Source organism: Pseudochaenichthys georgianus, chromosome 17, assembly GCF_902827115.2.
Source record: "Pseudochaenichthys georgianus chromosome 17, fPseGeo1.2, whole genome shotgun sequence".
Taxonomy (NCBI): domain Eukaryota; kingdom Metazoa; phylum Chordata; class Actinopteri; order Perciformes; family Channichthyidae; genus Pseudochaenichthys; species Pseudochaenichthys georgianus.
The window spans coordinates 36,629,645-36,684,464 of record NC_047519.1 but is presented as its reverse complement, the minus strand read 5'-3'; the positions used below and the strand labels follow the sequence as shown (position 1 = coordinate 36,684,464).

Sequence of the window (54,820 nt, the reverse complement as noted above, 5' to 3'; positions counted from 1 at the left end):
CGGAGCCGGGGACAGGCTTCGGCAGGATCCCCACGGAAAAGGACCAGGAGTTGGCAGAGGAACCCGGCGAGAGGTGATGGACATGGGGCTGGCAGGGCCCCCGGTAGAACCTCCAACGGCACGGGATATAGGGTTGGCAGGACCCCCGGCAGGCAGGGAGTAGACGGCGGGACCTCCAACGACACAGGACACAGGGTTGGCAGGACCCCCGGCAGGGGAGTATTCTGCGGGACCTCCAACGGCACAGGACACAGGGTTGGCAGGACCCCGGCAGGGGAGTAGACGGCGGGACCTCCAACGGCACAGGACACAGAGCTGGCAGGACCCCCGGCAGGGGAGTAGACGGCGGGACCTCCAACGGGACAGGACACAGGGTTGGCAGGACCCCCGGCAGGGGAGTAGACGGCGGGACCTCCAACGGCACAGGACACAGAGCTGGCAGGACCCCCGGCAGGGGAGTAGACGGCGGGACCTCCAACGGGACAGGAGAAAGGGTTGGCAGGACCCCCGGCAGAAGAGTATTCTGCGGGACCTCCAACGGCACAGGACAAAGGGTTGGCAGGACCCCCGGCAGGGGAGTAGACGGCGGGACCTCCAACGACACAGGGTTGGCAGGACCCCGGCAGGGGAGAGTAGACGGCGGGACCTCCAACGGCACAGGACACAGGGTTGGCAGGACCCCCGGCAGGGGAGTAGACGGCGGGACCTCCAACGACACAGGACACAGGGTTGGCAGGACCCCCGGCAGGGGAGTAGACGGCGGGACCTCCAACGGCACAGGACACAGAGCTGGCAGGACCCCGGCAGGGGAGTAGACGGCGGGACCTCCAACGGGACAGGAGAAAGGGTTGGCAGGACGCCCGGCAGAAGAGTATTCTGCGGGACCTCCAACGGGACAGGAGAAAGGGTTTGCAGGACCCCTGGCAGGGGAGTAGACGGCGGGACCTCCAACGACACAGGACACCGGGTTGGCAGGACCCCCGGCAGGGGAGTAGACGGCGGGACCTCCAACGACACTTGCGTAGGGGCTTGAATAGGGAATGGAGAGGGAACTCAAGCGGAGACTTGAGAGGGGACTCGAGAGGAGACTGGAGAGGGGACTCCAGAGGGGACTAGAGAAGGGAACACGAGGGGATTTGAGAGGGGAACTAAAGAGGGGACTCGAGGAGGGACCAGAGGAGAGGGAACTCGAGAGGGAACTCGAGAGGGGACTCGAGGGGGAACTGGAGAGGGTACTTGGGGGACTCGAGAGGGGACTCGAGATGGAAACAGAGAGGGAACTCGAGAAGGGACTACAGAGGGGACTAGAGGAGTAACTAGGGAAGGGAACTCGAGAGGGGAACTAGAGAGGGGACCCGAGGAGGGACTAGAGGGCCTAAAGGAGGGAACTCGAGAGGGACTCGAGGGGGAACTGGAGAGGGAACTTGAGATGGAAACAGAGAGGGGACTCGAAAGAGACGAAACAGGACTAAAGAGGGGACTAGAGAGAGACTAGAGGAGGGTCTAGATGAGTAACTAGAGAAGGGAACTCGAGAGGGAAACTAGAGAGGGGACTCGAGGAGGGACTAAAGGAAGGAACTCGAGAGGGAACTGGAGATGGAAACAGGAGGGGACTCGAGAAGGGACTACAGAGGGGACTAGAGGAGAAATTAGAGGAGGGACTAGAGGAGTAACTAAGAGGGGAACTAGAGAGGGGACTCGAGGAGGAACTAGAGGAGGGCCTAAAGGAGGGAACTCGAGAGGGGACTCGAGGGGGAACTGGAGAGGGAACTTGAGATGGAAACAGAGAGGGGACTCGAACAGAGACTAAAGAGGGAACTAGAGGAGTAACTAGAGAAGGGAACTCGAGAGGGGACTCGAGGAGGGACTAGAGGAGGGCCTAAAGGAGGGACTAAAGGAGGGAACTCGAGAGGGGACTCGAGGGGGAACTGGAGAGGGAACTCGAGATGGAAACAGAGAGGGGACTCGAACAGGGACTAAAGAGGGGACTAGAGGAGAGACTAGAGGAGGGACTAGAAGAGTAACTAGAGAAGGGAACTCGAGAGGGAAACTAGAGAGGGGACTCGAGGAGGAACCAGAGGAGGGAACCCGAGATGGGACCGTGGCAGCCGGGACCAGATCCGGGTCTGGAACCAAGGCAGCTGGGTTCGGGACCATGGCTGCTGGGACCAGAACTGGGGCCGAAACCCTGGCTGCAGGGACCGGAATAGCAGCCAGAAACATGGCTGCTGAAGCCAGAATCCTGTCTATAAGCTCCAGCTTCGACGCCGGAAACACGGCCGTATAGGGCGCTCCCGGATCCGGGACCATAGCCGCTGGGGCCGGCCCTGGAGCCGGAAACATGGCTGTATGATCCAGCTCTGGAGCCCGGATCATGACTGTGTGGGGCGGACTCGGAGCCGGAAACATGGCTGCGGGAGCCTGCACTGGGGCAGGAACCATGGCTGCTGGGGCCGAAACCGTGGCTGCTGGGGCCGGAACCGTGGCTGCTGGGGCCAGGACTGAGGCTGGAACCATGGCTGCTGGCGCCTGTACTGGGACCATGGCTGCTGGGGCCCGGGCTCCTTGTCTGGCCTTGCGACGACTCCTCTTAGCAGCCGCCTGAATGCTCCGTGGGCCTCCATAAGCCTGACGAGTTCCAGCATAAGACTCATGAATAGGAGCAGGAACGGGGGAGAGAAGCAGAGGTTGACTCCAGACGGAACACTCCGAGACGTCTGTAGTCAGCAGGCTGGAACTCACACCTCCAGAGGAAGTCCAACATCCAGTCAGGTAAGAATTCCACCAAGTCGGGCTTCTCCATCGCCAACCGGTGCGCCTCTACCAGGGCGGCCTCCTTCAGCCGAACACTGGACGCTTCCTTCCACCAATCGTGGCAACATTCCAAAGGAAAAGAAAACTGTTGCAGCTCCACCTCAAAAGGGTCATCTGCTGGGTCCATTTCTGGTTGGGTCATTCTGTCACGGGTGAGTGAAGGAAGCAGGACCCAAATGCAGATAACTTTTGAGAAACCCTTTATTCCAAGGATAAAGGATAAATGACAAATACAGAACAGAACACTCTCCGGTGAACTCCGTCACCAAAAACAATGACCCAACACTGAACACAGAAAGAGACAAGACTAAATACAAGAAGGGGTAATCATGACAACGAGAAACAGCCGGGCAGGGGAGGAGGAGAAACACAAGGACAACAGGTGAACACAATCGGGTAATCAGGGAGGGAAACAGACAGAAAGCAGACAGGCAGGAAACGGGGGTGAACACTTAACACAATAAGACAGGAAACCCAAAGACAAGAAAAACACCAACACAGACAAAACTACAAACGTGACATAGCATGTGAATTGTGACAAATTCTGAGGTTATGTGTCTGTTTAGTCCTTCCTCCGGCGTGCAGTTAGAGAAAATGTTTATAATGTTCTGGAATAGTTTTGTGCACACACTACAAAGGGTAAAGATCAAGGGAGTGTCTGTGTGTGTCCTTCATAATAAATAAGCCTAACACCTAATGTGTTGCAGGTGAATAATGAAGATTGTCTGCATCAAATGTTCACAAATTCATGGCAGCCAAGCTACATACAAAACCATATTTGGTGCACAATTTGCAACTAGTACTTGAAATGTACAGATCCACGTAAGGCCAATTTAAGGCCCAGATTGTCCTTTTATTTATTACTTTTGATTTGTATGTTGTATGATGCTTTTCATTATAAACAGTGGAAGCTACTTTTTGGTCGACGATGTAGAATTATATGTCAATCTCTTTATTTCTCTGTTAGGATGCGGCTGATAAGGAGGTGTACAGTCAAACTCCACTGGGAATCCTCTGTGTCGGAGAAAATCCGCAGCTCAACCTATCCAGTGTGGCAATCGTCTTGGAGGGGAATGTGGTGATGGATGGACCGGCTAACCTGGCTCAGGCCTTCTGTGTCCTGTTCGGACTCATTTATGCCCTGCAATTGGAGTACCCAAAGTGCATGAAAAACACTTTCCACTTTGTTCAGCAGGTGATGTTGAAGCTTGGTAAGGTTGAGCTGGCACCCAAAAATCAGCTTACGGGGTTCTGAAAAGTTGGCTACTTCAATATTGCATTTTGTTGTAGTTGTTGCATGTTTGCACTGTTTGACCTCTTGTTGGCATTTCCATTTTTGTTTTATTCTATAAACTACTGACAACATCCCTCCCAAACTCCAAACAAAGAAGTCATTTAGAGCATTTATTTGCAGAAAATACTTTTCTGGTCAGAATAACAGAGAAAATGCTGTGTTTTCAAACCTCAATAATGCAAAGAAAACAAGTCTTCATTATTAAACGACACAATACTAATGTTTTAACTTAGGAAGAGCTCAGGAATCAATATTTGATGGAATAACCCAGATGTTTCAATAACCGCTTTCAATGCGTCTTGGTTGCTCGCCACCAGTCTGTCACATGTTGCTGAAAGACTTTATGTCTCTCCTGGCACACAAAGCCAAGCTGCTTGATTTGTTTGTGCCAGGAGTGGCTTAATAAGTGACCCAACAGCAATGTGAACGGTGTTTCAGAGCAGCCAAGGCGCATGAAAGCTGTGATTGAAAATCTGGGTTATTCCACCAATTATTGATTCCTGATCTCTTCCCATGTTAAAACATTAGTATTGTGTTGTTGAAAAATGAATTTTAAATTGTTTTCTTTGCACTATTCGAGGTCTGAAAACACTCCATCTTTTTGGTTTCTTTGAACATTTGGTATTTTTTGTAAGTAAATGCTCTAAATAAGAATATTTGGAGTTTGGGATAAATGTTGTCATTCATTTATAGAATAAAACACAAATGTTAATCCAGTTTTTACAAACAGTAAAACGAGATAAAGTTATCATTTTAAAGAGGTCTTTTAATTTTTTCAGAGCGATATATATCTGTTTATATATATAGAGAGAGATTGCTATGGTTTAATGTGAAAATGTATGGTACAATATTTTTGCTACATGATAGGATGCTCAATTTCATTGTATCCAAGTTTTAATAAAAGGTAAAACTTTATTTTTGTGTCTTTTTCTTTTTTGTAGTTGACGGAATAAAAAATATAAATACGTAATGTAACCACTTTCAACTAAAAATTCTAAGTTATATAATTGGGCAAAGCAATTGATATTACACAATATTTTAAGTAAAATCAACTTCACATGAAGTACATTGTACTTCAAATAACAATTCCAGTCCTTGAATAACTTAAGTTAAATTCACTCAAGTTTTCCTAATGCGTTACTTAAAAAATAGAAAGTGGTTGACTTAAAAATGTAATTAAAATCAACTTGACATGAAGTGCATTGTACTTCAAATAACAATTAAAGTCCTTGATTAATTTAAGTTTAATATACTCAAGTTTTCATAATGCTTTACTTAAATGTTTAAAGGCAACCACTTTCCTCTATTTTTTTAAGTAGATTCAACTTATCGGGGCTTACAGTGTAGCGATACACAGCGAAACACAGCCAAACTCACCCTGAGCACACACACAGTCTCAGCCGAAGTAAAAACAATAAGTGTGGCTTGATATTGTTGGAGTCTACCGGACCAGGTCCGTCCTCCTCGCAGATCGTTTGGATATGGCCAGAGCGGGGTCGCCGTCCGGATCGCCGATGACCTTTCTTAGTTCTGAGGGAAAAGGAATTGTGTCCTAGACACTATTCTCTGTTAGCTGTACAAAACTAGACTTTGCACTCCAATGGATTGTTTCTTCAAATAAGCACTTTATTACACAGTTCAACAAAGATATATCAATCCATACTATACCACAAAACGCCAGCGCCTTGGACTCCTTCTTGAGTTCCCACCGTGACAAGCTCGTCAGTGTGAGATCCCAGTTGAAGTGAGTCCGAATCTGAATATATCTTGTTCTTTATAGTATTTGCTGTGAAGCCCCCACCTTTGGTGCTCTCTGTGCTGCAATCTGCCTTTTCTGCCCAGCAACACACAGTTTTGTCAAGGTCAGGCCAGGGCCCTACTCCCTTTTCCTAATTTCGGTGTGTCTTTGTTATTGCTTTAACTGGTTTTCTCACAAGACGGTTGCGCCTTTTGAAGGTCAGGGCCCCACATACCGTACCATGGTGTTCTAGTCCTCGAAGATAACAGGATGTAGCCGGCCAGCAGTAAACTTTAACACGTTATTTTTCCACTCAGACAGCTCAATGTTTTTAGCGTTTCCTATAACAGGATTTACTATATCTTATATTCACAGTTACTTTTTGCCTTATTTTATCCTTCAATCCCCCTTTTGCCCCATTCTAATGATTGGGGCAACAAAACAACGCTATTGTTTATGTACATTTATGTCAGCTGTTTTAGGCTTCTGTCTCTCTTTCCCACATTCTGCCATACGGTGGTACTGGTGGTGCTGTCGGGAAAGTGTCCATTGCTGCTGCTTCTTCTTCGCCTTCCTCAATGTCTGGGTTGTTTTCTAAGGATAGCAAGGCGAGTTGTTGGCCCAGGGGAGTAGAAGGTGCTATGGCGGTACTAATTATTTTGTCCACCATTGAGCGGATACATGGGATGCAGCAGCACCCGCACAAGGTCAAAATTGCTGCAAACACGGCCATTGATATCTTGTGTAGTTTCATTTTGTGGGGAATTTGGATTATTACTTTGGTCAATGATTTGCCTCCCCCTTTCACCCACTATGATAATGATTATTCCAACAATGATGAAAAAACAAAGTGTTAAGGCCAAGCAATAGAGGTGTTGGTTAGGTCCTGAGTTCTTCTTCATCTTTGTTTTTCTTGTAAAAGTTCTTTGGTGTATCAGTGTAGGTGAGTGTCTCTTGTGTGGTGTGTGTATGTGATGCGTGTGGTGTACCGCCTACTTTGGGGGAGCGGTCCCTTGTTGTGCCTCCTCGCCGGCTGTTATCTCCTGGGCTGTCGTTGGTTCTCCTGTTCTCTCCTCCTCCTCGGAAGTTGAGTCGATGTCCACACTTGGGGGTTGGGGGGCTTCGGTTGTTTGCCTGATGTTCAGTTGGCCTAGGTCCTGGATGGTGTCAGCGAGGGTCCTGGTAGGTGCTGGTGCTTCCACACACCTGCTCCAGTGGTACCACGTGTCTCCTTTTCCGTCTACTCTGACTGCATGATCTGTTCGCTGGGTTACCTTGAGTGGTTCAGAGAACCTTGGAGCACACCACTTGGGTTTGATCGTCTTCAGGCGGACGTCTTCAGGCGGACGTATTCAGCGTCCCTGCTGCCCTCAGCTTCCTCTGTGTGTCCTTTGGCTCTGGCTGCTGTGGATTCGTCCGCGAACTCACAGCGTAGGCCCCTTTTAGGCCGTCCTGGCTTGCCGTGTCTTTGTCCCCCCGATCCGCTGACGGCGGCTTCTGGGCTGCCTGCTAGAGAGATGTCTTTCAGATCCTCCTCCTCCGGCCCGCTGATGGCGGCTTCCGGGTCGATGCTGGAGAGATGTCTTCACGATCCTCCTTCTCCGGTCCACTGATGGCTCCTTCCGAGTCGACCTCCTCTGTGAGGGCCCCGTCCGTCCTGATGTCGTCCCTGGTCCTAGCAGGTGGTTGGCACCAGCTGTCCCCCTTTCCTCCTATGCGGACGGCATGAGAGGTCCGCTGGGTCACTCGGTCGGGGCCGGAGAGCCACTTTGTCCTGATGACCTTCAGCCAGATGAACTCCGCTGTGTCGGCCTCCTGGGTCCTCCTTTTGGCGCCAGCAACCTGTGTGGAGAAATCTGATACAAATCCCTCAAGCCTACGCTCAGGGCTCCTGGGCCCTCAGCTTTGTGATCCTCCACTGCGTATGAATACAGAATTCCAACAAACTATCATCAAATGTCTTTCTATTATGAATTTAGATGAAATGTATATCCCCATAATGACCTAAATAATAAAGTCTATGGCTTTTACTTCTTTACCAGGCTAGTTACATGATGTTGTCTAAATTAAATTCTGTGTCATTACATTACTATGTTTTAGCTTTAACTGTAATATGTTCTTTCTACATTTCAAACCTCAGTTACTTTAATACCTGTTGAAATATTACAAAATGGTTTCATTATCACAGGTCAACTTCTTCAGTATTCCATTCTGGAATTACATCTCTCACAGTAGCCCCTAAAATAATGTGTTAGTCCAAAAGCATGCTTGATAGTCATTGTTTTAAATCATGCAGTTGCACTGATCACATGCAGACATACACTCACACTGTCAGGTTGTAAAGTCAAGTTTGGTCAGGTTCACCCCAGAGTCAGTCATTGTCAGTGCCTTCTCAAGTTACACTGTCGGTCAGGGTCAAAGGTCATTTGGTCTCAGTCTTTTTGGCCATGTGTCGTGCTCTGCAGAGACTTTGACATGTCAGCATAGGCCAGTATCCTTTGTCTACAAAATATGTCATATATGGAGCGCCATCATTTATTAATTCACGATTACAACTATATTTTTCAAGATATCTCTAACTTTTCATTGGGACAGCTGTTTCCCAATTCCCTGCAACTTGGTACAAAACTCACTTCAGAAACTTGTGTCTATAATTATTTTCTTGAGTCAAAACATTATCAGGATCTGTAAAGCTCTGCTATGTATTTCATAACTCATTATATTAATTTATCTTCAATTCTGGTGCACTTAAAGAACAATGTTACCCTCTTTAACAATGCGTGGAACCTTGGGTGTCCGAACATGCAACAATTACTCCCTACTTTATCAAGGATTTAAAAACAGAAGTCATTTCGTATGTCCATCCGAAAGTCCTCCTATGGTAATAACTATGCCACAATGTTATTGTGAAACTAGCCCTCAACATGACCTATATAAAGAAATATTTGTCTGATCTTATAGAGCTGTTACTAAAACTCTCCCTTTGAACTGATCAATACTGTAACAAATTAAACACTACCAAATTCACACTTGAATAAAAACTCTAAAAGAATAATTTGTAAACATGATGAAAAGGGTTCTACTCTGTACTCCTAACTCCCAAACACCCACTACTTAAAGTCTAGTGCATACCTCCATCATGCCCTCCCCCTCCCTCATCAGTGTGTTTTAGGATGATTTTTCACTTCACTTTAATAGTTTTCTCTTTACCGCTATTTTTATTTACCAATTGATTAATTCATGGTTAATACATCTTCTTATCTTCACTTATTTATCAAGTCAATTCAAGTTCTTTACAATACATTAGTAGATACCTTGTGGAGTATTCACAATAACTAATCCTCTCTAGGGTATGAAATCCGTTCATCTTTAAGCAGATACTATTTCCTTATTCTTTTGTTCATGATAACAATGGTATAACAACCACACGTTTTACCCATAGCTAGTTTCTATAACAAGATTATTATGTGTGACATAATAATCAGATGTCTTGTTTGCTAAACAAGAATATTAAACTTTAATCTTTTCAGCATTCCAGACCATCATTTAAACAAGCAGCCTCTTATCTAAACACTAAGCATTAAGGTTTCTACACCACCCCCTGGGAAACTCTTGCACAATGATGCTGTAAAATCATTCCATCATTTCTCCAGAACCATCTGAGACAAGCATGTCTCAAGATCTTGTCATAATGAGCACAGTCAGTGATGCAGCTGTAGTCAGTGGCAGGGTCCCCAAAAAGCTAGGACCGGCCCTGGTCAGTGAGCTCCAAGGAAACTCTCCCTGGCATTGGGATGAGGGAAGGAATCACTTGGCAGACACACATTGTCCTCTGTACAGCAGAAATCCCCCAAAACCGCAGTACCTCTTCACACCACTGTTGCCTTGACAACGAAGGCACAAGCATAATGTCAATATCTCCTATGCGTTCTTTGCATACTTCTTCTGTTTGCAAGTGAGCAACTCTTCACCTACACACAGATTCAGAGAACCCAAAAGGTGATGCAGAACTATCCAATCCTGCTGTAATCACATTCAGCTACTGAGAAAAACTCAATTTAAATCTCTCCCCCAACGGGTTACAAAATAAAACGGCTGAGGTCAGGAATGCTGAAATATGTGAATGTTAAAACAAACTAATGATAGTAGTCTGCCTATTCTTTATTACTTCAGTTCTAAGTTAATAGGCAACACAAAGACACCCTCCTTAACCACTATACTAATCTTTTATCTACTTGGTTAATTCTATTAATTTTCAAATTGTTTATCCAAGTTGTGTTACAAGCATGGTGATGTTGTAACAGAATACAATCCGTATTCAAACTGTATTCAATCCGCGCCGTATTTGAAAACTGTAATGAATTTAAATCAATGTTTAAGGACGTAATATAAGTTAAATATATTGTTAAGCTAATTACTGTTTTATTGTGAAGGCATCTCTGGTGAACAGCGGCCTGTGGCTTTTATTTTGAAAGGCCGTTCCGGAAATATACTCCGTAATATGAACAGTGAGTTTGACTTCTAGAACCACGGAAAGTTACGATAACAATCGTTCTAATGCATTAAATAAAGTCATGAAAGAGACAAGGAGGGGGAAAGGCGTGTGGAAGCAAGCAATTAACTGAAAATGCCACCAATCCTCTGTTTTAACGTGAACCACTTTTTACTTTCCCTTAACGTTACTGTATGTAATATAATTTTTTCCTCGAAATATAATTAAGTACAATCCTTAGTTAATGACAAATACCATGAAATTCACAATGTAATGCAATGGTACCAATCAGTTCTCAAAACCTCTCATAAAACCACAAAGTGACGTAACTGTATCCTACAAAAAACTATGCTAAAAACAGCAAATTATAGTTTCTTATTTATTTCAATATCTACTACTTCAGCTCCCACATTGATCTATTAATTGTCAATGTTATTCACTCCAACTTCAGACCACTCGATTATTCACTCCTTGTTTTAAATTCAACGCTCTTTCTTCATGCATTTAAGAAGAGAGCAAACAGGAGAGAGAAAAAAGAAGGAGGGGGTGTGGGTACTCTCACAGACACCCCGGCTGGAACAGGCATTCCAGGAGGAGGGGGGCTTCCTTTAAACAAGAATGACTTCGTATCTATTTATCTGACTAGGTTAATATGTGTTCACTTGTATTTATTAATACACTGGACAAATCTTGTCGTTACTCTTAATGTCCTTATTCTTATTTATTTGAATGTCCGTGGAGCAACACAGAATATTGAAGAACAGAGGGCAGCTGACCACAAATGAGCTTCCCCTGTTATATACACATTAATAGATTCCTTCTGACTGACAAGCGTTCAAAAACCCTCCTGCTTATCACTTAGGCTACTACTTTTTGTTTTATTCATAACCTAAAAATACAATTGTGATGAATAGCTTGCTCTTTTTCTGATTGAAACAAAGAGTACTCTTCTACAGAATCCGAAAGTGGGGGGAGATTCTTTCACAGACAAATACTGACACCCGGCTCCGGCTGGAGCTCTCAGCCTTTTCAAGAGAAGGGGGGCTTCTTTCAACAACTAACAACAAACTATTGGTATACCAAAACATTTACCAACATAAAACAAGGTTTTTACGAATCAACAATGACAACCAACAGACAGAACAATCAACAAACAGATCAATACAACTCCTTTAAGTTCCCAGGGAAGGTTTCCCACAAACTATTCTTTCTCAAACAATCAAACATTGTACACAGATATATTAGCTACTGATACGGCGACCAGTTTTACACCTTTCCTTAGATACTAGAGTCTCCCCTAGTTTTACACTGTACTATGGCTACTAGTATTACTAGTTTTACACCTTTCTTTAGATACTAGAGTCTCCCCTAGTTTTACACTGTACTATGGCTACTAGTTTTACTAGTTTGACACCTTCCCTTTAGATACTAGAGTCTCCCCTAGTTTTACACTGTACTATGGCTACTAGTTTTACTAGTTTGACACCTTCCCTTTAGATACTAGAGTCTCCCCTAGTTTTACACTGTACTATGGCTACTAGTTTTACTAGTTTGACACCTTCCCTTTAGATACTAGAGTCTCCCCTAGTTTTACACTGTACTATGGCTACTAGTTTTACTAGTTTGACACCTTCCCTTTAGATACTAGAGTCTCCCCTAGTTTTACACTGTACTATGGCTACTAGTTTTACTAGTTTGACACCTTCTCTTTGGACCGCGGCGGATCCTCATAAATTACGGGTTTCACCCGCTTCTCACCACAGATTTGTTTATGCCCTTGTTGATCTATTTAGTGCACACAATTTTATTTACGTTTTATCTTTACTTTTTAGCTGAGACAATTATTTCTGCCATTTTCACACAATCCTAAAATGTAGTGGTATTTCAAACACATCTATTTGTTGTAACAGGCAGATGCTTACCTTGATTCTAAATTACCCGGGTTTTTGATTGTGTGAGATGGTTTCTTGTAAAAGCCGTAAACTCAATGTTTTTTGGTGTCCTCTCAGAAGGTCATCGGTGTCCAGACTACCCGCTCTAGACCATCACGTCAGGGTCACCAAGCTGTTGGAGTCTACCGGACCAGGTCCGTCCTCCGCGCAGATCGTTTGGATATGGCCAGAGCGGGGTCGCCGTCCGGATCAGCCGATGACCTTTCTTAGTTCTGAGGGAAAAAGAATTGTGTCCTAGACACTATTCTCTGTTAGCTGTACAAAACTAGACTTTGCACTCCAATGGATTGTTTCTTCAAATAAGCACTTTATTACACAGTTCAACAAAGATATATCAATCCATACTATACCACAAAACGCCAGCGCCTTGGACTCCTTCTTGAGTTCCCACCGTGACAAGCTCGTCAGTGTGAGATCCCAGTTGAAGTGAGTCCAGAGTACTGAATACATCCTGCTTATATACTGTTCCTAGCGGCAGGGCCGTATTAACCATATGGGCAACCTGGGCAAGCGCCCAGGGGCCCTTGAGCAAAGAGGGCCCTCAGTGACAAGATTACAAAAAATATATATATATATTTATTTTTTATTTTTTTCGGGCACAACCTCACTCATCATACATTGTTTTTAAATGACACTAACTCTTCGCTATAAATAACACAGCTTTTCTATAGGGTCAAATTAATATATTTTCTAAACCGTCTCTGTACTGTAGGTCTCACTATGTATGCGCTCAAATGTATTACTACGCGGCGGCAGTGTATAGCCGAATCACAGCCCCACCCTCACTCATGTCACATTTTGTCACGTGAGCAGAAAAAATGGATGGTGCCGGTGTTACCGAACAAATTGTGGCCCGAACAACTGGTGATATTCTATTATTTTCAACAGATGTATTGGGGCGTGTACCTTGAGGACCCATTGTTGACTCACCGGGAAAGAAACATCTCGATCGCTTCGCGTGTTGTTCAAATTCATCTTTTGGTATATCTGACTGAATAGGACGACTTTGATGCACGTTCAGTACGCGTATGTGAGGTTGTGGGTGAGAAGCTGATATCGTGAAGCTTACAGTGACGACTAGAACATGACAAAGTAGGTGAATGTGGGGATGCCTGTGCAAAACATTGCGAACTTTAATAAAAAAAATTTTTTTTTGTTATTTTGTAAGTTATTTTTTTCTGCACAGTGTAGAGATGTGTTGTGATGAGAGGGATACAGGTATTTAATAAAAACATTGATCGCTTGAGAATGGCTGGAGAAGTTGTATCACCATTTATTCGGAGCGGATCACAGCTTGCCATCTCCAGAATGCTTTCGGGCTGTGAGTAAACAACTTGTGTTTCACATAGAGGCGGTCTGAAGGTATGGACAGCTATCAAAGCTACTATACATCACATTAAGAACAATGTACAACTGAAACTCTGACAAAAACATATTGTTAAAATTATTTATCCAATTAAAGTTTGCAATGTTTTGCACAGGCATCCCCACAGTCACCTACTTTGTCATGTTCTAGTCGTCACTGTAAGCTTCACGATATCAGCTTCTCACCCACAACTTCACATACGCGTACTGAACGTGCATCAAAGTCGTCCTATTCAGTCAGATATACCAAAAGATGAATTTGAACAACACGCGAAGCGATCGAGATGTTTCTTTCCCGGTGAGTCAACAATGGGTCCTCAAGGTACACGCCGCAATACATCTGTCGAAAATAATAGAATATCACCAGTTGTTCGGGCCACAATTTGTTCGGTAACACCGGAAAAATAAAGAAAAAGAAGAGAGAGTGGCGGCTGCATTAAAAAATGTGCCAACAATAAATAGCTTTTTCAAAAAAGCAAAAAGTGACGAAATAGGCCAGCAACAACCACAAGGAACAGTGGCGGCGGTCACGGAGGATGTTGTTGAGCTAGCGAGCAATGTTAGCCTTGAACCTAGCATGCTAACGCAGCAGCGAGTAGAAGAGGAAGATAAAGATGAAGACGAGCCTGACGAGGACGTCACAGAGCAGGGTGAAGGTTCGAGTTCATCGGAAGTTCCCTGTGTCTCTCAGGACCCTGCACAATGGGGATTAATTGCTGGAAATGTCCGGGAGGAGAATTTGATGAAAGAGGTTTCATACTTTCATAATCGGGCAACGAAGTATCCAGCATCTCGGAGGGAGACCGATGCTAGCGGCCGGACACGCTCACTGACCAATGATATGCTGACCAGACAGCTTCACAATGGAGAAATCGTTCAACGCGATTGGATTATTTATTCTCCATCTACCGGAGCAATTTATTGTTTTGCCTGCAAACTTGTATCCACTCACAGCCACAGCAATGCATTTGTTCTCGGCTTTAGTGATTGGAAGCATCCCGAGAGGTTTACGGAACATGAGACGAGTGGTGAGCACAGAAAATGCATACTTTCACTTATGCATCGCACTAAACTCATGGGCACTGTGGACGCTTCTCTAGGGATGCAGGTCGACACAGAAAGTCAGTACTGGAAGGATGTATTGAGACGTGTAGTTGCGGTGATTAAATTCTTGAGTGAGAGGGGGCTTCCTTTCCGGGGAAATTACGAACATTTAGGATCCGCACATAGCGGGAACCACTTGGGAATCCTGGAGCTGCTCGCGCAGTTTGATCCATTTTTAAAGGATCATTTGCAGAAGTTTGGCCAGAAGGGACGTGGTAGGACTTCATACTTGTCATCAACTATCTGTGAGGAGTTTATTGGTTTGATGGGTGACAGAACAAAGGAAGCAATAGCAACAGAACTACAGCGAGCAAGGTATTTCTCTGTCATCGTAGATTCTACACCTGACATGTCTCACGTCGACCAATTAACTTTCGTTTTCCGATTTGTGAGTGAGAAAGGAAAAGTCATTGAGAAATTTATTGGATTTGAACCCATTCACAGTCACACTGGGTCAAGTCTGGCTGACTGCGTGATGAAGATGGTCATTGATATGGGGCTGGATCTCTCAAACTGCCGTGGCCAGGCTCATGACAACGCATCCAACATGTCAGGAAAATATAATGGGCTGCAAGCTCATCTCAAGAAAAGCAACCCACTCATACATTACATTCCGTGCGCAGCACACTCCTTGAATTTGGTTGGTGTCAACTGTGTTGAAAGTAGTTGTCGCGAAGCAAGCCAGTTTTTTGATATACTTCAAGCACTTTATGCTTTTTGCTCTGCTTCTACCCACCGATGGAATAAAGTGTTCACTGAAAACATCACACTGAAGCTAAAATCTCTCTCCTGTACAAGATGGAGCTGCAGAGGAGACTCCACAAGAGCTCTTTGTGAGAATTACACTGCAATAAGAGGGGCTTTACAAATGTTGGCGGCTGATGACGAAGAGCGCCAGAACACACGGCGAGAAGCCTCTGCGCTGTGTGGCAAACTTGGGAAACTAGAGACTGCTCTGCTGACAATATTTTGGGACACTGTACTGCACCAATTCAAGCTTACGAGTACTGGCTTGCAAAAGAAAGACATTGACCTAATGACAGCTGTGCGACTTTTGGAATCGCTGCGCACTTATGTTGCATCACTACGAGGGACATTTTCGGACTTTGAGACATCTGCCCGGGCCGTCACCGGCGTGACACAGACATACCAGCACGAGACTCACCGTGTTGGTAAAAGACGAGTATTTGATGACGAGACAGTGGAGCACGAGGTGGTACTGACTGGCAGTACAAAATTCTAGGTTGAGACATTCAATGTAATTATTGACAGGTTGCTCTCAGGACTTAGCAAACGCCTGGATGCATACAAAGTCATAAATGATCACTTTGGAGTCCTATTTGACATGTGCTGTGATGACACTGATCTCCGCAGACGGGCCAATATTCTCTCCTCATCATATCCTACTGACTTGGATAAGTCATTAAAACATGGACTACAGACAACATTCCCCAATGTTTTTGTTGCGCTCAGGATTTTTCTCACACTGTTGTAAGGACAACCATGGCTCAGAAGAGACTTTCAGCCCTTTCTTTGATGGCCATCGAGTCTGATCTTGTGAGGGATCTGGATTTTGATGACCTAATCACAGACTTTTCAAAGAGAAAGGCAAGGAAGAAACACTTCTAAAAGGTAAGATCCACTGTCTCTCTCATACACTCATTCATTCACACACGCTCACTCCCACACACACACACACACACACACACACACACACACACACACACACACACACACACACACACACACACACACACACACACACACACACACACACACACACACACACACACACACACACACACACACACACACACACACACACACACACACACACACACACACACACACACACACACACACACACACACACAATCTTCCATCACATATACTGATCACTTAGTTGAGCAACCACACCATTTCACTACATATTATACTTTTGTAACTCTCAATGTTTGTAACTAATAAAACTCCTCGTGTACGTGTACAGCCAGCCAGTCATATTTTGGCATTAAGTCGGGTGCTACTCTGAGGTTTTGAGTGATATTACCTAGGTATTCCTGAGCCATACACTGTCTTGGAATCTTATCCATTGTATTTTGTCTTGTGATGTTTGACTAAAAGGGCAAAAGGCTAGACCTACTTTGGTTGAACTATGTGGCTGCGTCCCTGCTTTTGACAAATAGGTGTGCGGTTTGACATGCCAGATTGACTGAAAATTCTAAATATTGGTCATGTTGGTAGGATTGGGTAGGCGTGGTGTTACTTGTTGGGTTGGGGGGGGGGCCCATGAGCGCTCAGTGCCCAGGGGCCCCTGCAGGTATTAATCCGGCCCTGCCTAGCGGAGCCCCCACCTTTGCTGCTCTCTTGTGGTTTAATCTGCCTTTGCTGACCCTAGCAACTCTTAGGTTAGCCTTTGGCGCACTTTTGTTTACTTCCTTATTTGCTTTCACTCACAAGACTGCCCTTGTGAACTGTTGCGCCTGCTTGGTGGGTGATTTAGTGATGAGTTCTGCAACCTTTTGGCTTATCAGTTTGGACATAACAGGATGCCTCTGTTCTTAATCTGGTTGACCCCGCGTTTTGTACCACACAGTATTGACACCGTATATTTCCACTGAGGCTGCTCAGCAGTTGGACTTTAACACAGTACTGTACTTTTCCACTCAGCCAGCTCAATGTCTTTTCCATGATAGGCCCACTATTTCTTATATTCACTGCCACATTTGCCTTATTTTTATCCTTCATAACAGACAGAGTAAAAATAAATAGGGACAACAGCTTGTCAACTAACCATTCAGAAACGTCCTGCTGCAACCAAGATGTTTGCACCTCCACCAAAACCTCCGCTGCTTCAGGGTCAGTTTCTGGATCAAATTGATAATATGCTTGAACACATTCATTGCTCTGAGATGACATGTTTATTCCACACTCATAATCACAGCAAGCATGGTAACGTGACTCATGCCCCCCTCTTCTGCAGGGGGGCGTGGTCAGCTGCTGCTCAGAATTTTCAAAGACAGGCTTGGAATAGAGCGAAAATGAGCGAAACGAGGCATGGCTAAAAAATGATCCGTTTGGTATTTTGAAAAATAAAATGTATAAATATACCTTATATAGGTATGGTCATACACTATATCATTTAAATATAGCATGATATATTTTGCAATATTGTGAACAGGCATCCACACAGTCACCTACTTTGTAATGTTCGATACCTCCCTGTAAGCATCACGATATCCACCTCTCACGCACAACCTCACATACGAGTACTGAATGTGCATCAAAGTGATCTTAGGAAGGCAGATATAGCAAAAGATGAACGTAAACGACAAACGAGGCGATCGACATGGTAAGTCAACAATGAGTCCTCAATGGACACGCCCCGGATTCATATGACGAAAATAATAGAATGTCGCCAGTTGTAAAGACTCAAGTTATACTGCAACACCGGTCTCAAGTCAGCACCGCTGCAGACTCGCTGTTTGAGGGCTTGATAGCCCAGCTTTCATTAATATATCTATCATGTTATAGAATATAACCCGTTTCTCTCAGGAGAAGAAGAGACGAGATGAGCTTTAGAACAATTCCACCTCTTCACCCGGGATCTTATCTGCTGTTAGCTGCTTCATGCTAGGTGGCTAATGCTAGTCGGTGAACATCAACAAACTGAAGAACAACGAGGAGCAAAAACACCGGGTAATACTGAGTACTTTTACTATAATACTGTGTACTTTTACTACTGATAATACTGAGTACTTGTAGTACTGATAATACTGATTACTTTTACTATAATACCGAGTACTTTTGCTATGCAATTTCAGCATGAGGCTAAAAATAAGGCTGTACTTGTACTGCTGGTACTATAGTATATGAATGTTTGTCTTATATATCTTGCACTGAGAGGTGTTTAGTCAAAAAGGTAAACTAGATTTCACCACTGTGTACTTTGAGACAAATGCTGTATTTCAGAGGTGGGAGAAGTACTTAGATCTTGTACTTGAGTAAAAGTAGCATCAAAATATAGTCAAAGTACCAAAAGTAATAATAAACAAAATGATCATTAACATATAGTTAACGTAGCAAAAGTAAAAGTAGTTATTGTGCAGATTGGTTCATTTCAGAATAATATATATGATATGTTTTATAATGATTGATCATTAGTGTTCTCAAAGCTGGTAAAGGTGCAGCTAGTTTCAATGACTTTGTATACTGCAGGGTAGCTTGTGAATTTACTCCAGATGGAACTAAAGTCTGATTTTAAGACTTGATTATATTTTACATCATTCATCCAAATCTGTATAACTAAAGGTATTAAATACAGTAGTGGGGTAACATTACACCATTTACCTCTGAACTGTAGTGGAGTAAAAGTAGCATACAATGTAAATACTCAAGTAAGTACCTCTATAGTTGTACTTGAGTAAATGTACTTCCCACCTCTGCTGTTAAGCTACTTCTTAGCTGTAGATTGGTTTTGTGTTGACCGTAGTGTTAATACTTATTACATTACATTACATTGCATTTAGCTGACGCTTTTATCCAAAGCGACTTACAATAAGTACATTCGACCAGGAAGACACAACCTTGAAGAAAACAGAATCATATAAGAACATCAGGTTTCAAAGAGCCAATCGTTTCAAGTGCTACTCAACTGGCTTTAGATAAGCCAGTCCTTTATTAGTATATAAGTGCTCTGTTAGCAGTTCTTTGTTAGTCATTCTATCGCTCGAAGTGGAGTCGAAAGAGATGAGTTTTCAGTCTGCGCCGGAAGGTGTGTAAGCTTTCTGCGGTCCTGATTTCAATGGGGAGCTCATTCCACCATTTTATTACAGAGACACCGCAGGAGAAGGAGCACTGAGAGCAACATGGAGGAGAACAAAGATACCCCCAGAACTCCGGTCAGTGTTCACTTCATCACAATATATTCCTAACACTGTTATCCCTTACACTGGGGTACATTTATTTTATATGAGGATTTTAAACCTGTACTTTTATGTAATGAGAAAAACAAACTTGAGCATTGTCTGGTTTCTTCTCTTACATTTAGATATGGGTTTGATGTATATCAGCATTTAGTGTCTCTACTTTAAAGAGTCCTCTCCTGCTGATGTTCAGGTGTATATCAGCATTTAGTGTCTCTGCTTTAAAGAGTCCTCTCCTGCTGATGTTCAGGTGTATATCAGTATGTAGTGTCTCCACTTTAAAGAGTTCTCTCCTGCTGATGTTCAGGTGTATATCGGTATGTAGTGTCACTACTTTAAAGAGTCCTCTCCTGCTGATGTTCAGGTGTATATCTGTATGTAGCGTCTCTACTTTAAAGAGTCCTCTCCTGCTGATGTTCAGGTGTATATCAGTATGTAGCGTCTCTACTTTAAAGAGTCCTCTCCTGCTGATGTTCAGGTGTATATCAGTATGTAGTGTCTCTACTTTAAAGAGTCCTCTCCTGCTGATGTTCAGGTGTATATCAGTATGTAGTGTCTCTACTTTAAAGAGTCCTCTCCTGCTGATGTTCAGGTGTATATCAGTATGTAGTGTCACTACTTTAAAGAGTCCTCTCCTGCTGATGTTCAGGGGCCTCATTTATAAAGCCTTGCGTAGGATTCACGTGGGAAGGTTGCCCATATTTGCCTATAAATAGTCAAAGAAACGCCACGTATTAATATTCATTTTGACTGACTGCATGAAGAAGATCGCAGGAAAAGACGACAGAACAGCTAAAAAAGTCAGCCGTGTCAGATTTTGATTATTTTGGGGAGGTCGAGATAAATCATATTGTTTGGTGGATGTAGTTTGAACCAGAGTAGCAGCATGAAGGTCGGATCGTCACCAAAATAAATAAATAAGTGGTCTGAAAATGGTTAATGACACATAGCCTAACCTTCCTCAGGCAGTGTGTTTGTACCGGGGACAGGATCGGGGAATCCCTCCGAAGTAGAGTCATGGTGACTGGATCTGAATTATTTTTTTTGCAAATAGCAGCAACTCTATATCCACTAGTTAAAGGAAATAAAACTAATGTGTTGTGTTATATTAGCTGTACAATTGACCACATATGGTGTTCTTAGTTTCCATACCTCCTGTGTTTTACGAGCGACTTATCAAGTCTTGGCGAACGGCATAACACATGATTAAACATGATAGTATATAAAACCATGCTCGTATCTATACAACCTATAGAAATGCAAAACGACGTCAGTTTAAAGTAATTCTGTCCTTTTGCTTACTGCATCATTTATGAGAATACATTTCTTAAAGAGCTAAACTTGAGGGACATATGGAGGGATAGATACCTTGGATTATCAATGTATTCCTGTTTTTCTAATACTCATAAAACATACTCCCAAATTGATTACTTTTTAGTTTCTGCAAGTTTGTTATGTAAAGTTAAGGATTGTATGTATGACAGTATTCTGATCTCGGATCATGCCCCGAACAGTATGGTGTATGTAGACTCAGGGCTGTTGAGGGATCCCCCCAAATGGAAATTTCAGCACAAATAGTTACAGGACTCAGACCTAATAGCCTTTCTGGGAAAACAAATTGATCTATATTTTACGCTTAATACCTCTGAAACTTCTGCAAGTACCAAGTGGGAAGAGTTTAAGGCTTATATTAGGGGTCAGATTATTAACTTTACTAGCTCCAAATCTAAAAAAGCCAAACAAAAAATACTATTATTAGAGTCCAACATTAAAGCCATGGAAAACACTTATTTTAGAAATCCCTGTCCTAAATTACACCAATAAGTGTTACTATTAAGAGCACAATATAATGAAATGTCAGCCTCTAAAGCAGCAGCTAACTTACTGAAGCTTAAACAATCCATCTTTGATCAAGGGGAAAAGTCAGGTAAAATCCTGGCATGGCGTATAAAACAACTTCAAATTGAAAGAACTATCACTGTGCTGAAAAACGACAAGGGGGAGACCGTTGCAGACCCTGTGGCAATAAATGGGGCTTTCAGGGATTATTATGAAAGATTATACAGCTCTGAAATAGACGAGGGGACGCTGCTCCAGAGTCCATTCTTAGATAGCCTCACGATTCCCAAATTATCGGATGAGGAAAGTTTGAAATTCGAGAATGTATTGTCTTTGGAGGAGATCTCTGAGGCAATGAAGAGCATGACATCGGGGAAAGCAGCAGGACCGGATGGCCTGCCCATTGATATCTATAAAAAATGTGAAGCTAAATTAAAGGCACCCCTTTTGGAAATGTTTATTGAATCTATTCAAAATGGAATGCTTCCTCCCACCCTGAGAGGGGCGCTGATCACACTCCTGCCAAAACCTGGGACATCAAATGATAAGTGCGAAAATATGCGCCCAATAAGCCTCTTAAACTCAGACTTGAAGATACTTTGTAAGATCTTGGCAAGGAGACTGGAAGGCCTGCTGCCGGAAATTATAAAAGAGGATCAAAATGGGTTCATGGTTGAACGTCAGGGATTTCACAATGTCAAACAGGTTTTGAACATTTTACATGACCAAAGGGGGGCGCCAGATACAGCTCTCTTGGCATTAGACGCTGAGAAAGCTTTTGACAGGGTGGAATGGTCCTATTTGTTTGAACTTCTTGACCGATTTGGCTTTGGGGAGAATTTTTGTAATTGGGTAAAACTTTTATACCACGACCCGTATGCAGAAATAGTTACCAATAATATCATATCAAAGCCGATAAGGATCGGTAGGGGCTGTAGACAAGGTTGTCCTCTATCCCCCCTTCTTTTCTTAATCGCAATTGAACCATTTGCTATTGCTGTGAGAGAGCACACAATGATTTCAGGCATACATGTGAGCAGGAGCGCCATAAGGGGGTGAAAAGTTAGGACGATTCTAAGGGACCGTGACTGACAGGGGCCCCAAATATTTTTAGAACATTAAGAATAAAAATGTAAGTAACCTTTCATCAATCATCAATAATTAACATTAATATAACGTCATATTGATGATGTACACTAAACTTACGATTCATTTAACTTATTTTCTTCCAAAAGTTAATTATCCAAAGCATCGAACACCCCCATCTATTTACATGTAATGGTTTGGTCCTGCCTCCAAACGCTGTGCGGCACCGCACTTTCTAGCAGCAGAGAGTGAGAGCATGTGAGGAGGGAGGCTAGTACTTGATACTTACGTGTGTACAATGTCTCAACGACAACGACAAAGTCAGGCTTTCAAGAAAGAAAAGAAAGGAGAGAAAGACAAGAGAGAGGGACTAAAGGGCGACAGTATGTCACCCAGTTTTTCAAAAGAAAAGGTAGGTGTGGTCTATGAGTGGTGGAAATTAGTCTGTTAGCTAAGCTTAATCCATTGTAAATAATAATTGTAATGTTTTGCTGACATTAAGCACTGTTAATATCTTCACAGAAAATTCAGAGGTTTTTCATTTCACTCCTCTTTTAGCTGACATTTAATAAATGCAGGTACATTTTTAGCAGCTATTCATACTAAATCAGTTGTCCCTCCCCTGGTGCCAGGACCAACAGATTCATCTTTAGGCTCCACAGCCCTGTCCCCCCATAAGGCTTTGCAGTCTTGCCATGCTGTCCATTGAAAGCCAGTTGGCTAGAAAGCTGGACTTCAAGGACTTGATCAGTGACTTTGCCTGTAAGAAGCAGTGTGAGAAAAAGTTTTTAGAGAGTACTTGTCCATGGACAAGTGAGTTTGGCAATGTACTTGTCCGAATAAATTTTTCACTTGTCCAGAATGACAAATATTGGGGCCACTGGAATCTTCTTCTTCGTCATCGTATTTTTTACATTTTCCCACGGTTTTTATGACACCGCTAACGTAAGTGAGCGGTAAGATTTTACTGCATCACACATAGGGTTGGGTATCGTTTGGATTTTAACGATTTCGGTTCTGCTTTTCGATTCCGGTTATTTTTGGTTCTCGATTCCGGTTCTTTGAGAGGGTAAAAATAAGTCCCATGACAAACTGGGAGAAAAATATATTTATGAAAACATTAAGTCAAATCTGTATTCCTATTTACAAATCACTTCATACCGTTTAATTTCTTACGGTTATTGAATACAATTATATAAAAATAATCTCTGCATTGTTTAGTTAGTTCTAAGTGGTGCAGTTTGAGAATGTACAAAGACTCCAGCTCATTTAAAAACTCTGCAGCTAGACTACTAACGAATACCAAAAGGAGGGAACACATTATCCTGTCTTAGCTACTCTACACTGGCTTCCTGTAACTTTTAGAATTGATTTTAAGGTGCTTCTCCTCATATACAAAGCTCTAAATGGACAAGGACCCAGCTACATTGCTGACTCTCTAATGAACTACACACCTGCCAGAACACTGCGATCATCAGGTGCAGGTCTATTAGAGGTCACCAGAAAGTGTCCTAAGAAGATCGGTGATGCAGCCTTTGTAAACCACGCCCCAAAACTGTGGAACACGTTACCCAACAATATTAGGGAAGCCAATACATTAGGCATTTTTAAAAGGCTTAATCTCTTTACCAAAGCATTTTACTGATTTTACACTAATACTGCACTATTCTCTGTGATTGACATTGCACTATTTCTCTTTGTTTTATTCCCCATGTTTTTATTTAATTATTTTATCCCACTTTATGCCTTGCTCTTGCTGCTTGTTTTACACTGATTTTATGCCTTATTTTTTACTGATGTACATTGAACTGCAATCCCCTGTATGAAAGGTGCTATAAAAAGGTGCTCCTCCAAGTCTGGGGGTCCGGGGATGTGAGGACAGCACGGGGACACAGACAGGGAGGCTGCTTCACTTCATAAAGGAAATGGTGGTCAATATTAACAACACAGGAGCTAAAACGCTTAAAAACCTTCATTACGTGTTAGAGAAAGAACATAAGAAAGTTTGACAAAGATGAGGCTGTTAAACGGGCAGCGGATCCGCTGGTATGTAGAAAGAGAGAGAGACGCTGAGCTGCACCGTGCAGCGATCAGCTGATACGGAGCATAGAGAGAGCTGCAGTCCGCGGGGCTCGGCCTCGCCTCCTGTCCTCACAACTCTTATGAATCCCGGTACCGGACAATTATTATTTGTTCCTACTCGGAACCGAGTTTTGCTTCCCAACCCGGCCACTGTACTACACTTCCCACCCCGCCCCCGTCTAACTGTACAGAAAGCGGTGAGATGCATTTCCTTATGAATCGACAAGCAGAACCGAAACTAACATTTCTAAACGAACAATGGCGGACACGTACAGTTTGCGAATGAGTTCTGCCTTTTGTAAACTGAATTTATCAATAATTTGTCAATAAATCTGGGCGAAAAACGTCACTTGTCCGCCGGTTGATAGATGGTCAAGCCTTCCGATCTCTCTAATGGGTAGAATTAATATACTCAAAATTAATGTTCTCCCCAAGCTGTTATATTTGTTTCAAAACAAAAAAATGTATATGGAATAACAGATGCCCCAGGCTCCGTTTGTCTCTCTTGTACTTGCCTTATGATAGAGGAGGATTACAGTTCCCTAACATGTTGTGGTACTACTGGGCAGCTCAGCTGAGAACATTGATGTTTTATTACACAGAGGAGAGCCCCTTTCAGTACCAGGCAATTCAAGGTGCTTAGGATAGAGGAATATGTTTATTTATAGTAGACTTAAAAGATGTCATTAGAGACCCAGTGTAATTAAACAATACGGTTGCAGAGGTCACATTTTAACATTTTTGTCCACTGGCCAAATGGCTAGCCTAGTGAATGTTGAAATTTTACCAGCCACTCAATAGATTGCCATTGTTATTTTTGGCTGGTGCCTGCAACATACAGTACCGGCCACTTGCATGATTTACCAGCATTTGGCTGGTAAATGGTATTAATGGTAGATATCTCTTTTGGAACAGGTCATGTTTTAATATCACCAGTTCAGTATAGTTCAGATAATATTGCAGCAATAGTTTTTTAGTTGCAAATGGCACAGAACAAATGTTTACTTTTAAGTACTTTTAACACGGTTTCCCTACGGGGGATTAATAAAGTATTTGTGATACTTGTTAGGGAAATAATTATCCTAGACTCCTAGATGTGACATACGGGACCAACCTTGACGTCTGTTTATATCCTTTAAGGACACAGGCTGCTTCAGCCAATAATGTTATTGTTCTCATTCTGTGACCAGTCGATACTAGGTCACAGATGGTCTTTGTTGTGGGTGCACTGGGACACTTCCTTCTTTGTTGTTTGTGGACTCCAGGGTATGACATATTCGAGGCCATAAGTGGCGGACGCAGGTAACTCAGTGTGCCCAAACTGTCTAAAGCTATCTTATCAAAACATGTTGATTACGCTCTGTGAAACCAGTTAAATGGGCTAGCAAGAAAGAGGCGCTGCAGAATTGACATGGCAACCCACCCGTGCAGTCTCACCGTGATTGCAGTGACTTGTGATGTGAATGCTCCGGCCGAAACTCCAAATAAATCATCAGTGGTCTGACATCAAAGCTCCTGCTCTACCTTGTCTCTTTCCTGAGTCGGTGACTCCCTTGCATTGCTACACAGAAGTTTCCTCTACAATACTGATTTCTGATTCTGAAGTGTTTTGCTTATAAGTTGTTTGCATTTAGCTAAAGTGTGATGTTTTTCCTCATATTGCATTGCAATAGCCTGTATAAAGTGATCATATAACAAACAACTAATCAGTACTGATACTGTATGCTAATAGATATAGGAGTGATAATAATACAGTAAATGCTTTGAATTTCTTAGATATAGCTATGCAGTATTCTTAACAGACTGGATAGCAGCAGACAATAGAAGGCTTATTACAACCAGAAGAGACATGAGACTTTTATTTTTTAGAGACTTGAGACTTGACTTGGACTCGTGACCAAAGACTTGAGACTTGATCAAGTCTCACCCCACAAAGACTTGAGACTTGACTTGGACTCGTGACCAAAGACTTGTGAACATCTCTGCATTGGGCCCCACCACCAGGCCCAGGCCACGCCAACAAAGCACAATGCTGTAACCACACCTCCAGAATCCAACCGACTCTTTTATGCTTTAAATAACTCTGCCTGTACAGGCTTGCATCTATCTTGTAGTCCAATACTAACTGCACAATATTTACTGACACTGAGCGGTGAAAATATAACACTGTGCAGACGTGCAACATTCTGCTGCAGTAGAATTCACTATTTTATATAACGCTAACATTCCTGACAATAGACCTCAATAGTCATCTTTTATGGTGTACATGCCTTTTTAATAACATTTTTGAATAGAACATTCAAAAATCAAAACAAATATAACTTAAATATATACATGACCTCTTAACTTAAAATAAAGTGAACATTAACACCAATATTATCATTTATAAAATGCTATAACAAAAAAATAACATAAGCAGCAGATTTTTTAATTAAATATACATACCAACTACAAAATAAGCAGGTATTAAAGTGTAAACGGACAACAAAACGGAAATGGAAATGAAAAGTATTTTTCTCATCATGCATCTTCTGTGTAGTGATCATCGTTACCATAGTCTTGCCCTTTAACCCTCTGAGACCCACATAGGACATTACCGTTTTTGTATATGTTTGTGTTTTGCCTTATAAATTGTCATTTCTTTACAGTATAATCAAGTTTTACACATCCCAGAAATCAGCATAACCTCAGCTAATGATATATGTCACTCATTAGAGACTTATATACATTATAATAGGGGATATGTTTCCATAAAACAAAAAAACCGAGTTTGAATTTTGTACTTATTTTATTAAAAATAACTACTGACTATACTATTGAAAGAAACATTTGACACATACAATTGCACACATTTGTTGTCATTGTATCAGAACTGATTTGAAGATCCTAACTTATTTTGTTCATTAGTTATGCCCATTCTTGTGGGCAGTGTCCATGGGCGTTTCTTTCGGTTTTTTTTACTGAAAAAAAGAACGACTACACATGATATATATCATGGCAGTTCCTGTCCACAATCACACACAGGGGGACATGGCATGCTTTGCACCAGAATGGGGTATTTTTCCTGCAGACTGCACACTTTCTGCGTCCTGCAGTCCCCTTTTTGGACTGATCTTCTGTTGGAGCGATGGCAACGGGTGTGTGGTTGTACTGCCTGTCCCCTGGAGAAAAGTCAAGTGGTACTCCCATAGTAGCTCCTGGAAATCCTGGTGCTTCATGGGAGTATGCTGTCTCACTGCACATATGTCCTTGTGGAGAATGTAGCTGTTGGTACTTGCGATGTCCACAAAGTGGTGAAAAAGGGTTTTGCACCACTTCATTGATTTGTGGTGCACCGAGTAATATCCTAACAGCTAGTCGGACATGTCCACACCTCCCATGTACTTATTGTACTCTCCGATAGGGGTAGGTCTTGCATTGCTGCTTCTCTCATATCCACCTTCCTTGGTCCTCCTGCCTCTGATGATCATTTCCCCAGAGTATGCGGTGTGTAAAGTGGAACACACTGACACCTCCTGTGTGTCCATCCACTTGACAAAAATAAGTTTTCCTTCTCTTATCCACCTTATTGAGCCCCTGGAGGACTTCTTGGTGAGGGCATTTTGTTTTGTTGATGGGGTCCCCAGTCTTCCATCACGGTAGGTACCACATGCTCCAAAGCCCAAGCTACTCAGGTGTGTGAAAAGGGCTGGGCTAGTGTAGAAATTGTCACAGTATACATGGTAACCAAAACCCAGGTAATCCTTTTTCACTAGTGACATCACAGCATCAAAAGAGAGTCCTTTTCCACTCACAAACTTTGACTTTCCAGTGTAAATTTTGAAGTCAACGGTGTATCCATTTGTATCTGCCAAAACAAACAGCTTGATCCCCCACTTGGATGGCTTGAGCTTCAGGTACTGTTTCAGTCCGATTTTGGCCTTTGTTGCAACCATCCTTTCATCCACCGACACGTTTTGATAGGGTTGGTACACAGATTTACAGGCATTCCGTATTGAATCACACAGAGGATTGACTCTGTGCAGGCAATCATATTCCGCTGTGCCTTTTTTGCGGTCATTCAATAGATCCTCTGCTGGGTCACTCATATGTAAATTCCATGAAATCGTCATGAATCTGTTCCTCGTCATAACAGTGCGTGGAAATGGGACATGAAAGATACTTTTTACCCTCCACATGTCTCTCAGTTTTGGAAGGTTGAGGATTCCCATGTACACCAGAAGTCCCAGGAATTTGAAAAACTCCACTGGAGTGACGTCCGTCAATTTGAATTATTTTACAGCAATAGTCTGAGTTTTCTTTGCCCAAATGAAGTCATAGTGCACAATATAAATAATATGAATATGAATAAAACCCAAGGTCACCGAGCCTTCACAGCAGCTGGCCCTATCTCTGGAACACTCTGACCCTCCATGTGAGGTCGGCCCCAGACACTAGGGGTTTTAAATCTACACTAAAGACTCACTTCTTCTCCCTGGCCTTCTAGTCAGAGTGGAGCACAACTCCAATAGTAATGATAATAATAATAATAATAATTCATTACATTTTTATTTAGAGTGCTTTTCAAGGTACTCAAAGCGCTTTACAATGACAAATTACACATATTATACATGTAACAGTATTACTGTGGACAATACCCACAGTAAGCACAGGAGCAAATTAGAGTGAAGTGTCTTGCCCAAGGACAGAACAGACTGACGCCGGTTTCGAACTGGTGTTCCTCAAAATGTAATAGTCTGATGATCAACACTCTAAACCACTGTCCCAAACACCGCCTGTAATTATATAGACCATCTTTGTAGTCTAAATATTTCGTCATACTTTAAAATAATTTCATTATATAATTACTTACTTGTCCTCCTGAGGATCTATCCCATCACCAAAATTCCTCTCGTCTTCAGAGTAGCACGACTCGGGCGCAGATTCCTCTGAATTGTTCTCAACGTCGTCACTTTGAAAAATCAGCTCCAACGCCTCAGCTGTGGTAAACTTCCTTGCCATACCTAAAAGCGCTCTAACTAACAATCTAATTAATTATTATAGAACAGAATAGATAGAACAAAATATATATTATACCTCAGTTTATTTATAAGACCCTAACAGTATGTGTTCTAACTTTTATTTTTGCGGGTGGAATTATACAGTATTATATCTTGTTTCTATGGTTTCAACTTTCAATACACAACACATTGTAAACAATGGAACAGACAGGCAACCCTCTGAATCAGATTCCGATTGGCTGTGACTTCATCCACTCAGGCTGCGGCCCCACGAGGACGAATTCGGTCGTTTGCGTTACTGTTTAGTGTCATATAGACCGTTCGGCCACACGAGGACGACCGAATATGGCAACTGACTGAGGAAACAACAACGGGTCCCAAGGTGGATAGAAATGCATACGCCACTCTCTGGGGGGTCAAACAGCTCCGTGTGTGCGCCCTATACGGACAATTTCAGATCACTGATAGTGATTGCGCAATAGCCCCGCCTCTCCCCACCTCTTCTGCTCACCTCCGCTTACCCCGCGCCAGTGCTGAAGTGTTTCGCCACCAACAACAACAACAATGGCGGATCGCAGAGTTGCTATCGTGCTCCGGACGCTATTGACCATGCTACAGTTGTTTGTGCAACATCTACAGCAATAATGATGAGGCAATAGCCCCGCCTCTCCCCACCTCTGCTGCTCACCCCCACGTCAAAGTAAACTGCACCCTGAATTCAGATTATTTATCTTTCTCTCGCGAGTGAAGTCTAATCTGACAGGACGGAGACACGCAGCTCTGCTCACCTGCAGCTCCTCCCTCTGCAGCAAAACACACACTTCAAGTCAGATCATCACCCGTAGCTATTTTAATTACCTCTCAAACTCCCTAAACTAGTTATAAATATGTTTATTTTTACAGTCGGCCGGGTCACTGATTACTGGATGAGCTGCTGCATGAGACAGACACTGGCGCTGTCCGAAGAGAGGGAGGAAAAAGAGAGGCTCCGTGTATTTTATCATTATATTATATAGAGTCGTTATTCATTTGTTTTAAAGCTCAATAAATAACAAAGAAGACCTTTGACCGGCACTTTTATAATTTTGTCCGGAAGATTTCAACTTTAATACACGCTGACTGGCGAAAAACTCTGCCCGGTTCCCTCGGCCCCCACCACGGAGAATAAACAGAAGGGCAACCATGACAACCTTCTTCTTCGCTGCTTTTGTGGAGGAAGTTACAGCGCCACCTACAGGCTCCTGCATATGTACTGCAGCTTCTCCAGCGGTTGGAGCTAAACGGAGCGGTCTCGTGTGGGCAGACACTATCAGGATAATTATTGCATGTGGACGGAAGCCGTTTGCGATTGCGTTTGCGTTAATCCTATGCGTTTAGCCGTTTTCGTCCTCGTGGGGCCGCAGCCTCAGAGTGTCCTATTCAGAAACGTGTCTCTTACACTGTTTACGTCAGAAACAAAGATGGTGGATGAGAATAGATCTATAAATGATGAGCGATGCGCCAGAATCAAGGTGAGACCATCCGCAGCATATACAACTTTATGCATTTATTTCACCGAAATAAGTAAACTCCTCTCAATGAAAAACTGAATAGAGTTGTTTAGTGCCGTTTCTGTAGTTGAAGAGGAAAAACACGGCATGTCTTTGGCTCAAACAACTGAGAAGTTATGACGCTTTTAACACAACGTGATATTTGGGATCGTATACGGCCCCGTGGGTCTCAGAGGGTTAACAGTTTTTGCGAGCCCTGGCTCAGCCTTACTCACCAAGAGCCCAGCGCCTAGCCTTCTTACAGGCAAAGTCACTGATCAAGTCCTTGAAGTCCAGCTTTCTAGTAAACTGGCTTTCAATGGACAGCATGGCAAGACTGCAAAGCCTTATGGGGGGACAGGGCTGTGGAGCCTAGAGATGGATCTGTTGGTCCTGGCACCAGGGGGAGGGACAAGGCAACTGATTTAGTATGAATAGCTGCAAAAAAATGTACCCGCATTTATTAAATGTCAGCTAAAAGAGGAGTGAACTGAAAAACCTCTACATGTTCTGTGAAGATATTAACAGTACTTAAAGGGAAATTTGAGTACTTTATTTATGTGTTTATGATTGCATTTCGTAATTTCGGAGAAACCAGCTCGAGTGCGGGAGAATTTGAAAATTCACAACCGGAGAAAATCTCCCACTTCCTTACAGAGCCCCTCCTCCAACACACACGAATGCGCACATGAACAATGAGGGCATGAGATAAGTTTGTGCACAGATGGAAGGCTGACAGGCAGGTAGGCCATCCAGTTATTTTAGCCGGGCCGGCTAAAATGATTGGTCGTGCTTTTTACAGTACTACTGCTTCCACAGATGACATATTTTGATGGATTTTTTTTGTCAAAGCACTTAAGATATTCATTGCTATCGGGATGTTAAGAGCATTCAATGGAATATAACAAAAAGGGTATCTCGAGCCGGTTTCTCAAACTTACCTACCCCACCTTTAAGTATGATTTAATCATATAAAATCAAATGGGCTTGTTTCATATTTGTAGATCTCTGCACGACGGCCTCTCACTAACTCTTTGTTTCTCGCTGTATATTTTAGGGACGGAGAAGAAGAAAGCAAACCGAACCTCAGATCTGTGACCAGTGTAACAAATCCTTCTCAACATCTAATACTTTAAAGAGTCATCAATGCATTAGCACTGGAGAGAAACCGTACAGCTGTGACCAATGTGGCAACACTTTCAATACTCAAGGTGAACTTCAGTCACATTATCGTATTCACACTGGCGAGAAACCATACAGCTGTGACCAATGTGGGAAAACCTTTGCTCAGAAAGGCAACCTTTCATCTCATCGGCGCATTCATACTGGAGAGAAACCCTACAGCTGTAAACAGTGTGGCAATCACTTTACTGAGAAAGGTCACCTTAAAACTCACCAGCGAATCCACACTGGAGACAAACCACACAGCTGTGAAGAGTGTGGGAAAACTTTCACTACTTCAAGTAAACTCACAATTCATCATCGTATTCACACAGGAGAGAAACCATACTGGTGTGAAGAGTGTGGGAAAACTTTCACTACGTCAAGTAAACTCAAAGTCCATCATCGTAGTCACACGGGAGAGAAACCATACTGTTGTGAAGAATGTGGGAAAACGTTCACTACATCAAGTAAACTCACAGTCCATCGTCGTATTCACACAGGAGAGAAACCATACTGGTGTGAAGGGTGTGGGAAAACTTTCACTACAACAAGTGATCTAAAAAAACATTGTCGTATTCACACGGGAGAGAAACCATACAGCTGTGAACAATGTGGGAAAGCCTTTGCACAAGGTAGTCAACTTCGATTCCACGAGCGCACTCACATTGCGTAGTTTTGAATAACTTTGAGAGCCAAGCCAGCTGTTACTTCTCCTAATGTCCTGATAGCTGTATTGTTATACACTCGTGAACAAAAATCTGAAAACCGGGTGGAGAAATTACCAGAATTCCCATTTCGTACTGGTGGATCATAACCAGGTTGTAAGTAGAGCTTCAAAATGCAAAAACAAGAAATGGTAGCAAGAGACCAAAACAGAAAGTAGGCAATTTATTGAAACCTGAATTTAAACTCGAACAGGCTGATCACCAGCGAATAAAAAATGTAAGAAAATAGCCAAAAAAAACTGAAATTAAAGTGTAAAAAATGAACCCAGCAATGAGTTACCCCACCAGTGTTGTTGATAACTTCAAACATTTATTTAGGCAAGCTTGATGCGAGTGTTTCCAGGCGGCTTTTGGGAACGTTGCTCCATATGGTGCTTCACGAAGGGCATACACGCTCTGGAACCGACGTCCACTTTTGTAAACTTCCCTTGCCTTCCATCCCCAAACGTTCTCAATTCGATTTAGATCAGGATAGTACAGAAGAATGACGTTATTCTCCTGGAAGAAGTCCTTAATCAGGGGGTTGTTTTTCGGTTGAAAGACCCAGTCACCACCATTGAAGGAAGAAGGACCCCACATCATAATGGATTCTCCTAAAGTTGGAAGCCATCAGGACAATCCAGGTTCCAAACCCTTCCACGGTTCAATGTCCCATTTTGTATGCTCCATTGCAAAGTCCAGACGGGCAAGTTTTTGGCGCGTAAGGAGACGTAGCATTCGAATACTTTTTTTGTTCTTCAAGCCCTTATCTCCCTGATGCCGTCTTATCAGAATCAGAAGGTAGGTTGACGTGGACAAGGAATTTTGACTTAGTGTCGTGGTGCAAAAATAAAAAACACAGATAGAAAACTATTTTGGTTATTGTGCTGCAGTCAGCATCTGTAATGGCCTTAATTTGGGTCGAGTTTTGGCCTGTGTCTTTACGGAAAGCCCATAGGATCATTCGGCGCAGCTGAAATGTTTCAAGGTTTCTTTCCAGCTGTTATTGATTTTCAATAGAATAAATAAAGTTAACTCATCAGTGTTGCAAACTCTTTTACTTTTCATATCCTGACACTGTTTGAGTTTAGTTCAAATAGCGAGTTTAAACTTTTCCATTTAGATTTAATATTAAAAATCTATATTTATAAATTTGAATACAAAAATGTGGGAATAGTTTCATAAAGTCCATCTTTAAATCTCCCACAGCCCTCTGCAAGTTTACAAAAGAGAAGAGATTTAATTAACTCCTTCAAAAATGAAATTTATTTAAATGTTCCTGTATGAAACATCTGAAAAGTCCTAAATATGTTGAGACATTTTATTAAAAAAAACGTTTTGATCTTTTACATACATTTCTTAACCCTCCGGTATCATTCGATTGGACTACGCAAATTAGTCATTCGAGACAAAAATGTCCACTGCAAAAGACTTTGATAAAAACATTATATTAAAAGGTTTTTTTCACAACTGTTTTGGGTTCAATCTTTAAAGCAACTTCCGCCCTAATAGAAAATACCAAAAATGTAATCATTTTCAGGATTTTAACCCTTTCAATGCCATTTTGAAAACATGAAACCGCTGTTTTTTTTCATGATGAAAACAGAGAAAATGAGTTATTTTCCCAAAAATACATATCTGGAGACTGGCTCTTTTTTTTTTATAACAGTCTTGGATATGTCAAATATTAGCAACAAAATGGATTTTTTTGCATTATTAGTTTTTGCACAAAATCAGATTGAACAAAAAAGTTACAAATTAGTCGTTCGGGACAAAAATGTCCACTTCCAAAAACTGCTCTAAAAGGACAACAGATTAATGTTTTTTAAAACTTTTTGGGGTTAAATCTTTCAATCAACTTCAGTCCTGATCAAAAATACCAAATGTTAAATTATGTTCAGGATTTTAACCCTTGAACTGCCAGTTTGAAAACATGAATTTGCGTTTTCTATGAAAAACATGCACAAAAAGGCAGTTATTTTACATATATTAAATGTTGGGGGGGTCGGCTTTTTTTTTTTGTATCACAGTCTTGGATATGTCAAAGATTAGCAACAACATTTATTTTGGTTGATTATTAGTTTTTGCACAAAATCAGATTGAACAAAAAAGTTACATATTAGTCATTCGGGACAAAAATGTCCACTTCCAAAAACTGCTCTAAAATGACAACAGATTAATATTTTTAAAAGCTTTTTGGGGTTAAGTCTTTCAATCAACTTCAGTCCTGATCAAACATACCAATTGTTAAATTATGTTCAGGATTTTAACCCTTGAACTGCCAGTTTGAAAACATGAATTTGCGTTTTCTATGAAAAACATGCACAAAAAGGCAGTTATTTTCCATATGATAAATGTTGGGGGGGTCAGCTTTTTTTTTTTTATCACAGTCTTGGATATGTCAAAGATTAGCAACAACATTTTTTTTATTGCATTATTAGTTTTTGCACAAAATCAGATTGAACAAAAAAAGTCACACATTAGCCACTCGTGTCCCATCCACTCCCATTATAACCACATCTTTTGATCTCTCCGCCATACCGGTATATAATCATGCATTTTATAATGTCAGGGTTTTATATTGGAGGAAAATAGTTCAATGTGTCCCTTTTTACTGTATATCACCAGATGTGACATTTTACCATAGAATTATATGACCTATTGAAGTAATAGTAGTAGTAGTAGTAGTAGTAGTAGTAGACACTGAAGTAATACTATTTTCAACTTTCTTTGAAATCATTTTTAAATCAGCATCAGATGTATCAATGTCAACATTTATTTTCCAAACAGCAAACTGCAATCAACATTCATGAACAAATCAAATTGTCAAAACAGAACAATGATATGTATGAGTGTGTGTTGAATACAATGAGAGATGGATGAAGATAGAGCAAGTATGTGTGTTAGAGACGGAGTAAGATAGATGGAGATAACAAATAATGTGTGTGTGTGTGTATGTGCGTGCGAGAGAGAGAGATCAGTTCATCCAGCAGAACCTGCAGCAGGGGATTTGGTGCTCTCTGCAGGTGAACTTTTCCCAGTGCACATCCAGCACAGTCCCCTCTTTTTTGTGGAGCCGCTTGCGGTTGTGCCGGTGTCGGGGGCAGAGCCGATTGTGCCGGTGTCAGGGGCAGCTGCCGAGGCCTGTATGTCCGCCACTATGGTAACAGCAGCCGGTGTACGAGGTGGATGCTTTCTCCGCATGATTTTTGCAGACACCAGAGATCTCCCCAACTCCTCCAAGAAAAGCCTCCTCCTGAAGGACTTGTCTTGCTTCCAGGAGGGATCCACAGCAGTAAAAAGCACAAGTGCATATGACGTGAACAAATTGTCACAAGTCACAGTGATCCCTTGGAGCCCCTCTGTCATTTCCAGGACGACACGCTTTCCCTGGCCCACCTCGGCAGCACTGCCAGCAGCTTTACCGGTGTAAATCTGGCACTTCCAGGCATAGGAGGTTTCAACGTCAGCGGTGATCCAGATCTTTAGCCCATACTTTGCTGACTTGCTTGGTATGTATTTGCATTTGAATTTGCAGCGGCCTCTGAAGGGGACAAGCTGCTCATCCACACACACATCTTCACCAGGGTTGAAAAGCATCGGAAGGCGATGTGTCCACTTCTCCCAGAGAGAGCGGATGGGGGCAAGCTTGTCTTCTCTGTGACAGGAAGGTCTCATCAGCTTGTCGTCAAACCGGAGGGTGGTATTCATCAACCGGAATTTGGTGTGGGTCATTGTGGCACGGAAGATGGCACGTCCACTGTGGTCATCCCAGAGGCTGCGGGTGGATTCGCCCTTCGATTTGTACACTCCAGCCAACATCAGGAGACCGATGTATGCACGAATATCTGTGGCATCCACATCACTCCAGTTTGCCACCGAACATCCCCCCTGCAAGTTTGTCATGTCGACAATACTACTGATGATCTCAGCAGTGAAAAATAAATTGAAGAAGGATTCCACGTCATCAATTCTTGTAATGGCATAACGCGTGGGCCCTGGAACCAAACCTCTGGCAGCGGGAATGTAGCGCAGCGTGTCGTTGTTAGAGGGAGACCAGATTTCACAATTTGTTGATGTCCACCCACTGCCAGAATCTTCTGTTTCCTCTGCAGTTTCAGTGGAAGGGTCAGAAGAAGAAGGATCAGACTCCACTACAAACTCCACATCACATTCTTCTTCTGAGGTTGTTTCTGATTCAGAAGAAGAGTCAAGCAGCTCGCTGGAGGTTGCCGGCTGCATCACCATATCCCTAGCTTCTTCCACAGAGAAGCGCCTCTTCATCTTACTCGCTTGTTGCGTATCACAGGAATGAAACGACCAGCCAGCCAAACTACACATAGTTATGGATCTGGCTTTGCAGCCAGGTGTTCGCTTATTGACTTAGTGCATGTATGGCTGTGTATGTTTGTATGCTAAAGAGACATTATCAAAGCCTTTGAAGTTTCAAACAATTCTAAACAAAAAGGTCAAGCTGGGTCAAGATCATACCTCTGTTTACTTCTAAGACACATGAAACAGCACAAATGAAAAACAAAATGCCATGAGAGAACACTTACTCCTACATTCTCACACACATCAAAGGTAAAGAGATGAGGGGGAAATTGCAAATGCTGTAAACTGTAAACCAAGACATGACAAGCATGTAATTCAATGTAAAATGTCACATCTGGTCATATACAGTAAAACGGACAAATTGAAGTATTTTCCTCCAATATAAAACCCTGACATTACAAAATGCATGATTTTATACCGGTATGGCGAGAGATCAAAAGATGTGGTTATAATGGAAGTGGATGGGACATTTTTGTCTAATCTGATTCTGTGTAAAAACTAATAATCAACCAAAATAAATATTGTTGCTAATCTTTGACATATCCAAGACTGTGATAAAAAAAAAAGCCGAACCTCCCAACATTTATTATATGGAAAATAACTGCTTTTTTGTGCATGTTTTTCATAGAAAACGCAAATTCATGTTGTAAAACTGGCAGTTCAAGGGTTAAAATCCTGAACATAATTTAACATTTGGTATTTTTGATCAGGACTGAAGTTGATTGAAAGATTTAACCCCAAAGAGTTTTAAAAAATATTAATCTGTTGTCCTTTTAGAGCAGTTTTTGGAAGTGGACATTTTTGTCCCAAATGACTAATTTGTAACTTTTTTTGTTCAATCTGATTTTGTGCAAAAACTAATAATGCAATAAAAAAAAATGTTGTTGCTAATCTTTGACATATCCAAGACTGATAAAAAAAAAAAAAGCCGACCCCCCCCCAACATTTATTATATGGAAAATAACTGCCTTTTTGTGCATGTTTTTCATAGAAAACGCAAATTCATGTTTTCAAACTGGCAGTTCAAGGGTTAAAATCCTGAACATAATTTAACATTTGGTATTTTTGATCAGGACTGAAGTTGATTGAAAGACTTAACCCCAAAAAGTTTTAAAAAACATTAATCTGTTGTCATTTTAGAGCAGTTTTTGGAAGTGGACAATTTTGTCCCGCATGACTAATTTGTAACTTTTTTGTTCAATCTGATTTTGTGCAAAAACTAATAATGCAAAAAAATCCATTTTGTTGCTCATCTTTGACATATCCAAGACTGTTATAAAAAAAAGAGCCAGTCTCCAGATATGTATTTTTGGGAAAATAACTAATTTTCTCTGTTTTCATCACGAAAAAAAACAGCGGTTTCATGTTTTCAAAATGGCATTGAAAGGGTTAAAATCCTGAAAATGATTACATCTTTGGTATTTTCTATTAGGGCGGAAGTTGCTTTAAAGATTGAACCCAAAAAAGTTGTGAAAAAAAGCTTTTAATATAATGTTTTTATCAAAGTCTTTTGCAGTGGACATTTTTGTCTCGAATGACTAATTTGCGTAGTCGATTTGTTACACAGTGAATTAAAGACCGATTTGAAAAATTGAATTCCAAAATAGATCGAGAAAATAGTCTTGTTACAAAAATGCAGGCCGTTTGCACCAACACAACCAAAGTTATTGCAAAATGAAAAGTGAAAAATTACCCATATGGACAAAAACGTCCACAGTGATACCGGAGGGTTAATATCGTCTGTGTATATTATACTTGCTATTCAATTATCTGTTATGTCTGCAATTGCAATTTTAGTGAGCATCAAGTTCAGAATGTTTGTTGCCCAACATTGTATTTGCTTCATGTGTGTGACTTTCACTGAATAGTTTGTATTCCAAATGTTGGTTTAATGTAAATATTTGAGTTTTTTTTTTTTTTTTGTGCAAGCTTTTTTGATGACTTTACTGAACTTCTGTCTATAGTGTGTGTCGTGGCTTCCTTCCTTGTCTTTCCATCAAGCCACTAGACACCTTAAACGGACAGTTCTAACTTGTTTCTTTCCTTTAAATTACACAGTTTGAAGTGTTGCTTGGCCTCCGATGGTTTAGAAGATGTTGCGATGTGTTTGCTCAAAATAAAATAACAAACTTTTGCACATGCAACAAAGAAAATAGGCCTTTACAATATTCAAAAGGAATAGGCAAACTCAAATAAAATAACAAACAACTTAGGTATTCATTCTTCCTTGATAATGCTTATAACTTCATAACTTAAAGAGTACTTGTACAATTTGTATGTACGTGTATGGTACGGTTAAAAACGGTTCCTCGACGGCGTCTCAACAGGTTGCCCATCACTGTGGCTTTAGCACAGGCGCTGTGGGAATTGTAGTCCTTTATAGTGCGTTGACTACAGACGTCACAATTAGGTGGCCTTTCTTATAAAATCAAAATACTGGCTCGAACAGTGTGTATTGACTTTGACCGTCTAGTCATTGTTGGTGATTTTAACATCCATGTTGACAACCCCCAGGACAGAGGGGCTACATAACTGTTTTGTGTTCTTGATAACTATAACTGAATCAGCATGTGATGGAGCCCACGCACACTAAAGGGGCCTGTGTTTTCTTTGAGAGCTCTATTTCAGTTCACAAAAATGTTCAAAAAGAGGTAACCACAAAGCGATATTTAACTGAAAATACTAGGGAAATGTTTACTCAGAATTTTTCTTCCACACTTGCCCCTGCTAACATCTCAGTAAATGAGCTAGTAGATCATTTTAATTCAAAAATTAAAAATGTTAAAGATGCCATTGCTCCAACTCCAACAAGGTAAAGGAAGTGACTGGTGTTGTGGATATTTTAAACTCATCAATACTGTAAAGATGTACAATGAGAGTAATCAATAATAAACTGGTGAAAGCAAACAGCGTCATCTTGTTGGTTATTTATTTGAAGCTTCAAATGTACAGGTCTCACAGAGTATAGGATAGTCTGCAGGAGTGTGCGCAATAGTCACAGAAAGGCAAAGCTTATATACAAGATAGGGCGGGCAGAATGCCTCAGAAATCTACTTTCACACGGATGTCTCATATCGCTATTAGACACCTGTGTCCTTGAGCTGTAAAAAGTATAATGGTTATCAGAATATGGAAGTTCAACTTTGTGTGAGGAGGAGTGATTTCAACATAGTCTGCCAAATCAGCTCTGTGGCCTTGAAGCGCTTGAGAATAATAAGCCTCATTAGAGTATGCAGAGAAAACAGCACATATCAAGAAATGGTACAGTAGTGTTAGACAATGCTTTTAGAAGCATTTGGTTTTACCATATAAGCTAACATAAGAAATTGCCACTACACTGGCAAGAAAATATCTCCATGACTGTGAAAACAGAAAAAAGGGAGTCGAAAAGCTGAACGCAGGTGGCGAAAAAAATAAATCTCCAGGTTCATTTTGAAATCTATAAAGAGACTTGGCTTTTATAATTTGGAATTGAAAATTGCACGACAGTCTTTCTTCTCTCACATCATTAACAAAAACAACGCACGTGCCTTGTTTACTACCGTCAACAGACTAACTAACCCCCCAGTGTCAGTAGCCTCTGAATTTCTATCCACCAGGGCGTGCAATGACTTTGCCTCCTTCTTCACTGACAATATTTAGAAAATCAGACAAGCAGTCAGTGCCTCTGCATCAGGTGCAGCAAATGTTTTGTCTCTGTGTCCACTTAAAATCAATTCAAACACCATGACACAATTCCATCAGATTAATGATAAAAACCTAGAGGACATTATTCAACTTCTGAAATCCTCCTCCTGCTGCCTTGATATTATTCCAACAGGGCTTTTCAAAAATGTTTTTCCTTGCATGGCCTCAGATCTACTTCATATAGTAAACAAGTCTCTTCACTCAGGTGTTTTTCCACAGGCCCTGAAAACTGCAGTATTAAACAGCTCTTAAAAAAGCATAACCTAGACGCTTTAGTAATGAACAACTACAGGCCAATATCAAACCTGCTATTTCTAGGTAAAATCATTGAAAAAGTAGTTGTTCAACAGTTGAGTAATATCTTGCATTTAAATAACTGTTTGGATGTGTTCCAGTCAGGATTTAGTCCAAACCACAGCACTGAGACTGCTCTTGTAAAGGTCTTCAATGACATCCACTTAAACACAGTGGCATTTTTCATTTCATTTCAAGCCTTTATTTATTCAGATTGGTCCCATTGAGATCATAGATCTCTTTTTCAAGGGAGACCTGCAGCATATAGATTCCACATGAAACATAAAACAATAAAGGACATTACACATTATATTTACAGGATACATAGTTATAGACATTTACAAGTGCCCATTGCATCAGCAAGCATTTCATTTTGCCTAGCTTTAAAAACATGCAGAGGAATGAGATTGCTCAGTTTCAATTCTTGCTGAAGATTGTTCCAAGCAAGTGGAGCTGCGCACATAAAAGCTGTCTTACCGAAGACAGTCCTTGCTCTTGGCACATCTAACAAGACTACATCATATGACCGCAGAACTTCAGTGTTAGTATTATTAGATCTCAGTGCTGCGTTGACCACAACATATTACTCGACCGACTAGAGAACTGGGTGGGACTTTCATCAACAGTTCTAAATTGGTTTGAATCCTACTTAAAGGACAGAAACAACTTTGTTTCTATAGGTAAATACAAATCTGAGTTGACACATTTTACATGTGGGGTTCCTCAAGGCTCCATCTTGGGGCCTCTTCTCTTTAACGTCTACATGCTACCACTGGCTCAGATAATGAAAAACAACAAAATAAGTTTCCATAGCTATGCGGATGACACACACATTTACATAACAATTTCACCAGGAGACTATTCCACAATTAAAACACTGAGTAAGTGCATTGAACAAATCAATGAGTGCATGTGTCAACACTTTCTCCAATTAAACAAAGACAAAACTGAGGTAATGGTTTTTGGAGCCAAGGCAGAACGTATAAAAGTTAGCGCTGAGCTTCAGTCTGCAATGTTCAAAACAACAGATAAAGCCAGCAATCTAGGTGTAGTCATGGACTCTGACCTGAGTTTCAACAGTCACATTAAAACAATGACTAAATCAGCCTACTATCACATAAAGAACATATCTAGGATTAAAAGACTAATGTCACAGCAGGATTTGGAAAATCTTGTCCATGCTTTTATCTTCAGTAGACTCGACTACTGTAATGGTGTCTTTACAGGTCTCACTAAAAGATCTATTAGAAAGCTGCAGCTGATTCAGAACGCCGCTGCTCGAGTCCTCACTAACACGAAGAAAGTGGATCACATCACTCCTGTTCTGAAGTCTTTACACTGGCTTCCTGTGTGTCAAAGAATAGATTTCAAAATACTGCTGCTGGTTTATAAAGCACTGAATGGTTTGGGCACTAAATACATTTCTGATCTACTGCTAAATTATGAACCATCCAGATCTCTCAGGTCTTCAGGGACTGGTCAGCTTTCTGTCCCCAGAGTCAGAACTAAACATGGTAAAGCAGCGTTCAGTTATTATGCTCCAAATATCTGGAACAAACTCCCAGAAACCTGCAGATCCGCTGCAACTCTTACTACTTTTAAATCCAGGCTGAAGACTTTTCTTTTTGCCGCTGCTTTTAATTGAACTATTCATATCTTAAACTGCACTGTAACTTTTTATTCATGTACTTTTTATTCATGTGTTTTTTCTTTTAATGTTTATTTTATTATCTTTTCTTCTTAATGACTGTTTTGAAATGCCTTTGTCTGAATGTCTTTCATTTTTGTAAAGCACCTTGAATTGCCTTGTGTTGAAAGGTTCTATATAAATAAACTTGCCTTGCCTTTCCTACTGTTCCACTTGGACAAGTTGCTCTGCATAAGAGCGTTGTTCAGACACTTAGAGTTAAATGTAGAGATGGTGTCTGCCACAGAGAGAGAGAGTCCGCTCTACATAGAGGAGAGAAGGAAGATAGTGGGCCTCAGGGACAGATGAACTCAGTCACACAGGGACTCCTGACAGACTGAGTCTCCCTGCCCGGGTGCTTTAATGACAGCCAGCAAACTCATTCAGCACGACACACACACACACACACACACACACACACACACACACACACACACACACACACACACACACACACACACACACACGTACGTTCTCACTCCCATCCCGTCATATATTGACGGACGGTCAGGGCCCCTACCCGTCGCTATATTACGTACAGGGTACCCCTTGCCCGTCAGGCTTCTACGGGCAGGGCGTCCCATAGACCTTCATTGCGGACAGCGGACCCCTTGACCGTCAGGCTTCTACGGGCAGGGCGTCCCATAGACCTTCATAATGCCTATTTTAAGGTTCATTTGGCCATTAAAATGCGTTGTGATGTCATTTTATGCGAGTAATGAGTTTTTTTATTTCTGATTATTTTTGCAGTACATGTACATGTTTAGTTTGCTAGTTATGACGAAGATTACTTCATGAATGCTAACGTTTTTTTTGGTGGAAATGTGTTTTTTCACAGCAAAGTCACCCTCTGTACTTGGACTTATTGAGAGAATCTAAAGGCAAGAACATCCCAAATATTCATTTAGGTCTTTATTTTAGACCTTCAGTGTTGCCGTCTGTGAGGAAAATACATGGGGCTCATAGCCTCGTATTTTTAAAATCTATTTTTCCTTCTAATTTGTTATTCTTTTCAAAATAACACACTGTTATTTACTCACCAATAACACACAATTATCCTTGCTTTTATTTATTGGTTTAATTCCATAATCTCGGTCTTTTTTGGCGTTGGTCAGGAACTGAATTTCAAAATAAAAATAACCGGAAACAGACGTAGGCCTATAAGGGACCTTTCGAGCATCATTGCGATTGTCAACATTTTTGAGTTTAGGATGGCCGAAGACACTACACTACCCATAATCCCCAGCTATCGTTTAGGACTACACTCCCTGTGATTACTCTTCAAGGTCTGGGATTGGATGTTGGAGTGGCAGTGCGCCAAGGTTACGCAGAGCGTTAAACAGCTGTTTGAAATGGAACGAAACCACGCCAGCCTATCCAAAACTGGAATCGAACGCCCCCCCAGAACTACACACTACACTATTGTGTTTCGCAAAATGTTCTATGGGACGTCTCTACTGAACGTTTTCACCACAATTAGAAGTTGCCAGTATTAAACACATTGGTGTTATCAAATGTAAAACATATAATTAATAAATGGGTGAAAATTGCTGTCCATAATGCGCAGCATTAATATATACCCACATGACAGCTCATTGATACTTTGTAATACAATTCAGAGGTTAACCTGGTATTTTTACTCCACTACACTTATTTGAGTTACTTTGCAGATTCTGATTAATGATGTGAAATATAAACAACCCTTAAATCAGACTTTAGTTACACCTGAGTAAAATTCAGGGAAGGTGATTGTCAAGTGCCAACAATCAGGAGATATTTGATAGTTGGTGCTTGAGAAGACTAAACATGTATCTGCAATTGACATGAATGGAAACGAGTAATAAAGTATATTAATTACTCGTTATTCTCTACTAATAGTTAATTAAAGACTATATATTATGGCTATTTTGCACATCCCTTTCAAGATTTTAAAGGTTTATTGACATATCATATACACAACTACGGTGTAGTTATGCAATGAATGAAAAACTTGGGTCACAGGTTCCTCAACAGCGCATTACAAGACATCTATCAATATGTGTGTACCTCCACCATTAAACTGTCATATTCTGCACATTTCTTATTCTATCTACATACATAAGAATATAATCCATATGTATAATATCAGTTAAAATAAGTGCTTCAACATAGTTAACATTGCAGGAAAGCAATATATTAGACATTAAGTACTTTGTCAGGCTTAATATTTATCTGTAGATAGATACCCCCAAAGTTTTTTTCTTATTTAAAAGAAGACCTTAATCTGTTATTTAATGTTTAAATAAAGGTTAATTCGTTTTTCTGTTTTGCACCTCCTCCTATTAATATCTTTGTACAATCTGCACTAAACTGTTTTATTGTAGAGATCACTTATAGTATCTTGTTGATTTTTTATATTCTATATTTCTATCACAGACCTTCTACTTTCCACCTATGAAAGTATATGTACTCTTAATATTTTTTTTATCAAATATAACACATACAAACAATAATTCAATAACGTGCTTTAACCACTAGGCGGTGCACACAAGGTACACACAGCCATAATAACTTTGTATTATTAGTGTAGGACACTTGTGTACAACATCTGAAGATGTGTAGTTGTATTCATGCTTTCACATAATTGTACAGCATATTGCTATACTATTTCAGACTCAGTATTTACATTCTTACATTCAAAATTCAATCCAATTCAAATCAGTAATATCTTTAAAAATTACCAGTCCTTTTATATCAGCTGTGCACCGTTATGGTGTAAATATAACCTATCTATGAATTATATCAAATGTAAAAGTCAGCCGAATTAGTGTTGATACTGCAAGGAGACGTATTGTGTGAAGAGAAATTGAAGATGTTTTTTAATTGTTGATATATTTATGATTCACGTCAAGTATTCAGTTTCGGCGGCATTTCTTCAGTTTTTCCAAAGGTCTTCTCATCAGGCTCTATACAGGGTTCGTACGGTCATTGAAAACCTGGAAAAGTCATGGAAATTCAAAATGCAAATTCCAGGCCCTGGAAAAGTTATGGAAAACGATGTTTTTCCCAAAGTTTTGGAAAAGTCATGGAAATGTAACTAAAGTTGCGTCAAATATAATTTACATTTGATCTAATCGCCAAAATAATCTGCGGTCGCGAGCTGTTATGTGCCATCATGACGCGCATGGTATTATTTTTTAATATATGAAGCGCGAGCTGTGTGCTCGAGTCTTCCTGCCTGTCGGTTGAACTCTGCTGCTCCGGTATGAGGTCAGCTACATTATCTACGGTGCGTTCGTTAACTGTGCGGAGGCACTGTGGCGCAGACTGCACCGCTGGTGAACCGCTGTTAGAACGGGCCGTTCAGGTGTTCAGAGCAGAGCGGCAGAGCGTGATGTGAACTGAAATGTTTTTCTGTCACAATATCATTAAGGAATCGTTGAGCTAGCTAGCTAGCATACATTGTCACTATCTGCTAACGTTAGCTTTAGCCTTCGTTTTCTAATAGTTTTTTTCATAGGCTATAAACGGAGGTGGTATAAGTATAGATATTGTGCTAGAGTAAAAGTAGAAGTACTCAGATCTTGTACTTGATTAAAAGTAGAAGTACTCAGATCTTTTACTTGAGTAAAAGTAGAAGTACTCAGGTCTTTTACTTAAGTAAAAGTAGAAGTACTCAGGTCTTGTACTTGAGTTAAAGTAGAAGTACTCAGATAAGTAGAAGTACTCAGATATTGTACTCGAGTAGAAGTACTCAGATATTGTACTTTAGTAGAAGTGGAAGTACTCAGATCTTGTACTTGAGTAAAAGTAGAAGTACTCAGGTCTTGTACTTGAGTAAAAGTAGAAGTACTCAGGTCTTGTACTTGAGTAAAAGTAGAAGTACTCAGATCTTGTACTTGAGTAAAAGTAGAAGTACCAGAGTGTAGGAATACTCTGTTACAGTAAAAGTCCTGCATTCAAAATGTTACTCAAGTAAAAGTAGAACAGTATTATCATCAAAATATAGTGAAAGTAGCGACAGTAAAAGTAGTCATTGTGCAGATTGGTCCATTTCAGAATAATATATATGATATGTTTTATAATGATTGATCATGAAAGTGTTCTCAAAGCTGGTGAAGGTGCAGCTAGTCTGAAGTACTTTGTAGACTGCAGGGTAGCTGGTGGAGGTGCAGCTAGTCTGAATGGCTTTGTAGACTGCAGGGTAGCTGGTGGATTTACTCCAGGTGGAACTAAAGTCTGATTCAACACTTGATTATATTTACCATCATTCATCCAGATCTGTGAAGTAACTAAAGGTAAATACATGTAGTGGAGGAAAAGTACACCATGTACCTCTGAACTGTAGTGGAGTAGAAGTACACCATGTACCTCTGAACTGTAGAGGAGTAGAAGTACACCATGTACCTCTGAACTGTAGAGGAGTAGAAGTACACCATGTACCTCTGAACTGTAGAGGAGTAGAAGTACACCATGTACCTCTGAACTGTAGAGGAGTAGAAGTACACCATGTACCTCTGAACTGTAGTGGAGTAGAAGTACACCATGTACCTCTGAACTGTAGAGGAGTAGAAGTACACCATGTACCTCTGAACTGTAGAGGAGTAGAAGTACACCATGTACCTCTGAACTGTAGAGGAGTAGAAGTACACCATGTACCTCTGAACTGTAGAGTAGAAGTACAAAGTAGCAAAACATTGAAATACTTAAATAAAGTACAAGTATCTCAAAATTGTACCCACGTATAGTACTTGTTGAGTTTATGAACTTAGTTACTTTACACCAGTGGCTATAAAGATAGAAAGACTAAGCCTTGCACAGGCATGACAATACATTTTCAAAATGCTCAACAGTGCTGCCAGAATTATAAACTGACTGCTACACAATTAAAATAAATGCTTTTATATATTTCTATTAGATGTCACTCTTTGGCGTTTCTGTTATTATTGACACTGCTGCTTTCAGGGGGTCAGGGGTCGGGTCCTTGCCACCTTTTTCATACCAGCCTCCCTGACTACAGTTGCTTTAGCGTGTAGAAGCTAGTAAGCCTACTATTTGATTTCTTTTAGATAGGCACAACATGTTTCATATGCAGACCTTATTTTCCTGTTCCATGTTAAAATAAACCATTTTCAGTGGGAATATTTTTTTGGTCATGGAAAATGAGGTAAAGGTCATTGAGAAGTCATGGAGAAGTCATTGAAAATCATTGGTGAAAAAGTGTATGAACCCTGTCTATAAATAAAGAACTACGGCAGATCTGTAATATTTAATGCAGCCGAACCATGTATTACAATGCCGTTATGTGATGACTTTCAAAGAGAAAAGCAAGAGCACTCGGAATTAAGTATTATTTTTATTGTTTTAAAATGTTTTCCGGATTTCATATAATATAAACACCAAATCCCAGCATGCATTGCAGCTAAAACATCCAATCAGCGTAGCTGAGGATCTTGGGTAATCGCTCGAAATGCATACGTCTGTTTCCGGTTATTTTTATTTTGAAATTCAGTTCCTGACGAACGCCAAAAAAGCCCGAGATTATGGAATTAAACTAATAAATAAAAGCAAGGATAATTGTGTGTTATTGGTGAGTAAATAAAAGTGTGTTATTTTGAAAAGAATAACAAATTGGAAGGAAAAAAAGATTTTAAATATACGAGGCTCTGTGCCCCATGTATTTTCCTCACAGACGGCAACACTAAAGGTCTAAAATAAAGACCTAAATGAATATTTGGGAAGTTCTTGCCTTTAGATTCTCCCAATAAGTCCAAGTACAGAGGGTGACTTTGCTGTGAAAAAACACATTTCCACCAAAAAAACGTTAGCAACCATGTGTACACATTCATGAAGTAATCTTCGTCATAACTAGCAAACTAAACATCATGTACATGTACTGCACAAATAATCAGAAATAAAAACTCATTGCTCGTATAAAATGACATCAAAACGCATTTTAATGGCCAAATGAACCTTAAATTATGCATTTTCCACCAAGAATAACACGAAGGTCGGCCATTGTTGTTGATCACGTGGTCTGGGAGCTGATGCAGCGTCCATAGCAACCACCCTAGCAACCATGAATGTGTACACATTCATGAAGTAATCTTCGTCATATAACTAGCAAACTAAACATCATGTACATGTACTGCACAAATACTCAGAAATAAAAACTCATTACTCGCATAAAATGAGATCAAAACGCATTTTAATGGCCAAAGGAATCTTAAAATAGCCATCGTTGTTGATCACGTGGTCTATGAAGGTCTATGGGACGTCAATATGTGACGGGGTGGGAGTGAGAACGTGTTGCACACACACACACACACACACACACACACACACACACACACACACACACACACACACACACACACACACACACACACACACACACACACACACACACACACACACACACACACACACACACACACACACACACACACACACACACACACACACACACACACTGTTATTTCAGCCTATTTCAGGTCCAATAATGAAATCATTAAGTTTAAATTACTTGTTTGGATCTGGAAGGTTTTACTATGTTTAACTCTTTGGTTAAACGTGCTTCACCCTATCGTCAGTCAGCTGTTTTCAGCCTGTAAGAGAAGCAAACAGAAATTATACAGGAGTTACCTTCATCTAAGGTGCAAAGAAATATTTTAAAACTAAAAGCTGTTGTGAGCAGGTAGTAAGCGAGGATCCGTTTGTAAATGAATGTCAGTTCAGAGTGTCAGGGCTGCTCCTCCTCCTGGAATGAGTCAGAGTTTGATAAGCCCTCCCTCTTCTTCCTGCTCTCAGACGCAGCCAGCTCCACTCTGTGTTTCCTGGTTCCTTCCCTTTAGATCCACATTGAGGAGGATGAGTGTCACCAACATGTAGGTAAAGTCCAAGAGCTGATAGGCCACATTCACTGCACACACACATGCTGATCAGATCACAGCTCACATAGTTTCAGCTCTCAGGAAGTGAAACTCAGACACTCGCTGCCACTGAGAGGAGAAATGGCGCAAAAAGGAGTTCAGCTGGACCAGGAAACCTTCTCTTGTTCGATCTGTCTGGATCTACTGAGAGATCCGGTGGCTATTCCCTGTGGACACAGCTACTGCATGAAGTGTATTAAAGGCTTCTGGGATGGAGAGGATGAGAAGAAGATCCACAGCTGCCCTCAGTACAGGCAGAGCTTCACACCGAGGCCTGTCCTGCTGAAAAACACCATGTTAGCAGCTTTAGTGGAGGAGCTGAAGAAGACTGGACTCCAAGCTGCTCCTGCTGATCTCTGCTATGCTGGAGCTGAAGATGTGGCCTGTGATGTCTGCACTGGGAGAAAACTGAGAGCCTGTAAGTCCTGCCTCGTGTGTCTGGCCTCTTATTGTGAGAAACACCTCCAGCCTTATTATGACGTAGCTCCATTAAAGAAACCCAAGCTGGTGGAGCCCTCGAAGAAGCTCCAGGAGAACATCTGCTCTCGTCACGACGAGGTGATGAAGATGTTCTGCCGCACTGATCAGCAGAGTATCTGTTATCTCTGCTCTGTGGACGAACACAAAGGCCACGACACGGTGTCAGCTGCAGCAGAGAGGACTGAGAGGCACAGAGAGCTGGAGGGGAGTCGAGAAAACATCCAGCAGAGAATCCAGGATAGAGAGAAGGAGGTGAAGCGGCTTCAGCAGGAGGTGGAGGCCGCCAATGGCTCTGCTGATAAAGCAGTGGAGGACAGTGAGAAGACGTTCACTGAGCTGATCCGTCTCATGGAGAAAAGAAGCTCTGATGTGAAGCAGCAGCTCAGATCCCAGCAGAAGAGAGAAGTGAGTCGAGTCAGAGAGCTTCAGAAGAAGCTGGAGCAAGAGATGGCTGAGCTGAAGAGGAGAGATGCTGAGCTGAAGCTGCTGTCTCACACAGAGGATCACAACCAGTTTCTGCTCAGCTACCCCTCACTGCCAGCCCTCAGTGAAGCTACACACTCCTCCAGCATCAACATCCGTCCTCTGAGCTACTTTGAGGACGTGACGGCGGCCCTGTCAGCAGTCAGAGACAAACTACAGGACGTCCTGAGAGAGGAATGGACAAACGTCTCACCGACTGAAGTGGATGTTTTACTGTCAGCAGCAGAGCCCACCACCAGAGCTGGGTTCTTAAGATATTCACAGGAGATCACTCTGGATCCAAACACAGCATACACACAGCTGGTATTATCTGAGGGGAGCAGAAAAGCAAGATATGTAAAAAGAACATCAGTCTTATTCTAATCATCCAGACAGATTCACTGGTTATCGTCAGGTCCTGAGTAGAGAGAGTCTGACAGGACATTGTTACTGGGAGGTGGAGCGGAGAGGGGGAGGAGTTTATGTAGCAGTAGCATACAAGAATATCAGCAGAGCAGGGAGTGAGACTGAATGTGGATTTGGATTCAATGACAAGTCTTGTGCGTTAATTTGTAATCAAAACAGTTATTCATTTTTATTACAACAGTATCCACACTCCCGTCTCATGTCCTCTGTCCTCCAGAGTAGGAGTGTACCTGGATCACAGAGCAGGTGTTCTGTCCTTCTACAGCATCATCTCTGAAACCATGACTCTCCTCCACAGAGTCAGACCACATTCACTCGGCCGCTACATGCTGGAGTTTGGCTTTATGGTAATGGGACCTCAGCTGAGTTTTGTAAACTGAAATAGCCTGAAGTCATTTGAGGAACTCTTCTACTTCTTAAACTCATTGTGTCCATCATTGTTGCTGAGAGCTGAGTGTTCATGTTTTCACTGCACAGAGATCAGCTGTCAATCAAACATGATGGGATGTGCTTTAACGTCTTCTCACGAGTTGTTCTGTAGATGCTGGAGTTTCTTCAGACGGCGCTCCTTCCTGTGTCTGTGTAGCCGTGGAGGCTGTCACTGCTCAGGAGGATTTCTGTTAACCTCAACTCATATTTCTCTGCATGGAAATGTAAACTTTGCTCTAAATATTTGTTGAATATCGATATTTTTTTATGAATTAATATGACAGATTAAATATTATTGTTGCCGCCCATATTAAGTAACAAATGAGGTACCAAGATGTTTTAAAATGTAATTATAAAATAATTAAAATATTATTACTTAATGTCATGATCATAATCAATAAGTAAATCATTTTTTATTCTCCTGTCAATATTCAAGACTATTTGTGTGGTATTTGTTTATATATATTATTACAATTTCTTATTGCAGACTTACTGTGGTTGTTGTTGTACACTTTAACTACTATGATGTTTTATAAAACTGTAAATATCATGATAATAATCAACAAGTAAATCATTTCTTATTCTGTTTTAAATAACTGAGATCCTGATTGTGTGGATGAAGTGAATCTGATCATGAAATCATTGAACAAGATTCATTGAACAGACTTTACTGATGGGATGTGATCAAATTCAATGTTTAGATATTAATAAAGGTTTTGGATTTTTCAAAAAAAAAAAAAGGATGTTTTAATATTTCCACGGTGCCATACATCACTGATGGAAAACTCACAGTTGCTTTGTACACATAATAATAAATGCTGAGTGATATGGTATAATGCAGTACTAGGCTACTTATTATCTACACGTGTCTACATTTCGTCCACATTTATCAACTACTATACTCTTATAAAATGCTCTTATATGTATAAAACAGGTAAAAACAATAACCATAATAATACTGTGAAAACACACATTCTAGCCTATATATGGAGTAGTTGTACTTGAAGTACACCTAGCTGATAATACTTCTGTACATTTTACTATTATGAAACGGGGCATTATGCAGAATGAGTAGGCCTACTTTTACTTTTTGTACTTTAAGTACATCTTCATAGTGTTTGTAATTGTTCTTAAATAAATAATCTGAGTACTTCTTCCAACACTGCCAGAGAGGTCGTGCTTTGATTGACAGGTGTGCTGTGCTCCTCAGCGTCCAAACTCATTTTGACGAATAGCTCGACGCGCGCAGCTTCACAAACTGCAGGGCGTGAAATGAGCTTTAATTACGGCCAGTTATTACAGCTCTGACGGGTTTGTGCTTTGTTTCGCTCCAGAGGAGGCGTGTGGTTTGTAGAGGAGCTGAATATGTTGCTGAAGGGGAACATCTTTGTAGGAATACATTCATCATGTATCCCTTTTAAAATGATCCAAGGCAACATGTTCTGTTTCATTTCAGGAGAGTCATGTGTAGGCTATTGAGAGTCGTTTCCCTGTCCAAACAAAGTGTAATATAACATTTTAAACAAAGTTAATATGGAGCCTGCATTCTCAAACATAAATCCCCATGAATGCCTTTATCTGTTTTCCAGCCCACTCTCTTCAGTCTGCGTACAAATGACACGACTTTGCAAAGGCGAGCAATAGATACGCAGAAGTCCGATTTTGCGTGCATATGATACTCCCACGTTACGTTTGTTATGAACGTATCTTAATGCGTTTATTTTCTACATATCTTTGCCATTTATTTAACCCTTACCATAACCCAATAAGCTGCTGTGTCGTTTATTGCACCGCAAACATTAAAACTGTCATTGGAACGGCCTGAAGCCACAGAGCACTTTGTTTTAATGTTTGAGGTGCAATACATATGCACGCAAAATCAGACTTCCGCGTATCTATTGCACGCCTTTGCAAAGTCGTGTCATTTGTAGAGACTGTGAGACCGGGTTGCTCTTTTGATAATTTAGATTAAATTATAAATGTTTAATGACAAACATAACAAGAAAAAAGCAATACAGTACAAAGACAATGCTCACAAAAAAAGGATAAGGTGTGGGGAGGTATTACAGTGTTACATTATTTAATGCATTTGTTCCAATTGAACCATATGGAGGACATGCATGCAATACACTTGAATTATTATTTAGTTTCTCCTTACTCCTGATGTGTTCTCAAGATTAGACTCACAACTCACCCCAGGCGTCAACATTGATACCCAGAGTGAACACCATGGTTTCAATAGAGTATTTTACTATTGTGTATTACAAAGGGGAGCGGCAACTTGTTAGAGTTCAGGAATGACTTTATTGTAACTCATGACCTGTTATCTCCCTTCTAAAGAAGTGACAGGGAGGAGCCAGCTTCACTCAATGTAGCCTCGCCCCTTTTGATCTAATATGCAGACCTTTTTCATAACTCTTGTTTTGTCTTGCTGGCTCTGCTATGACTACCAAAACCACAGAAGCAGGTCAACCGGTCGGACTGCATACTAAAGCTCATGTCGACAGCTTATAATAGCTCTCACTGCCAGAAGGGTAGAAACTTGTCCACAGGGATATAATGTAAAATAAAACAACATTAGTTTAGTTAACCTAGAGGCTGAATTTAAGTAACCTGTCAGTGTGCTACTAAGCTATTAAAACTAAAAAGGGCCCTATTATGCTTTTTGGGGTTTTCCCTTTCCTGTAGTAGCGTGTTATCTCAAAGTTCCTCTCCCACACTCCCCATTAAACATTAAAGCGTGGAGACATGTCACAGTAGGCCTAGACGGATCAAAACTCTACAAACACTTAAAGCTTCTTTGCTCATACTGTATCACAAACTGGAAGAACAACTGTTGCTCCAAGCAAAGACTGTAAACAAACATTAAGGCTGTAACTTTACAAATCTTTGACAGCTTTGTGTATTTTGGTGATGCTAGTTTAGTCAATGATCAATGATCAGATAGGCTTTCTCAGTAAAACCAACAAGCTTTTTCAACTCAGTACTATATGGTATTACTTTATTGTCAGATCAAGTCTA

At 41.3% G+C, this 54,820-nt stretch overlaps 1 protein-coding gene and 1 pseudogene across 1 annotated transcript; both read left to right on the top strand.

Moving 5' to 3' along the window:
* The first annotated feature begins 18,030 nt into the window (after positions 1-18,030).
* LOC117462954 (zinc finger protein 675-like) lies at positions 18,031-34,740 on the top strand. Its single transcript, XM_034105327.2, has 4 exons — positions 18,031-18,111; positions 18,294-18,458; positions 19,595-19,660; positions 32,278-34,740. The coding sequence occupies exons 3-4, from the start codon at positions 19,628-19,630 to the stop codon at positions 33,055-33,057; spliced, it is 813 nt and encodes a 270-aa protein (XP_033961218.1). The 5' UTR covers positions 18,031-18,111; positions 18,294-18,458; positions 19,595-19,627; the 3' UTR covers positions 33,058-34,740.
* On the top strand, positions 19,594-52,120 carry LOC117462950 (tripartite motif-containing protein 16-like; annotated as a pseudogene).
* Positions 52,121-54,820: the final 2,700 nt, after the last annotated feature.

What these genes read in the sequence shown, in the direction of transcription:
- LOC117462954 (XM_034105327.2), top strand. Translation starts at nt 19,628, where the DNA reads ATGGAGGAGAACAAAGATACCCCCAGAACTCCG. An exon ending in AAGATACCCCCAGAACTCCG is followed by an intron (nt 19,661 to 32,277) that starts GTCAGTGTTCAC and finishes TGTATATTTTAG; the next exon opens with GGACGGAGAAGAAGAAAGCA.